General features: G+C 41.1%; 2 protein-coding genes and 1 long non-coding RNA gene across 6 annotated transcripts in view; 1 reads left to right on the top strand and 2 right to left on the bottom strand.

The window, feature by feature from the left end:
- GLRA1 (glycine receptor alpha 1) overlaps positions 1-11,859 on the top strand; it is an 82,371-nt gene extending 70,512 nt beyond the window's left edge. For 2 of the 3 annotated variants that reach the window (XM_029216223.1, XM_029216224.1), the window contains 2 exons: positions 5,070-5,216; positions 11,421-11,859. In XM_029216223.1, coding sequence (XP_029072056.1) covers positions 5,070-5,216; positions 11,421-11,711 — 438 coding nt within the window. In that variant the 3' untranslated portion in view covers positions 11,712-11,859. Of the gene's footprint in view, positions 1-5,069; positions 5,217-11,396 lie in introns of all 3 variants that reach the window. The other variant, XM_029216222.1, reaches the window with a different exon arrangement.
- A 5,554-nt stretch (positions 11,860-17,413) lies between these two features.
- Positions 17,414-22,406, bottom strand: LOC114891829. Its single transcript, XR_003792615.1, has 3 exons — positions 22,264-22,406; positions 18,363-18,551; positions 17,414-18,019 (listed from the first exon to the last, which is right to left on the bottom strand). It is a non-coding gene; the product is annotated as an uncharacterized LOC114891829 (long non-coding RNA).
- A 9,530-nt stretch (positions 22,407-31,936) lies between these two features.
- G3BP1 (G3BP stress granule assembly factor 1) lies at positions 31,937-63,098 on the bottom strand. 2 transcript variants are annotated; one of them, XM_029216221.1, is made up of 13 exons: positions 62,855-62,920; positions 54,276-54,312; positions 47,913-48,025; positions 45,820-45,901; positions 45,175-45,348; positions 42,248-42,338; positions 41,216-41,309; positions 39,822-40,023; positions 38,127-38,228; positions 37,562-37,673; positions 37,215-37,343; positions 36,720-36,829; positions 31,984-33,030 (listed from the first exon to the last, which is right to left on the bottom strand). In XM_029216221.1, exons 3-13 carry the CDS (start codon positions 48,005-48,007, stop codon positions 32,824-32,826), a joined length of 1,398 nt encoding a protein of 465 aa, XP_029072054.1. In that variant the 5' UTR covers positions 48,008-48,025; positions 54,276-54,312; positions 62,855-62,920; the 3' UTR covers positions 31,984-32,823. The 2 variants fall into 2 exon arrangements, with proteins under 2 accessions (XP_029072053.1, XP_029072054.1); XM_029216220.1 differs by lacking the exon at positions 54,276-54,312 and having other exon boundaries at positions 31,937-33,030; positions 62,855-63,098.
- Positions 63,099-72,089: the final 8,991 nt, after the last annotated feature.

The raw sequence follows: 72,089 nt of genomic DNA, 5'->3' as shown, positions 1-72,089 counted from the left end.
CACTAGACTTGATATTGGGCTTCGTTTGCTATTACACTCAACCTGACATTCTTCCCCCTTCGCTTTTTTTAAAGCATAAAATTCAGTGGCATTTAATATATTCACAAAGTTGTACACCCTCAGCGCTGTCTAATTCCAGAACATTTCATCACCCCACAAAGAAACCCCCATATTCATCAACAGTCACTCCTTGTTCTCCGCTCCCACCAGCCCCTGGCAACCACTAATCCACTTTCTACCTCTATGAATTTGCCTATCCTAGTCATTTCAGCTAAGGGGAATCACACAATATGTGTACTTTTATGACTGGCTTCTTTCATTTAGCATAATATTTTCAAGGTTCATTTATGTTGTAGAATGTATCACTACTTCATTTCTTTTTATGGATGAATATTCTATTGTATGGATATTTCACATTTTGTTTATTCATCAGTTGATGGACATTTGGGTTATGCCACTTTTTGCCTATTTTAAATAATGCTGCTATGAACATCTGTGTACAAGTTTTTGTGTGGACATATGTTTTCAACCCTTATAAGTATATACTACCTAAGAGTGGAATTGTTGGGTCATATGTAATTATATGCTAAACTTTTTGAGGAACTGCCAAACTATTTTCCAGAGTGGCTACACCATTTTATAATCCTGCCAAAGTTCCAATTTCTCCATGTTCTCGTTAACGCTTGTTATTCTATCTCTTTGATTATCAATATCTTAATAGAAGTGAAGTGGTATCTCACTGTAGTTTTGATTTGCATTTTCTGAATGACTAATAATGTTGAGCATCTTTTCATGTGTTTATTGACCATTTCTGTATCTTCTTTGGAGAACCTATTCAAATCTCTTGCCCCACTTTTTAATTGGGGTATTTCCCTTTTTATTGTTGTGTTGTAAAAGCTCTTTGTGTATTGTGGATTTAAAACCCTTATAAGATATGTGATTTGCATATATTTTCTCCCATTCTATGGGTTGTCTTTTTACTTAATTGATAGTTCTTTATGCACAAAAGTTTATAATTTTGATGAAGTCTAATTTATACTTTCTGTTGTTGCTTGTGCTTTTGGTATCGTACTTAAGAAACTAATACCTAATCCAAGATCATGAAGATTTACACATACATTTTTTTCTAAGAGTTTTATAGTTTAGCTCTAAATATAGGGTTTCGATCCATTTTTGTTTATTTTTGTATATGGTATATGGAGAGATATCATTCTTTTGCATGTGGATATCCAGTTATCCCAGCACCATTTGTTGAAAAGACTATTCTTTCCCTCCACTGAATTTATATTCTCCTCAAAAATCAATTGGCCATAGATGTATGGATTTATTTCTGGACTCTCAATTCTATTCCATTGGTAAGTATATTTATCTTTATGTCAGTATCACTCTCTTGATTACCATAGCTTTATAGTGAGTTTTGAAGTTGGGGAGTGTGAGTCCTTCAACTTTGTTCTTTTTAAAGATTGTTTTGGCTATTCTGGGTCACCTGCATTTCCATATGAACATGAATATAAATTTTAAGATCAGCTTGTCAATTTCTGCAACAACAGTAAAAAGGAATTTTAGTTAAAAATGCATTGAGTCTATATAGGAATTTGGGGAGTACTGCCATCTTAATAATATTAAGTCTTTCAATCCATGAACACAGGATGTCTTCCCATTTATTCAGGTCATCTTTAATTTCATCCCACTGCTTTCTAGACCCCATGGTTTCTAAAGAGAAATCAGCTGTTAATCTTATTGAGGATACCTTGTACATGATGCATTGCTTCTCTCTTTCTGCTTTCAAGATTCTTTTTCTTTGGCTTCTGACAGTTTGATTATGGTATGTCTAGGTGTGGATCTCTTTGAGTTTATCTTGCTTGGAGTATATTGTGTTTCTTAGATGTGTACATTAGTGTTTTTCATCAAATTTGGGGAAATATTTGCCATTATTTCTTCAAATATTCTGCCTCTCTCTCTCCTCTTCTTCTGAAATACCCATCAAACATACGTTAGTGCACCTGATGGTTCCCCGCATGTCTCTGAGGCTCTGTTAATTTTTCTTCATTCTGTTCCTCAAACAGGATAACCTCAAGTTCATTGATTCTTCTTCCGATTCACTAATTCTTTCTTCTGTCTACTCAGATATGCTATTATCCTCTCTAGTAAAATTTTCAGTTCAGTTATTTTACTTTTTAACTCCAGAATTTCTATTTGGTTCTTTTTTGTAACTTCTATTTCATGCTCTACTTGGTGACACTTTGTTATCACACTTTTTTTTTGGCCAGGCTGCCCAGCTTGTGGGATCTTAGTTCCCTGACCAGGGACTGAACCCGTGGCCCCTGCAGTGGAAACGCAGAGTCTTAACCATTGGACGGCCAGGGAATTCCCTCTCATACTTTAGTTGTGTAGACAAGGTTTCTTTCAGTTGTTTGAACATAGTAAAAATGTAACTGATTTAAAGTCTTTGTCTGTTAAGTCCAACATCTGGGTTTCCTCAGGCACATTTTTTTTTTTTTTTTTTACTTTTGGCTGTGTTGGGTCTTCGTTTCTGTCCAAGGGCTTTATCTAGTTGCGGCAAGAGAGGGCCACTCTTCATCATGGTGCGCGGGCCTCTCGCTATCGCGGCCTCTCTTGTTGCAGAGCACAGGCTCCAGATGTGCAGGCTCAGTAGTGTGGCTCACGGGCCCAGCCGCTCCACGGCATGTGGGATCCTCCCAGACTGGGGCTCGAACCCGTGTCCCCTATATCGGCAGGCAGATTCTCAACCACTGTGCCACCAGGGAAGCCCAGGCACAGCTTCTTTTGACTGCTTTTTTTCCTATGTATGGGCCTGACTTAGTCAATCCAGGCTTCTATAACAAAGTACCATAGACTGGGTGGCTCATAAATGACATAAATTTATTTCTCACAGTTCTGGAGGCTTGAAGTCTGAGATCAGAGTGTCAAACATAGTCTGGTTCTGGTGAGGATCCTCTTCCAGTTGCAAACTGCTGACTTACTGTTGTATCCTCACATGGCAGAAAGAGAGTATGCTAGCTCTCTGGACTCTTTTTATAAAGGCACTAATCCCATGCATGAGGGCTCCATTCTCATGACCTAATTACTTCCCAATGGCTTCATCGCCAAATACCATTGCATTGGGAGTCGGATTTCAACATATGAATTTTGGGAGGACACAAATATTCAGTCCATTGCATTCGCCATATTTTCTTGTTTCTTTGTATGTCTTAGATTTGTTGTTGAAAATTACACATTTTACATTATACAATGTGGCATCTCTGGAAATCAGATTCTCCTCCCTCCTCAGGATTTGTCGTTGTTTGTTTGTTTAGTAACTTTACAGAACTAATTCTGTAATGTCTGTATTCTTTGCTGTGTGGGGCCACTGAAGTCTCTACAGTTAGCTTAGTGGTTAGCTAAGAATTTAAGAGATTTCCTTAAATGCCTGAACCCTATACATCTCCCAGCCTTTGCCCAGGGGCTCTGTGTGTACTTTCAACACTCAGCCAAGCAGTTTACAACTTTGCCTTAGCCTTTACTTCCTGTTTATTTAGAGTTGAGTGCTAAGAGCCTTCTCAGGTCTTCCCTGAGCATACACACAGGCCTAAGAATGTGCATAGATTCCCAGGAATATATCATAGCTTCCTAAAGCCCTCTATGGACAGCTCATTCCCCAGATTTTCCTTTTATACTTTTTGCTCAACCTATTGTTTGCCTCAACTGTTACCAACTGCCTGGGGCTGATGTAATGTTCAACACTTGCCGATGACTGTTTTCAACAAATGCCCTCAAGGAAAAGGCTGTTCACACTGGACCAGCTCCAAGTCAGGTCAAATAAAGACAGCCTTGTGAGTGGGGTCTCTCCGAGAACCACAAAACTGGTCAAATAACAATTCCCTGAGAATGCAGCTTTAAAGAAGCTCCTACTCTGTTCTGCCCCATGCAGCGGCTGTCAGGATACTCGTGTTCACCATGCTTGCAGGCTGTTGGATTTCAAAGCTAGCACAGAGCTGGGGATGAGAGGATGGGAATAGGGCAACTTAAAACACCACGAAGCCCCAAGGGAAATAAAAACATACGTCCGCACAAAAGCTTACACACCAATGTTCATAGCAGCTTTACTCATAATCACCAAAAGGTAGAAACAGCCCAAACTGTCCATCAACTGATAAATGGATCAACAATATGTGTTATATCCATACAATGGAATATTATTTGGCCATAAAAAAAGAATAAAATACTGACACATGCTACCATATGAATGAATCTTGAAAACAGTATGCTAAGTGAAAGAACCCAGTCATAAAAGGCCACAAATTGTATGATTCCATTAATATGAAATGTCCAGGACTGGAGGAAGACAACTGGGGGAATAAGGAAATGACAGCTAAAAGATAGCAGGTTTCTTTCTGAGGTGATGAAGATGTTCTAAAATTGACTGTGATGATGATTGCACATATCTGTGAATGTATAAAACCTTTGAATTGTACACTTTAAATGTGTATGATATGTGAATTATATCTCAATAAAGCTGGGGGTTCTTTAATGCCATGAAGCTTGATGTTCTTACTGAGATCCAGTTGATTTTCTTAAATAAATGCTTACAGGATTGCTGTTAGACTTTGATTAATTAACAGAGTTCTTAAAAAAAGTTGGTTCTGACCGTTTTTGATAGTTGCTTTTATGGGGAGAGAGAGTTTTTGAAGATCTTACTCTGCCATTTGCACTGACATCCTCCACTTACTTTTAACCCTAGGTACAAATTCTCTTCCTATTTAGAGCTTTAGTCTAAATACCACATTCTGTTCCACCGAACAATAATGCTAGACACACTGTCCCCCTCTCTTTAGTGCTCTTCTAGGCACCATGTTCTTTTTTCCCCAATATTCTGTCCAGTCTTCTTGATGCATTTCTCTTCTGTTTCCCTCTGCACCCTCCACCCTAACATCCCAGCTGAGAGAGGACAGCAGTGAGTGAGTGACGAGGGAGGGGGTCCTAATGAGCAGAAAACATTTCTCGGTACTCAAGACTTCACTCTGCTCTCTCCTCACTTCCCTGTGCTCTTCCCCCCACCTCCGCCCCAGGTGTCCTATGTGAAAGCCATTGACATTTGGATGGCCGTGTGCCTGCTCTTCGTGTTCTCAGCCCTGCTCGAGTACGCCGCTGTCAACTTTGTGTCTCGGCAGCACAAAGAGCTGCTCCGATTCAGGAGGAAGCGAAGACATCACAAGGTAGGCCTTTGGCTCGCTGCTGGCGGCAAACGGAAGAGTGCCAGGCAACCCTGTCTTGTGATACTTGTTTCACTGGACCATCCTTCTCAGTGGGTAAAGCCCGCACAAAATAGGGGTCAAAGTTCTGGAAGTCCTAGCTTCCCCTCCCATAAACAATGCCCTGATTGGGTCTATAGGCAGAGAGTAACACTAACCATCAGGTTACACCTGAAGACAGAACTGAGGGAGCAAACACTGACGGTGTCAAGATAGAAACTAGCTATAAACCCAAAGCATGGCAGGCAGAGGGGGTGTCTGTTGGTGTTTTCTACAGGGTGGAAAATATTTCAATTATTTCAATGGGCCTGATTCCAGAAGGGATTTGCACCACAAAAGGTGAGATCTTAGAGTAGAATGTCCAGTTTCCAGACCTTTGTTTCCTACTTCTAAGAAAAGGGCATCCAGCAAGATTCTCCCTCAGAGTGGATCCTCTCACCTTATGAGGAATTGAATAAAGAAATACTTGGCACACCACCTCTGAAAAGTCACCAACCTCTGTTAATTCAGAGGTTGTGTGTGTCCCAACCAACAAGCGCCATTGGAGAGCATACAGCCTGTGGGAGAAAACTGGCTCCACATCCTTCCTGGTCCATAACTACTTCCCCAGTACACCTTTCTCCTGCGGATCAGAGAAGCTGCTTTTCTCTCCAGCCTCATCTTCACATCACTTCCTCCTTTGCTCTCTGAGCACCATCTACACTGGCTTTTTTCATAGTTCCTCAAGCATACGCACAGGACGTTAGGCGTCTGGTTCTCTCCTCCTGGGTTGCTCTTCCGGTGCACTTTGCCTGGTATGAACCCACTCATTTTCCAGTCCTCGGCTGAGGCACCTTTCCTTGATATCCTAAGTCAAGGTTAGGTCCTGTACCGAGGTGCGTATGCCAGCCTGTTAAGTATGGTCATGCAGGTTGTATCCTACAAGGGCCCCCAGCCAAGGAGGTGCTCTTCTCTAAATCCTGCCCTGGCGTGGACTCTATCAGCCAGAGGAAGGGATCTCGATTCATACACCCCAAGAGGCGGATGCCTTTCTTCTAATTTGCACAAAGACACTGTTTATGCCAGCGAAAACCATACTCTAGTTGAACTCGGTTTCTTTCCTTCCGAACATTTATCTTGAGTTATAATTATGCATTCAATCATGTGATTGTTTACTGCGCATCGTCCACTGAATGATAAGCTCCCTCAGGGCAGAGACCCTGTCTCCTCTTGCTCAGTGCTACATCCCTGGTGCGTAACACAAGGCCTGATAGATAGTGAACACGCAATAGGCATTTGTTGAACAAATGGACAAAGGGATAAAAAAAACCTAATGAAAAAAGAGGAGACCTGCCAGTCAGAGAGGTTACTTAGAAGTGTTTCCAGCAATGGATAAGGACAACCAGGGGCTCATACACTCTGGGCTCATACAGGCCACACACCACATACCTGCCACACACCAAGGCCTAGCTGCTTTAGGTTGACCTACAGAAAATAGCTGTCTACCGAGTTACAAGGTGCTGTGACAAAGGACTCTGCCTCTTTGGTATGTGATTTTCAGCTAGCCTCTTTTGGAGCCCAGCTTCTCCATCTGTAAAATGGACTAAGTGGGTATAATGGGGGACTGTGGTGAAGATGAAATCAGATGCCAAAGTAGCTTTAAGTTTTGTTCCTGCCACACAAGTGCCAGGGATTAAAATGATTCCATAGGCACAGATTTCCCTCAGTATGTTTCTTAAACATCAGCAATCTGATTCAATTAACTTCTAGCAGTTAACCGCAGGCGGCAGGCAGACGTTCCGAGACAGAAGATGCCCGTGGGAGTTAGGATATAACCTGCGCTGGAAGAGGAAACCATCTTGGGTGCAGCGAGCCAGACAGGACTTCTTGAAAGACCCTAGTTTTAGTCCTTCCATTACTGTCCACCAGATACCTAGCCTCTGACTCTTAACATAGTCTAAACAAGGAACTGACCAAACACAACTATCTCTGGGATTTACTTTTTGTTTTCCCTTTCTCCCCCATAGGCTAGCGTTTTCTGCATTTCCCTCCGCTAAAAGAAGTTCAAAAATGTGTTGCAGAGACAGTTATTTGGGAAAACTATGTCCAAAATATTTGACTGGCACCAGTCCACCAGACTGTGCCCTGCACAACTCCAGGGGGCAGCGTTTACAGAGACGAAAATGTGAATGAAGCTCCTTGCAGATATGTAATATGCAGGGCCTACAGTACTTCCAAAGGCTGCCTTCACCCTTGCCAAACGCCTACCAGTTTTATACACTAGAGGAAAACAGAAGCTTTGTTTTACCTCTGGCCAGGTAAAGTGTGCATAAGGCCACTATGCAGATTTGATCAGATTCCTCTGCTCGGTTCCTTCCTCATTCTCTCACAGCACGCTGGTGCTGGAAGCGCTCTCAAGAGAGCATCTGGTCCACTCCTCCTGTGAGGTGACAACAAAGAGGAGGGGCAAGTTACCTGGCTCATGGAGCCACTGATGGCAAAGGCAAGGCGGCCTTCCAAGACCCATGGCTATTCTCAAAACACTGACCATATACCACCAGCTGCTTCTTATCTGTTCATCAGTGTTTCCATCCCGAAGCAGATAAAAATAGTCCTGCATTTATTAGACCTTAAATAGAAACTAAGATTCATCCCAAGGCAGAGGTCAAAAACGAGTAGCTAGAAGGTCAAATTTGCCACGCAAATATCTTTCCATTTTTAAGCAGTGTCTTAAAAATCTGGAAGAAAGTGCCTGCATTCAAAAGTCACACTTCTAGTTTCACTCAAAACATTGCAGCCTCTGGTCCCGCTGGATTCACATCCCACGTGGTACAGGCGCACTGCAAATGCCTGTAGGTAGGGAATGCATTCCACAGCCCCAGGCTCACTTCATCACGCACTCCTCCTGCCTGACCCCTGGTGTGCATCTGAATTAGCGTGACCTTCCTTGTGCCCATGGGCTCCCAACTTGGCACAAATGTCAGAAACTACAAGGACACAGAATCGGGCTCACCATAAAGAAGAGGTTCCTTGGAGTAAGGCCCTCTGGATGCGGCCTGTACACTGGCAGTGTACAAGCTGGGACCGCAGAGCCCTAGGGGGGTTTTAAGCCCCAGATGGGAGTGAAGAGGAACTCGCTTATATGCCCGAGTTTCTCGGAGCCTGTGATCTTGGCCAGGCTCCTCATCTCCCTCTATCTTCCCATGTTACCTCATTTGCTGGGCAGAAAGCATCTGGTCCTCGAATTTCCTGGCCAGCCTCATTACTCAGATTATTAGGAAACCTCTGTGAGCCTGACTGGGCAGGCACACTACCAACTTCCCTGGGCTCTAGAGTAACTATCAGATTTCCCCTGCTCCAGCCCCACGCAGCCCCAGGTGCAGTTGGGCATTCATTTCCTGCCATCTGCTGGCTCAAACAGGAATAGCAGGCTTTGGTCCAGTCATTTCTAGGGAATTTCCTTTCTCCTGGATACAATGTGAAATTGATCATCTTCCCACCAGATGAGGCCTCCACACCCCCATCCCATCCCCTCTCATGCTTAATAGATGAAAAAGACAAAGAATAACTTTCCAAAGCTATACAGAGAGTTAACTTGGGCCACCCCCTGCATACCTGGAGCCCAGCGAGAAAACATTTTCAAGCACCCACTCCCACCCACTCCACCACAGCGGGGGTGGGGGGGAGCTATTTATACTGATAAGCAACAGAGTCGGCGCCAGCCCACTTCCAGGCACAGGGTCCAGTGACTTGGCCAGCCTCCCCCAACTCCTCTCCTCGGCTCTGGCACAAACCCTCTAGTTGTCCTCCCTATAGACAAGTATTGGTTGAGCACCGATCTGCCAGGCACTGGAGCCCATCTTCTTTCCCTCACTTGTGCAACACGGGTGTTGGACCAGATTCAGTCATTTGCACAAGATTTCTTGAGCATTCATCATATGTGTCAAATCCTCCTGGTGCTAGCAAACGTATGGATACCAAGGGGGGAAGGTTGGGAGTGGGATGAACTGGGAGATTGGGATTGACATATACACACTACTGTGCATAAAATAGATAGCTAATGAGAACCCACTGTACAGTACAGGGAACTCTACTCTATGCTCTGTGGTGACCTGAATGGGAAGGAAATCCAAAAAAGAGGGGATATATGCATATGTGTAGCTGCTTCACTTTGCTGTACAGCAGACATTAACACAACATTGTAAAGCAACTATGCTCCAATTAAAAAAAAAAATCCTCCTGGCGCTAGGAATACAACCGCATTTAAATTTTAAAAAAAGGTTGGGAGGTGGGGAAGCTGGGATTGGAGAGGATATACAAGTAAACGTTTAGTCAACAAACACTGGCAGAGTTTTGAACTTCTGCCCAGGAAATATATTCATGACAGACTTTGCCTCTGACTTCATGGAGTTTACAGTCTAATGGAAGAGACAGACATTAATCAAGGAAAACAATGTGATAAGGGCTTTAAAATACAAAAAAGGAAAAAGAGGGAGGGGTGTAGAGGGAGTTTATGGAGCACACAGCAGGGACACCTAGCCTATCCTTGGGCTCAGGGAAGGCCTCTGAGTAGGAATTAGTTCAGGGAAAGAGAAGGAGATGGAAGCAGGGGTGGGGCTGGGAGAGCGCTCCAGCAGAGAGACCCACCTTCCCAGAGGCCAGAGTGAAAGAGGAGTGCAGCACTTTCCAAGAGATGGAAATATCACAGAGTGGCTGGAGCACAGAATGCCAGACGGAGATACGCAGACAGGACTGCCCAAGTCATCTAAGGCCTTGTCACCATGTAAAAGTTTTAATTATCCTCAAGTCAGTGGCAGCCTATTAAAAAGTTCTAAGCAAAAGACGACCAATAAGATTTATGTCATAACAACCCAGATGGGTTGGAGGGGGCGGGGGGGGGGGGGGGGGGGGGGGGGGGGGGGAAAAGGGGGGAAGGCCTCACAAAAAAACCCAGAGGGGGTCGAGGGGGGGGGGGGGGGGGGAGATGGGAGGCAGGAGGGAAACTAGGCTAGACGTCATCACAACAAGCCCAGATGGGGACCCAGGATGGAGTGGCAGGCGCAGAGCTGGACAGGCACTGGGGCCCCTGGGCTCCATTTCCTGCTCTCTGCTGGCCCTGCCCCTCACAGGAACAAGCAGAAGACAGGGAGGCTACCCGAAGAGCTCTCGCTCTCTAGGATGGCAGAGCGAGCCCATAAACCCCCCAGAGCCACACACTGAATCAGCAGCCCAGCTGAGACTCTCAGCGTGCCTCAGAGCTCACAAGGAAGGACCACAGAGCCGGACATGATGAGAGCAGACAAGAGTGTCTCCACGATCCAGATGAGGAACAGAAAAAGCGAGGAGGCTCAAGGGAGCAGACATTTGGGTAGTGAGCATGAGGCAGGGAGGGGGGAACATGCAACACAACAGGCAGGGGTGCAGAGCATAGGGTGGGGGAGGGGAGAAATCTGCAAAGGTAAGTTGGAGCCAAATGATGAAGGGCTTGAATGATAACGTGATAAAAATCCAGAGGTATGTCTGAGGTCACACCTGCCAGGGATACAGGAACATGGAGGTAAGAAGCAGCTGTGGTGCCCTGGCTTGTGAGTGGAGGTGAGGCCCACAGCCCTTGCTCCCTCCTGGGCCGTTCACTCCCTCCCCCAACCTACGCACAGAAGACGTTAACTGGGGAATGGAGTGGGTGGGAGAGGGCAAGGAGGCAACAGAGGCAAAGCAGGGGATCTCTCCAAACTGTCCCCTGGATTTCTAACAAAACAGCGTTCAGAGTATCCGCTCATCTATAACCTCTGATGGTCGAAAAACACCTTGAAGTAGTGGAGTGAATCTTATCCCCACTTAAAGGAAAAAATGAAATTTAAAAACTCTTTGAGAGTCATGGAAGGAAGTCTTCCAAGAAGTGACTTGCGTAAGGTCACACAGCCAGCAAATGATGGAGCAGAGACCTGAACACAGGTCTCCAGACTCCACGCTGCACTCCTATCCCCTGGTTTGCATCTGTTTTGGTATGTGAGTGGCACCCCTCTATAAGGCATAACTCCCCAGCCAGCCAAAGAGCCTTCAGGAGCCTGGAATGGAGGCAGGGAGAGCCAGATGCGCATGGCCTGGCCCCCCAGGGGAGTGCCTTGCAGGGAGGGTGCCCAGCCCCTGTCTTATTTTAAGTAGAGCCCCATGTTGAATCTGTTTCAGGAGGATGAGGCCGGAGAGGGCCGCTTCAACTTCTCTGCCTATGGGATGGGCCCGGCCTGCCTTCAGGCCAAGGACGGCATCTCGGTCAAGGGCGCCAACAACAACACCACCACCAACCCACCTCCTGCGCCATCTAAGTCCCCGGAGGAGATGCGAAAACTCTTCATCCAGAGGGCCAAGAAGATTGACAAAATCTCCCGCATAGGCTTCCCCATGGCCTTCCTCATCTTCAACATGTTCTACTGGATCATCTACAAGATCGTCCGCAGGGAGGATGTCCACAACCAGTGACGGGTCTGGGATGGGGGGAGGCTGGGAGAGGGCAGAGTGGGAAGAGCACAGGAATCTGAGGGCCAAAAAGGAGGGGACGGGAGGGAGGGGGCGCACACACAACCGTCTCCTTCTCTGCAATTCCAAATGCGGCGATGCATGACTCTTAGAATGTGGCACTATCTATTTAACCTCGGGTGGCTGGTGGGAGCGGGGAGGGAGGGGCTTTTCTAATACAGGAACTGAGGGGCCAGGGAGGAAGGGGAGGGTTCGGGGTGGGTCGGGGGGAGTGGGAGAAAACAGCTTTCAAAAATTTGAGTCCGTGGGCTGTGCAGTTTTCCTGTTTGGAAGGAGCGTGCAGTCTGCCCCAGAGCAGAAGGGAAGCAATATAATATAGGATATATATTCATGCCTAATATTAATCCAAAACCACAAGAACAAAAGATTTCTTAACCTATCAGCCTAGTAACTGCTTAAATTTTTAAAGTCACAGACGTGATGGACAATTTTTCCCAGAGTGGAAACAGTCACAAATAAGCTTGCTCTGGTGTGTGTCCCACATCACACCCCTCCAAACGCCCAGGCGGACTCATGCCAAAAAGCCATTCTGCCTCTGCTTCAAGAGGGTCGTGCGGCCCAGGCATGGGTAGTGGAAATGGGGAAAAGTGGAGAGAAGAGAAGGGTGTGACTAAAGAGATGGAACATTTCCGAGGCCCGAAGATTGAGAATCCATCCTCACGTCTCCAGGCTGAGGACCTCCCTCTGAGCTGCCCCTCTCTGAGCCCTCACGCTTCTGTGCTTCACCACCCACCCCACTTACCCTCCACCACCACCCAGAAATGGCCGCTGTGGTTTTTCTCATCATATTGCTAATATGCAATCTTTTTTATGGTTAAAAAAAAAAAGGTAATAATCTCAAGAAATAATATGCAGATAGACTGAGTATAAACAGATGCACTTTTTTCAGATGTCTATTTTTGGGGAGAGTCTCTGGAATTGCAAGTGGGTGTATGTTTGGGAAGGTGGGGTCCATAGGATGAAACAGATGCATTATACCGTGGTTCTACAGAGTGAAGTTTTGCGAGGTGAAAGGGTAGCAGTGAGGCTGCTGCCACTTAGATGTGTGTATACGGGTGGAAAGAGAGTAATGTTTATAAAGTCTGTTCATTATATTCTGACATTTCATATACCACAAAGAATGTGGGAAGCTTGGGGGGGAAGACCCCATTATATTTTTATAAGTCTTTTTTTTGTTTTCCTTTTTGGTGCTTTGTTTGGCTTTAACATTTAAGAACGTTAGACAAACATTTCTCTCTCCTTCTAACTCTGAAATGCCAGAACTATCCAGATAGCTAGGGATATCGTGGGATAGTTCTGGGGAAAAAGGAGAGAGCCTGCGAAGTGAACTGCGGGGAGTGGGGGAGCCCGCTCAAGGACACAGATGTTCACAGATGGGAGGTCTTCAAGGTGGGCCGCTCTGTCCAACAGCCTCTGGCCCACCCTCTGTCAACACCACTGCACCTGAAACGACTGCACTATGGCTTGTGGCATCCTCCCTGCTATGGCCCGTAACCAGAATACTGGGGTTACATTTCTTTCTTTGCACTTTAGTGGAACAAAGTGGTAGGTAGCTGGTGAGACACAGCTGACAGTCAGTCGTACTGAGGCTTGGGGTTCGCTTGTGCCTTTAGAGTATCCCCAACTTAGGGCAGGACAGAGATGAGACACTGGGAACCAAACTCCTCCCTAAAGCACCTTCCCCAGGGGAAGTTTCTCCCATTCCCTATGCCCATAACTAATGCCCACAGAAGCCCAAAGAAGCAGGTTAAGACAAGATCCAGAGGTGACTGAGGTAAAGAAAATGCACTATGCAGCCGAAAAAGGATTTGGCTTTGTGGCTTTAATGAAAAAGCTGTTTACATGCAAGTTCCAAGGTTAACCAATCATTGCCTTCCCTTCTCTTGGCCTGTGTAGACCAGAAAACTAAACTGTATTCTAGCCGTGGAGGATGTGGGAGGGAACCCGGAATCCTTTTTTCTAAGAAGCATTGAGGAATGGGAGCCAAGTGAGTAGGAGTCTCTCATGTAAGACCATCCTTTTCCCCACCACTAACATGTGTCTGAAGGAGGAAAAGTTAAATAGAGGGACTTGAACAAATACTGCCAGTTCAAGACTAGAATATCAGCCTTTGCACTGCTATTAGCACCTTTCATGAGCACTATATTCACTTTATTTAAGGGAGAGGGGAAAAAACCCTCAATTCTCAAGTGGTGCATGGGTCTCTGGAAAGGCTAACATCCCCTTTCACTAGCACTTTATTCAATTTAGGGGGCAAATCATTTTTTAATTTAAAAAAATTAAAGAACCCATTCTCTCTACTTTACTCATTATTAGACTAAATTCAGAATGTCTGAAGTCTAGGTGAATCAGGCAACAAATGCGCTAGGCCACTATCAGGAACTAAAGACAGTACCAATTGTTCTAAGACATTTTTCCTCCATGCAAACTGCAAAATCACACCGTACTCCTTGTATGAGGTGTCTGGAATCTCCTCAAGACAGAGAAATCACTGGGCCATTTGCCCAACCTCTGCTGGATCCTTGAACTTCTGCCACAATAGTCAACCTCTGTGCCCAGTGGGTGCCGCCAGGTCTAGCTGATAGTACCCAACAGACAACAGAATCATCTCTCTGAGACACAGAGGGGATCTCCTCTCAGACTATTCCAAACACAGCATCTCTCATAGAAAGTAAATGTGAGCGGACGCATGATAGCAGTGAAAAGAAGAATGTGAATTTTAGTCCTGCCACTAATATGCTGGGTGACCTCGGGTAAACCACTAAGCTCTGGTTTCTCTAAATACATAATGGGGAGAGTGGTACAGGTGATTTCCACCTCCCTCCTGGCACCGACTGCTCTATGTGCTTGAACTGGTCTATAGGAAGTTCACACAACAGAAAGTTTAAGGTCACTTTGATTTCTGAACTCTCCGGGTGGCTATGAATATACATATGCACACGTATATGGACACACACAATTCTTGTTGCCTTTCTTTGCACAATTTGCAGATTTGTTTTTCCTTTCGCTCCACTTTATCAAAGGTGAACAAATGTGGGGAAAGAACACCAATCATTATAATGCCAAAAATGCCATCAGGAATGAGGAATGGAGCATATGCTCAAGGAGAACACGTTATCATTAATGTGTAATGTAGTAAGGATTTAGCAACTAGTTACCTGGATTTCATCATTACAGAAAATCAAACTAGGTAATTTAAGCCCAATATCTTTTCAGTTGGCTTTAACAAAAAGGGCAATACTTCCTTAATTTCCTCTTCAGTTTGTGCACAGAGGACATCATGCCTTGGGACTACAGATGCCAAGGGCTACAGTACAGAGAAAACTAATTTAGGTATAATGAGTGGTTTACTGGTTTTCAAACCCTTATGTATATAGACCAGTATTTATTTCTGCATGAAGGAAAAACTGGATACTGGCATAGACGAATGGGTGATTTCACCCACCTCCCAAACTCCTAGGAGCCAAATTTAGGAGAAAGCGATTAAGCAGATAATAATACCAATAACTTCTTATCTATTAGTTTACAACATGTCTCATTTTTCAAGAGCAGCCAAAATAGATGGCTCAGCTCTGCCATCTTCTAGTCCTTTCAAATATTCCAAGAGTCCATTCTTGACTAACGCTACAGGGAGTGACCAAGGACAGGCATGAATAGAACAAAAAATGTGTGTGTGTATATGTGAGAGAGATACCTTGAACTTAACTCTATTTTTAGTTTGTCTACAAAGACAAAAGGTCACTTGATCCGAATTATTTCTTCTTCTAAGCTGTCAATAAATAAGAAATGTACCCCTCTAAGAAGTTCACCAGTATTTTTCATAGGCTACTTTTTTCATACTGGGGAGAAAATATATACGATGGGAGATGGTTCCTTTCTTTGAAAGTATGTGCTTTTATGAACGTCATTAAAAAGAGATGAGATGGTGTTTTGTGAGGCTCGATATTGATTGCAGAGTAGATTGGTGCCCCAGCTAAGCTGGTACCATCGCTGATAACAGTCTTGTGAAAATTAAATTCCTTAGTTAATTGCAACACACCAAAATTGAAGGGAGTTATCATGTCTGCAGTAAGTGCCTCCTTAGGAGAAGAAGCTGGCAAGCAGCAGGTACAATCTGCATCAGCTTTAGGACTGGGGTGGAGATCTGAGATGTGCAGATATCCCCTAGTGTGGCTGGAAGCCCAGCCCAGGGACGATGAATACCACTCTGGAAGCTATCAGATTTATTCAACGAGCACCTTCTGCACATTCACAAGGCTGCCCTCTACCCTAACTCTGAAGAGGCAGGCAAGATGAGGTTTCCTCTGTGAGCTATGGTTCTCAGGTTGACCGAAAGGTTTGCACTCTGAGGGGCTGGGAAGGTCTGCTGAGAAACAGACCAAACAGGGAACAGACCAAAAATTCTCTAGCAGGGAAAAGCTAAAATATAATTTAGCTGTTTTTTCTTCCACTAAGTCCCTTCTCTCAGAAACCAACTCCTGAAATTTAAATGAAGAACCCTCCTATTTTCCTGCAGCTCTAGGAAGCCAGAAACAGGAGCTTATCCTGACCAAGGAAGGAGTAAAAGACACGCTGTGTTTTGATTGAGCTGGGCTGCTCTTAACTACTTGTAGCACCGTGAGGCAAAGCATATGTTGCAAAGGCTTTGGTCTCAGAGTATCCTGAAATCCCAATGGATAGGAAGAACCTCCGTGGATAGGTTGAAATTCCTGTCGTAATGAGGAACTTTTAAAAAAATCCCTAAACACTGCCCTCCCCACCCCAGCCCAATGGTTAAGAGAATGAAAGCAATGACTTCTTTCTGACTGTCCCAGTTAAAGATCTCAGAATGTCAAGGAGAACAAGGGCAACGTGCCAGCACCTCTCCCAGGCCTGAGTAACCTAGAATCTTGAGGGTCCAGACTAGATGATGACTCTACCAAGTTATTATCCTGTTGTTTCCTTAAGGATTTCTCAGGCTGTAAACGGCAATGGCAGTAGATAAGTTTGCTCATACGTGGGTGCTATTTCATGCTGTTTTGATGGAGCTGTGTGGTTATTTAAAGCAGTAATTAAGGTGCTTTATCATTCTTTGGAACAGCAAAGTGAGTTCCAAGGTAGTAATTATTGCCCAATAATTTTTAGGATCATTAAGGCTTCTTCAGCTAGCGTCCAGACCACTCCTTCTCCCTCTTGGCTCTCCACCCCACCGCTGCCTCCTCTCACTGCCTCCATCAGCATCCCTGTTTCATCAAGCTGTGCATCTTGTTTTGTGAAACCCAGCTCTGCCAGATATGCTGATGTATTTCTGAGGGGGTGGAGAATGGGATGCTGGGATGGGGACTAGAATGGACTAGTAGCTCCTGTCTCATTTGTTTTAAGGCTGTGATTTCTATTCTTCCTCTTGCATTTTGAAATTTCAATGCTCTGGAAAATTTCCACTGGAACACTGGGTTGAAAAGTCAGACTATAGAGAATGGCAAGCCAAAAATATACCCTTCAGAGAGCCCAGTGATGAAAATTATATTCTATGTAAGGCCATTAACCAGCTGTAGACCAACACCAGCTAATTAACCAACTAACTAATAATGGGGATGAAAGACATTCGCTGGCGACATACAGATTCCAAGCAAGATTGGGTCTTCCATTCCCACAACTGCCCTGCTTCCCAATTCCCCGCATTGCCTTGTTTTAGGCCTGCCTTTCTTCAGATTCAACTGTTTTCTTATGCAACTTTAAAACCCAGTGTTCTATTTAAACACACCTGCCTCCTGAAGTAGACAGAGGTCAATGGGAAGTGGGTCCTCGTTCTGGCGCTACCTCAGGCTCATCATGGAAACATGGGTAAGCTACTCCACCTTCCTTGGCCCAATCACCCCCCCCCCCTGTAAAAAGAGGGAGTTGAAGGAGATTTATCACAGCCAAATTCTGGATACTTTGATGGGCTGAAGAAAAGAGCGTACTGTGTGCTGTAAAAGGTTTCACTGTTTCCGCATTTCAGTGTCAGGCTTGGAACCCCATCCCAGGCCTGCCCAGAAGGCAGGTAGGGAGAAATTAATAAAGAAGAGGGTCTTGGTCCTCAAGGAGATTACAATCTTAATTTTCCGGCAGTGAAAGTCTAGTTATTTCACAGTACTGATAAACTAGCTTCTCACCTGAGAATCCCATCCAACATCAGGACAACATTCCACTCTGTATTTTAGCATATATGTCCTGTGAAGACTGTACCCCATTTCCTATGGCAGTTGTTTGAATTCTCTCTGCCAGAGACTCTGGAAGGATCAAAGAGAAACGCATCAGAGCAGAACTTTTGAAATATCCCTGGGGAAATAACTGCAATGACTCCAAGTCCCCTCCCAGCCTGTCCCCCACACACCATTTAACCATAACAAGAAAATTCCAGCAAGACTTAGGAATATTTTCCTCTGTCTCTATTACTCTAGTTGCAGTTACAGGCAGAAGAAAAATGGGACTGCTCCAGACCACTGGGGAGGTTCATCGAAATTCATACCACTAACTAGGTTATACTAAGAAAGAGAAAAAAATATTACAGCAAGTATGGCTGGAGTTGAGCCAGCCCTCTCCAATCGCCCCCCACCCCCAAACAAACCTCACCCTCACAGCGATGTTCCTGAAATTGCTTCCACACGCCTGTAGCTCCAACAAACACTCCTTATAATCAGAAAACACTGCTCCTGTCTTTCCCAACAGGGATGTGTTTATGGTTTATAGCAATAGAATCTCTTCAAAATATTTATAGGGTGACATTATGACAAATGATCTTCACTCTCCCTTCATCTGGCCCTGAAATTAATGAGAATATTGCAGATTGAACTTTTTTCGGGTTCCAAAGTTAAAAATAAATTAATAGATTTTGCATAAGATAATAAAATAGAAACCATAATGTTTCCATTAGGAAACCGTTTCCTACCCCTGCTCCCCGTCACCATATAGCCACTTCCTTCTTTGCCCCTGAAAGATTCAACCCAGGGATATTTAAAAAGACCTTTAGAATGGATAGATGTGTGATAAAACAAATACAGTGAAATGGTAGTTGTATAGTCTGGGTAGTTAATAGAGAGAGTCACTGTAAAATTCTTTCCTATTTTCCCCTCAGTTTTCCTATCTGTAAAACAGAAGTACTGAATTAGTTGAGCCTGACGAGTTTTCCCAGCTGTAAAGTTTTTGTTGTTTTTTTAAAGGCCACTTCTCCAGTTGCCTTGTAGTTGCAGAAAAAACATAAAGACATCCCCAGACTCTAAGGTGATCTCACTCTCCCTTTTCTCCTCTCAGCTTTCCTCTCTAAACCCACTTGTGATTTTCCTGGTGCAGTGGAAAAGCCACGAGCTTCAAGTTAGAAGGCTGAAACGCAAGTAGGCAAGTGATCTTGAGCAAAACCATCACCTCTCCAGCCCTCAGTTTCTTTATATATTTGGGGATAATGTTCACATCACAGACCCACTGTCTTGATAAAATGACATAATGAATGCTAACTCCACCCCCTTGATGTAAACCCGTAGAGCATTTCCATTATCTCAATCTCTCTGAAGCTCCTTATCACTTCTTCCTGTTTGCCAGAAGAGGTCACCAGAAATCTTTCTTTCAGAATTGAGGCTGGGTCCCAAAGGGCTAAATCCACCCGCCCTGCAGAGCAGCTGATTCAGTGGCACTGCATGACTAGCCCCAAGGATTCTCACTGACGAATTACACCACACTTGCCTCAGAGCCTGAACACCCACTGAGAGACCTAAATTCTAGAACCGATTCCACTTACCAAGCACCTGCATCCCTTTTTCCCATGGATACCATGAGTACCAGCTAAATAGAAGCACCATATTAAGCTCTGTGAATAGTGGTCACTCATACGTAGACCATTAAGAGATTATGAACAAACCTTGAATATCGCAATAATATTGTTGAGCACCTACTGCATGTCAGTGTCTTTAAATTATATAACTTATAAATTATATAATTCTCACAATGGCCCTAATCCTATTTCTCCTTTTATAGATCAGGAAACTGCAGCTCAGAAAGCTTACGTTACTAGCCCAAGTCACAGCCTTGCGAAAGATTCACATCATTATAGAGATGATGGGAAGCCAAGTTTTGGAACAGGCATGACGTGTTGACCTCATCTGTTTTTGACTTCAACAAATTACTTCACTCTCTGTGACCTTAGTCACCTGCCTGTAAAAAGCTCTTATCTTCCCAAATTGTTGAGTATAAAATCAAGTAATTGTTGTGGTAGTTTACATTAAAATAATTTAGTTTAGTTTACATTAAAAAGCAGTATATTGAAAAGACATTAGTTTAACTCAAATGTATTTTCTAACTGATAAAGCACATGGTTCTTTTTGCCTAGGTACATTCCAATACACATAAATTTAACCTCCTGTAATCTGTTATGTGCCAAGGCATACTATCTTGTACTAGACTGGAAATCAAACATCTTCTAGATCAAGAACCAACGAAGACAATCCTTGGCCTTCCTCTTCTCAGAACTTGGTAATGAACAATGAATATAAATCAGCCCACCTTAAAAGGTTGAGAGCCTACTAATCCAGTTTTTGGTACATGAAGGATTTGGAATTGATATGGGGCCATTTTCTGGCTAAAGAATTGTGGAAGAGAGCAAAATGAGTAAACAACAGGGCAGAATGGGAATAAATGGCATTTGGAGGACCATGAGAACACCTTGTGTGTAGTCTTGCATGAGAGGTCACTGTGCCCTGGAATGGCTTGGATTTGGCTGGACTCCTGGGTAAGGACTAGAACTTTTCTGAAAGTCTTTCCTAAGTCTAGAATCCCTCTAAAACAGTCACTCAACTAAGAACCTACTACAAACAAGGCACAGGAACCAAAGATAAGCACCATTCCTAACTACAGAACTTATATTTAGTGAAGTGAGATGTGATATGGATATGAATAACTAATTCAAGAGAAGATCTGATAACAGATGAGGCAGAGAAAAGAATTCAGGACAGGTCTCTTGCAGGATGGGACATCTGAGCTCAGACTCTAAACAAACTATTTTCCACAGCAGTTTACTTTTTAGATTTATGTAACTGTCGTCTCACCCACCTTTGAAAGTGTTAAACACAAGGTAACCACTTCCCCCAAGCAGCTGTGGAGGTAAAGACGGAGCAACTGTTTATATGAGGTACCACTGAAACAAGAGTATTACAAGTGGCAGCCTGACCAATGTCCCAATAAAGGAGGGCCTTCTAACAGCTCTTGACTCCTATCCAGGCTCTGGAAATTAAGTGGGAAAATAAAATCATAGGTAAATATGTGGACGTAACCCTCCCCCACACACTCAAAAAATATATATTAATAAGCTACTGCTTGTCTCCAAGTCCTTTTGTTCCTGACTTAACAATCGCCTAGGTAACTTGATGTGTATAATCTAGCCAGACCAGTTCATGGGGGTAGGCTGCTTCTTACTACATTGCCGAAGTCCCTTTTGGCCTCATCCATGACTCTTCAGCTGCATCAAGTTTGGCGTCTGGCCTATCAGAACCATCAGCTACCAGCAGTGACACCAGAAAGGTCTTGGCGACTGCTCTGAGGACCAGGGCCGCTCCTTCTGTGCAGCTCTGGATGCTGGTGAGCAAAGTGGCGCTCTGAATGGACCCTGTTTAGTGACCACAAGTCAGGTTCAGCGGGTCTCCTGGCAACTGTTAAGTACTTGCCTTTGGATGATTTTTCAAAATGTCTCAGCCTAGAGAAAGCAGCTTAACCCTTCAAGGTTTGAGCTGAAAGCTCAAGGAGGAGGTTTCAAAAGAAAGTGTCATAGCCAGGGCTAGAATGTACATATTCTGTGCAGGTTTTCTATCAGCTTTGTGTTTTTAACCTCCCTACACCTGCCTGTCTCCACCTACCTGCTCTTTATTAAATCTACTGTGGCAAGACAGTGTACAATGAAAGCAGGGCATCAGAATAAAGCAGACCTTCTTTTCCTACATCACAGGAGGGGCTAATAGAAGTACCAAAATACTTGGTACTTACTAATAAGTAAGCAGCTTGGTACTTACTAAGAAGTACCAAAATACTTGGTACTTACCAATACTTTGTAATACTAATGTGAAATGCAGGAAATATGTGACAAAGGAGGGTACCATGGACCATGCAGAAAATAAAACATGATATGTTTCACGGCTTAAGAGCCATTTGAGCAGTAGCAAGATTAAAAAACATGTGAGATTTTGACGGATGGTACGAGTATTCCAGCAGAAGGAACATGAGTAAAAAAAATATGGAGGTAAATAACAAGAGGCACAATATAAGGCACAGTGACTATCCATTCGGCTAAAGTCTAATGAACGGTAGGCATGTTTGGAAAGACAGACTTGGAATGCATCAGGACAACCTTAAATGTAGAATAAAGGGTCAGGACTCTATTGAGTATGGCAGTTCTCAAAGACAGACCAATAGGATATTCCCTCATGGTTTGCAAAGCAGTTCATTCAATCCCCTCTCTCCATTAACTGATACTTCCAGCCTAATTCAAATTTACCTGTACTTTGTTGCAGGGAACTTGCCTTTCCCTTCATCTCAGCAGCAGATATAGTTAATACCCACTAGAAATTCACATCTTCTAGGACATCATCAATTCAAGCCAAGTATTATGCATTTAGTTTGTGGTAGGTAGGCACTAGAAAGGGGACAATAAAGGTACAGTAGAGTCATGGTTCTACATTCAGCTCACTATTCTACAGTGATTCTGAAAAAAGTTACTTCTAGAGTTTCTTCTTTTGTCAAATCTCAAACCAAGGCAATTCTTAGTACAATGTAGCTATCTGCAATGAAGAGATTGTGATCCTAGTACTATTACATTTTGTTGATCTGAAATATTAAACAGAGATGACCTAGAAGAAAAGAATAATCTAGCATGTCCTTTTTATTTTCAGCTGTAACTAAAATGATTCTCCCAACCCAAAGAGCATCTATTCAAAGCATGAATCATGACTATAAAGTAAAAAGGGTATGGAGCGTGGAAAAGTCAAATATGAATAGAAAAAACAAAAAAAACAGACAAAACGTAACTGGTTTTTAATAAGTCACTGCTTGTGGAAGTATGTAAAAAGAATAATTTCTTTCAGAATGATTTGCCTTTCTTTAGAAAGAATATTTTTGGGAAAGAGAAGGTTAGTATTACCTATCCTAGTAATCGATGAAAGATTGCCCCACATCTTTTTTAGAAGTGGTGCTTATATATCAAATAATCAATTTGCTAAACTGTTCTTTCCATGTTAGATATATATTTCTACCACATTTAAAGGTGTACCATGCTCAACATGCCATTTAGCCAGGATAGTATGCAAGAGACAAAAAAATTGGACATTCCCACAATGCATTTCAGAGCATTTAAAATTCAGACTATTTCACATTTTAATGGTTCAACCTTCCAATATGTGATCCATTATAATATTTTCAGCATAAACAACAGTGAAAATGAGATGAGTGAATTAAATCCCAAAGGGGTGTGTCTTGCTACTTAGTATACTGGACACAGATTAAATACCTACCCAATGTGATTCTTGCGCATATTAAACAAAAGTACAACTTTCTCAAAAAAAAAAAAAAATTTTTTTAAAGCAAGTTAAATAGCCAAGTTCTACTTTCAAGACAAACATACCAAGGACTTCAGCAGCCTCCAAATAAGTTTGAAAAACAACACAATACACATCTTCCCTGCTGTAATAAGACTTGAGGTGTACAACATGAACTACAAAGTGTCCAAGACAAAACTCTTAATGCTTTTAAGCCTCTCAGCAAGGTTGCCAAAGGGGATCCACATGTCTCATTGTCTGGATCAGTCCAAAAGTGCTGTATCTAGAACCGATGCAAATTACTGCAATGTAAATAACTAGCGTCAGTTTGGGTGAAACGCAGTTGGAAAGGATACTGACTGCTCACTTTCTAAGTGTTCAAAACATACTAAAGTGCTCCCAAATCACACATTATTTGGTCCTCTCCCAGAACAAGCCATTTCCAGAGACCTCATTCTCAAACTTGACTGACCCAGGGAACCCACAGGAGGAGACGAATTACCTTGCAGCCACAGTTGTTGTGAATACCCTGGGCCCTACTTGGAAACTGGCCCATAAAGAATTGGGGACGAACATGACTACTTGATATCCAATTCACAGCTAAACAACACTAATGAAAAAGCAGTGTTAGACTGATCTAAAACTCTCCAAAATGAGTGGTAACATCATCAAATAAAGGCTCAAAGTCAGTCACTGTATTTTATTTACATAATTTATCTTAGATTTAATTTTTTTTTGTTTTTGGACAATTCATCCACTAAAATGGGCCAGTCTCAAGAGTTGCCCCCCAACCTTGCCAAAGCAAATGACTTCTGCAAAACTGGAAGTCATCTCCAAAGGACTTGCCCATGTTTTCCCTATTTCACCCATTTGATATTTGCACAAAAAATATGCCCTTTGTCTTAAAAGTTGCCTGACTTGATGTTTAGGCATAAGAGCAAATCCCATGTTACGATATTTCTGCAAGTGATTTTACATTTCCTTTTTTCCAAAAAGGTAGCTGCCAACTTAAATGTGTGACACAGTGGGGATAAAAGTTGATTATTAACTTTCAACAACTCCAGGGGTCGTTACCTGAAACCTCACACTTTGGTTCATTACACTTTAACTATTCAAAATGTTACCTTAACCCCAAAGAACAGAAAGGCACTGTTTAGTTCTTCAGGTCACAATGCCATCATTGGCTACACAGTCTGTTACAGCTAAGACAAATGTGAATTACAATACTTTGGGGAGATGCAAAAACTATGCTGGGCTGGGCAGTGTTAGTTAAGCTACGAAGTGCTGGATCACCCATGATGGAAGAGGTTCAAGATGATTCATACTTCCCTGTAAGAGACTACAAAAGTCACAAGCCCACAGAGCAGTAACTGACAGTTGGCCAAAGTAGAAGACATTTCTAAGTAACCTGGGGATATCTTAAACAATTAATTGGCCTGGAAAATTGGGTGAGGATTAGTCACAAAGCTCCTCATCCTCTCCTGGAAGAAAATGTGACAGTATGCCTTTTCTATGGAAATTTCTTTGTATATGTGTATACACTTGGTATGGCCTTAATGCTGCAGTTAAGGATTTGTTTGGCTACCACCTGAAGCAGCATGTTAAGCAATTGCTTCCTACTGTACCTTTCTACTTCTCACTGGACTCTTCACCTTGAACAACCAATTAATTCCCCTTTGTCCCTGATTCTTCCCCATTTTTTGCATGAAGTCATAAATGTTATGGCAGTTATTTTTTGGCTTGTAAAAAAATCTATTTCTGCAGTTTGAAGATGGAATGTAAAATTTCTGTGATACATGTATATAAAAATATATTTATTCAACCATCCATATACACATATCCATGCTGATTCCAATGGGAAAAAAATTAGTTTTCTGAAATTTTCCCTGTGGTTAACTCACAGTTGTTACTAGTTAACCGACTTTATATTAGGAGAACTTTTGAAATCTCCCCATTACCCGAGAGGAACCTACATATCATCTGGAAAACATCATTTCACTTAAGACAAGGCTTTATGCTGTTCATTCAAGATATATTTATTGATAGGTGCTATGGGAGATACAAAGATGACTCAGACACAGATCCTGCCCATAAGGAGCTTACAGTCTAGTAGGGAGGATAGAACACATACATGGGATACATGGTCAGAGCTAGGTTTCAGTAAGATGTATCTAATATCATGTAGAAAGTAGGCTGGGAATAAGAAGAGGTCAAGGAAGCTGAGAGGCCACTGAAATTATCTAAGTGAGGACGAAGATGTGAAAGACTGCTGAGGTAGAACTGACAGGACTTAGCTGGACACTGGATTTGACGAGTAAGGAAACAAGAAGCAGATGACTAAGACTGAGTCTAAGGTGACTTAGACTTATGGCATGGGTGATGACAAACTGAGAACAGAGTAGGTTTGGGAATTGAAATTTGGCGCATACAATTCTTGTGCATAAACACAAAGTGCCCAGGATATACTGCGCACAATCAGAAAGAAATAGCTAAGGGCCCAGACCGGGGATGGACGTACTTCAAAATGACCAGTGACTTCCTCCCTCCTCTGCCCACCTCTCAAAATTTCCCAACAATCCCCTCCACTATGAAATGCACAGGGCCTATAATTTACTGAATTAAGTCTGGTCTCTAGGCATGCCTCCCTTGTGAGAAAGAAAACAGAAATACATTAATTTATTAATTGAGTGAATCATCATTTACGGATGCTTTCATGTACCTCCAGGAGGAAGGAGGAATAAAGAGATTAATCCTCAAGTCCTTGTCCTCCAGGAGATTATGGTCTCATAAGGCAGGTCTGTTCTAATTCTAGGTTGAAGGGGTAAGTTATTAGCTAAGAGAAAGGTACAAAGTATTCTAGGAACACATTTTAAAGTGAAGGTTGGGACAGAATTTCAAACAGGAGGGACAATGTGTAAGGAAAGTAGATGAGAATAAATTTGTTCCTCACTTCAAATTCTGCACAAATCAACTCCTAAAAGAGGGCTACCCTCTCGTAAGACATCTTTTCTCTTAGGGGAGAAAAAAAAAAAGCTCAAACTAGGCCTTGAAAAAAATGGCTTTGATGGTAAGAGATTTGGGAGAGATGGGGGTGGTGAGGAGAATGCAGATGCAAGTCTATCTTCAGGGAAGTGAAGGCACTTGAAGCCACGGAATCAGCCATACCTGGCTTGTTAGAGGAACCGTAAGTAGTTCAGCATGGCTGGAGCATCCTTTCACGAAGTACAGGGGAAATCAGTGGAAAGGAAGATTAGGACCCTGATTCAAACACGGTGCTGCCAGGCACTGAACAGGGTACATGCCTAAGACCAAATGGCTGCCCCTTAGGAGCTTACAGTTATAACAATACAAGGTGGAGAAAGCACCACAATGTACAGAATGCAAAATGCTGAAGGATTTAGGAGAAAATTACAGCTGAGTTTCAGCTATTAACACATTAGGATACCCAATAGCTTTCTGACAGCTAGTAGTAAACCCATCCCTGAGGGGAACACAGTTAATGTCCTTACTGACAACAGGCCCTGGTAGAATTGGGCATTAAAACAGTTCTAAGAAAACAGAAAACTTGGGTATGAAAATGGAGCTAATGAAGCAACGGAGTAAGCATATAAAATGTGGCTCCTTCCCTTTTCTCCCCACATCCTACCCTTTAACAGCTCTGGTTTACAGAGCGAACATAGGGCAGGACTGGCAATTCCCCAATGTGCTTTAAGCTGACTTGAAACTCTGTACTAGTAATCTGGGCCATCTATCTTTTGAAAACTTATGGGGTTATACAAATCACCTTAGTCCTTTCCAGCACTAATATTCTAAGAATTACAGGAGTCTCCTGTTTCTTGTGGTAAGCATCAGTATGGGAAGAAAAACTTTATGGAACTATTCTGATGTTTCTCACTTAAAATTACGATTTTTTTCTTTTATATAAACCGTAAATGATTCCTATCCCATCAGCTAAGTTCCATGCCCACCCCACTCTTCTTCAAAACCAACATCTACCTATACAAATTTATTTTTAACATCATGTGTTCTGCATAATCTAAAGTGTACACTGAATCTTTAAAGAAACGAAGTCCCTTCTTCTTTCCTACTTCCTTATGTCTTCATTTAAAAGGCCCAAATCAGGGTACATACGCTCCTCATAAAAACATTTAAGAATTTAAACCAAACCCAAAGTCAAACAGGTGACAACAAAGCTTAGGGAGATTATCAGTAACCAAAGTGGTTAATATAGCAGTAGTTAAAACTGTTTATATACATATTAAATGATACAACCATCCCTCTAACTACAACCAGTAATACAGGCAAACTTCCCATAAATGGGTTTCCGAAAAATAAATACCTGCTAAAGTAATTCAACAGTGAATTTCTGGTAAGCATCGCTTACTTTTTTAAAAAACAAAAACACATTGGATACGAGTCCCTTAGGAATCTGTGACACTGGACATATTTCAAAGTAATAAACACATATGGATTTCTGTAACTATTCAGGTCACATGGTTTATGGAAGTAAGAGGAGAAATGATTTCCAATACTATTTTATTTTCCTCTCACTGGGAACTAAAAAAAGCTACCAGGTTCAAGTGGAAACTGGAAGAGAGGTCGACTTCAAAAGTCATGCAATCAAAGACAGAGGCTTCCCTGGTGGCGCAGTGGTTAAGAATCTGCCTGCCAATGCAGGGGACAGGGGTTCAAGCCCTGGTCCAGGAAGATCCCACATGTCGCGGAGCAACTAAGCCCATGAGCCACAACTACTGAGCCTGCGCTCTACAGCCCGCGAGCCACAACTGCTGAATCCCGTGCGCCGGAACTACTGAAGCCCGCGTGCATAGAGCCCGTGCTCCGCAACAAGAGAAGCCACCGCAATGAGAAGTCCGCGCGCCGCAACTAGAGAAAGCCCGCCCGCAGCAAGAAAGACCCAACGCAGCCAAAAATAAATTTAAAAAAAAAGGAAAACAGCTTTGATTCTAAGCCAATACATAAGCATAATCATAAGCAAAACTGGTTAAGGGCTGTAGGCCACCTTTAATCAACTTCTCACTCAACTCACTCAGGCCATTATGAAAGACTGCTTCATGAAAGCATGAGCAAAGCCGTCTAATTTCAGCATCATCCTGAGTTAGATACATACCTACTAAAAAGAATGAAAATAAAAGTTTTATCTCACACGTGCCACCATTTCTTCTTTAATTCAGTCTAGCAAGAGTTCACAAGCCTATCTATGGTCCCCAGAACCTCGATATTAAAGTAAACACAAATTCTAAAAGGTATTACTACCTTAAAACCATAAATCCTTGTTTAATTATCTAGTACAATATGGCCATTACTTGATGAGCAACTTTAACCTACAACCCCATCCCACATAAGACATTGCTAAGTTGCTAACACACTCTTTAAGGTTTCTAAAACATTTGCGAAAGTACCTCTAACTGTCCACTGCCCATCTGTGGTATATCAGGCAGTTAGCTAGAACCCCAATTTCAAATAAATGCTGAACTTGCTTCTTTTACAAGGTTCAAAATTGCTAAACTGAAAGTTCAACAATTATCTAATTTGTATGCAGTTCCTGCAGAGATTCTTTCAAGTAGCACAAAAATAAAACTTTAATATAAAAGATATTTTTAGATCAGTAGATTTGACAAATGCAATCGTTTACTTAAAATAAGCCACAACATGAACAATGGTCTACAAATTTAAACCTCATAGAAAGAAATTTTCATATGGATTCGAACAAATTGTTTTCTATAAAGTGCCACGTTTTCCACTAAATCATTCAACTCTACAAAGGTTTTCAAATATAAAAGGGATGAAGAAAAGCATCAGAGGATGGCAGTTATAAGCAAAACACAACTGTTATAAACTCATCTGTATGATGCTGATAAAAATATTACTTCCATATCTAGATTAAATTGTATCAAATGTATTATCAAACCAGATGAGAAAATAATCTTGTAACTCAACATTACTGTTACCATACAGTCTGAAAAGCCCTACAAAATCAATGTTTATGCATCTACTTTACCCTAAAGGAAATGGAGAACAGTAATGCTAACCTTGATCCGAATGTTTGCAGACTCAAGTCTCTATACTGTAGTTATTTCATGCCCTATGCCCCTAATGTCATTCAAATATAAATAGGTAGGCATTATGGTTCTAGAGAAAAAGCAAGAGTTTTGGAAGCCAATCTGCTCCTAAGCTACATGGATGACTTTGAGGCCTCTGATGTCATTTCTTCATCTATTACTTTGGGAGAAATCGCACCTAACCCACAGGGTTATAGTTGTGAAAATTTAGTTGTCTAACCTAAAACTAAAGTGCAATTCAACTAACACTGTGGTAGTAACCTACTCATCCAAAGCCAAATAATTATTTTTGCATTATCCATTTCACTGCCCCACAGCAACAGCTCAAAAAGTTGAGAACACAGGAGACACAAGTAAAGCCCAACCTCAGCATAAAAGCAAACAAAATTATTTTTGTACAACCAAGATCTATTTATTTTCAACAGATCTTAAAAGAGACCCACTGAACCAAACTAGTCTTACCTAGCTAAAATATTCATGGGTGAAGGGTTTTAAACTCAGAAAAGAACTGCATGTTGGGCCATTCCTACAGATGAAAAATTATGTTGAATGTGATGAGTTGATGCTGTCTACAGAAAATCTTGCCCTAATCTATTTTATTTTCACTTTCTAACTGTGAAATATGTGAATATATGTGTATCTTAGGGTGACATGTTTATTCCATCAGCAATAATGTAATCGATGATAGCTGGATACTTAATAGTGTTAACCATGACGCTAAACCCTATTTATAAAGTCCAATGCTAATCAAAACACCATAATATCCCAATTATGATAACTTGAAATTATTGAAGCAACCTTTTCTTTTCTGAAATTATGCAGCAATCCCCTGCAACAAATTACAAGCAGCATCTAGTACATTGCTACTACCTCTCCAAATTAAAAAACACACACACAATTGGTACAGATAAAGGAAAGCTGAGATTATTACTTACAGTAGTTGTTACTATAATTCCTGAGAGAGATTTACTTGCTAATTTGTTTATTTTTCTGAGGCTCTATTTCAGAGGAAGGACAACTTTCACTGCAGTTGCCCTAGTCCACCATTCCACCCACCATGAATTATAGGAGTAGGGACTACCTGTGTTCTCAGTGGGGTTGCTTCATTTTCAAAGGGCACTTGGCACCACTGGCCCCCAGCCAGCAAACCCTAGATGCAGGGTATGCATCTCCCTCTACCCCCAACCCACCAAAAATCCCACACATTTCTGCATGTCCTCTAGGATATAGTAACAGCCCCAAGTTGAGAAACACTGCACCTAGTTAGTGCCCTTAAAGCTCTGTTCTAAGGAGGAAGAACTTTTTGAAATGTACGGTTTAGTATTCACTTATGAAAAATGGTTTCTAGGTTATCTATAATTTATCACCAAACACTTACTGCAACTTAATTTTTTTCTCAAAAATAACTCAGGCTAAATTTTCTTCTTTCTACCACAAGCTTAATATAAGCTACGAAAGTACAAGCTGAATTTCTTCCAATTATCACTGGCCTGGGCCAAATGAAGTGGTTACCAATTAGTTATTTAAACTGACCCAAAACACAGCCATGTGACTCAGTTATAAAAGTTTCTTTATGTGAAAGAAATGTTGCCAATTTTCAAATATTTGAGGTACTGAGGGTCAACTGATAACATCAAACTTCATTTTAGATTAAGGCTACACCCTTCAGCAAACCTAGAGTTTCCCAGTAACAGCAAAACAAACATTCCTATTCCTACTAATATTCTATCCTCAAACAATAGTCCTAAAGATGAATACTGTTAAGAAAACAAATAAGTTAAACTTGACAAGCTCATTGCCCTTCGATTAATGACAAGTTATCATGCAAAGGCTTGCTTCACAAATGTGTAAACAAAACCTTCACCCATCTCCCTAAGAGCACTCAACAGTAATATACTATGCAAAACGAGTATTAGTCTATATTGCCAGATTAAATTTTCTTCCAGAAACATTTTAATAAAAATTGGCCATTTCTGGGCTTCCCTGGTGGCACAGTGGTTGAGAGTCCGCCTGCCGATGCAGGGGACGCGGGTTCATGCCCCGGTCCGGGAAGATCCCACATGCCACGGAGCGGCTGGGCCTGTGAGCCATGGCTGCTGAGCCTGCGCGTCCGGAGCCTGTGCTCCGCAACGGGAGAGGCCACAACAGTGAGAGGCCCACGTACCACAAAGAAAAAATAATTGGCCATTTCCAAGAAACACCCACTGCATGCCCACCAATAAAAGGGAAGCATAACAAAATAGAAAATTTACCATATGGCTATGATTTAAGAAAAAAAACTAGTGCACACTCAAGCACACCAGCAAAGTCCAATATTAAAGTCACATTCTTTCTTACGGGCCACGATTAGGATTCTGAAGAGACACTGAAATAAAACTTAATATAAATGCTGAACTACTCAGCTCAAAGGACCTCTACAGAAGCATCTGACCTCAAAAGCATTCCAGTTTGAGACTCAATTTCAGAATAAGGCATAACAAATGAACACAAGACATACAGGGTGAAAGAGGGATTCTGTAATTCCCAACATACTCTGAACCTAATAGAACAAATCTAAGTTTATTTTTTTTTATTATTATTTTTCTTTTAAACAATTGCCAAGACTGGAATCAAAGATAAATAGAAGGCACAACAGTTTTGCTCTGGTTTTGTGTTACTCAGATTTTTGAAATTTTTTTGGGTCTTTTTGGTTTTTTTTTTAACAAATACAAATTAAACATGAAAAAACTCTACTTCAAAAAAAAAATCTAACAGTTCAAGAAAAGCTTATCAGTTGCATTCTAGACATTTAAAACCTATCTCACAGTTTAAATTTCAATGGTAAAAACAGGTTTTGGAACTGTTCTGCAATCACGTATCCAAAGAAAAACTCTACTAACACCTTTTATTCAGTTTTTAACCATACCAGAGAGAATCTAAATTGTCAATTTTTCCAACGGCAATTTTTCCACACCAGAAGGTAGTTATGACTCTCAAAGAAGAGACAATTCGGGTTCTTCCTGCCTTCAAAATGTTTATCAAATCCTGTAATTCTCACAGGCTTTTGAAACATGTAGAAAATAAGTAAGAAATATTCCAATGAATGAAACATACCAAATGTCAGTAATAAGCAAGACACATTCCTTTGGGGAAACTGTTAAAAAAAAATCCAGTCTATATGCAAATAAAGCAAGGAAACGCAGTCTTTTTTTTTTCTTCTTTAAAAATCCACTTTTCCTAAAATATCATTCCACAAAACTGGAAGTGAAGGACTAAAAGGTGGAGGGGTGGGGGTGAGAGGGGAAGGAGCACACACCAGTAACACAAAAAGTAGAATTGTACAAACTTAAGCAGTTTATCATAGACTAGGATCAGATTCCAAGATACCAAAAGGTTGGCTGAAGAAATCACCATTCTGTGGGAGCTAGGGTTTGTACTGCTGCCTGAAGATCGGTGAAGAGCAATTCACTGCCTTGGAGCAATGCCCCTTCCCACTCCAAATCCTGGTTTCTGCACCATGCCTCCACGGGGTGGGCCTCTCATCCCACCACCCAGCCCACCTCGAGGGCCTCCAGGTCCCCGAAGGCGGTTATCTCGGCGGTCTCCTTCCCGGGCGGCTCGAGTCTTCTTTTCTTCCACATTCAGACGGACCTCACCTCTGAACATGATGGGCTGTAAGAACCAAGGTGAACAGACTTACACAGAGTGCTTATGGGCTACTGACTACCAAAGACAAAACAAAGCTATAACACCAAGACAAAACATGGAACCAGCAGCTTACAAATCACCTACGTTCTCACAGTGCAGTTTTTTGTCTCAAACTCAGAACACATAATTTTCCCACTAACAGATACATGGAAAAGCAGTTAGGTATGCAAGCTAGCTCAAAAGTCAAAAAGTCAATTTAAAGAGTGCAGCAGAGTAACTCTCTTTGTACTTATTAAAGCACATCTTATATTCCCACAGAATTATATAAATAGAATATAAATAAAACTTGCCACCTTCTCCATGGATTGGGAGGCTTAGAATAAAATCCCATCATCACCTAATGTGGAAAGACTTTGCTGCACATGTTTATGCAAAGTACATATACGTCTCAAAAACATCATGAATTTCACCTAAATATAATCTTAAAATGCTATTTGCCTGAACAGAATTTGGGAAAATACTGAAGATAATAAAGATACCAGATCTTAGTGCAGGAAAAAAAAGATACTTCCCACTATGTCTTGGGCTTTCTTTTTTGCCAAGAGAAGTACAGCAAACAAAGGGTTACTCAAGATTCCAATGAACTCAATTTACGCTCCTTGCTGGTACTCAGTGGTTTTCTACTGTAATATTTTTTAAAATAAATATCTAACAGTACTTACTATGCAGAGAAGTATTCTATATACTTCACTTTTATTATCTCATTTAATCTTCACAACAACCCTTTCAAGGTTGTTAGCACACCTATTTTATAGAGACCAGCAAACTATGCGCCAGGGAGGTTAAGGAACAAGACTGCACGGGTCACAAGGCTAGTGAGAGACAGAAGAGCAATGTAAACCAAGGCATTCTGACAGGAAAGCATGAGCTCTGAACCAACACAGCATGGTCAGACACCACGGTCATATTCTACGAGCTATTTCTGTACTCATAAAAAATTACTGAAGGGGGTTTCCCTGGTAGCGCAGTGGTTAAGACTCTGCGCTCCCAATGCAGGGGGCCCGGGTTCGATCCCTGGTCAGGGAACTAGATCCCACATGCATGCCGCAACCAAGAGTTTGCATGCTACAGCTAAGGAGTCAGACAGCCACAACTAAGGAGCCCGCCTGCTGCAACTAAGGAGCCAGCAAGCCACAACTAAGGAGGCCGCCTGCCGCAACTAAGACCCGATGCAACCAAATAAATAAATATTAAAAAATTAAGAACAAACCAAAACAAAAAAAAGAAGTCTAAAAAAAATTCTGAAGGGAGTACGGTAGACTTCTACCAATACAGTGAGGTGAGGGAAAGGCAAGCTACATCTGAAGTCACCAGAGTTCACAGGAATGATCTGAAAGTGCATGTAAGGAAACCTGCATGGGGGTGGGGCGGGGGAGCCTCTTTTGAGCTCTGACTCTAAAGTGAATTTTAAATTCTGATTAAATATATACTTATATTTGTACATTTATAAGTATTTTAACACAGATTTACAAATATTTATATATATATATATTTTTTTATATACACAGCATATAAATCACACAATGTGAAGTGCTGTTCCCGGTAATGTTCTAGATACAATGGGAAAAATAAAATCATTTAAAGTCTGAAAGATAAGGAGAGGTTAGGACTGCGGATATTTTAAAAGGTAGTTATGGAAGATACCTCTATGGAGGTATCACAAGGATAGAAGCAATCTGAATGAAAAAAGGTAGCAGACATACAGCCCACTTTCTGAGGAAATTTACCTCAACAATTTCTATGCATAATGATGTCATGCCTTACCCACAGGGGTTAAATGAAACACCAAAGCCCTCCTCTTGGATAATTAACTGGAAGCAAGCTATCGGGCCTGGCCTTGTTTGGCCCCACAGGAGTATCATACCATCTAAGAAAATACAAAGTCAAGGCTGCACCAAAAAGTGTGGCCCCTGGGTCTACTGTATGCTCAATGGTGGATTTACCAACAAAGCCTACTGGACATCTCTGTGTTCAGTATTCTGTGTCCTGGGTGACATAAGCCATATTCTCTCCACACTTCTCAGGGTTTTGCAGGAGATGCTTCACAAAAGTAGTGGTCCAACGGTTTGACAGACAATGCACATTTCAGATTAAGGCTAACTTAATGTTATTACCACAACATTAAACTTTGTAATATACCCATTAACATTCTGGAGAACATCAGAGGTTCTGGAGAACCTCTGGGAAATAATGATCTACAACATTTCTAACTAACATGGTAAATAAAATGTGTAAGTTTTAAATGGCAGAGAATGAAAGCAGATTAGTGGTTGCCAGGGGCTGGGGAGAGAGGATATGGGGAAAAACTGCTCAATGAGTAAGGGACTTACTTTTGATGAAAATGTTTTGCAGCTAGATAGGTGATGGTTGCACAACAATGTGTATTAAATGCCAATGAGTTGCACACTGTATTTTTTTTTTTTTTTTTTTTTTTTTGCTGTAGCAGGCCTCTCACTGTTGTGGCCTCTCCCGCTGCAGAGCACAGGCTCCAGACGCGCAGGCTCAGCAGCCGTGGCTCACAGGCCCAGCCGCTCTGCGGCACGTGGGATCCTCCCGGACCGGGGCACGAACCCATGTCCCCTGCATCGGCAGGCGGACTCTCAACCACTGCACCACCAGGGAAGCCCTGTATTATTTTTTAATGCAATTTTTTGTTTTGTTTTGTTAATCTGTCTTTGGCCACGCTGGATCTTCATGGCTGTGTGCAGGCTTTTGCTAGTTGCACAGAGCAGGGGCTACTCTTCGTTGTAGTGTGCGGGCTTCTCATTCCAGTGGGTTCTCTTGCTGTGGAGCACAGGCTCTAGGCACATGGGCTTCAGTAGTTGCAGCACGCGGGCTCAGTAGTTGTGGCACATGGGCCCTAGAGCAAACGGGCTTCAGTAGTTGTGGCGCATGGGCTCAGTTGCTGCAGCGCGCAGGCTCTAGGGTGCACAGGCCTCAGTAGTTGTGGTGCACAGGCTCAGTGGCTGTGGCTCACGGGCCCTAGAGCGCAGACTCAGTAGTTGTAGCACACGGGCTTAGTTACTCCGCGGCGTGTGGGATCTTCCCAGACCGGGGCGCAAACCCGTGTCCCCTGCATCGGCAGGCAGACTCTCAACCACTGTGCCACCAGGGAAGCCCAGGAAAGGTCTCTTTAAGAACACAGAAATAAGATTCTGACTCTACAAATCCCTCTATTATTAGAGAAAGTACTGTTAATAAAAGTGCCTTAAGGTAGGGTGACTCCAAACCCAGACAACTTATAGAACAAAAGAAGTTCCTCATAGTTATATATGAAACAGTTATATATGAAGACTACAAATATACCTGCTAAACAAACTGATTCTAAGATATCTTAGCTAAAAGTAACATAATATTTAATTCATCACTTACACCAGAAGCCACTACCAAAGAAAGGAACTGCATAAATCTCAGCGCATTGGTTACCATAGTTATTTCATTCTCCATCATGCACATATTCAAAAAGTACATTATTCAGATGGCAGTTTTGTTTTTCTAACTCCCAGGCAGTTCTTTTAATAATGGTTAAACATGATGGAAAATATTACCCAGACATGTTGGAATAAACTGCGCTTTACATATAAGACATAGTTTTAAGGATGAATACATTAAAAGACCAAAGATACAGAAAATCAAGATGAAAAACTGCTTACCCTGTTGCTAAGCACCTTCTGAACAGGCTCAGAATCATCAAACACAACGAACCCAAAATTGGGTAATTTCCCACCGCTGTTAATACGCAGCTCTACCACATTCCCATAATCTGCAAGTGGAACACAGATTCTCAAATAACTTAGAACATTTCCTTTAAGTATTACACGCGCACTGCCCAATGAAAGCCACTAGTAACACATGGTTACAAAGCATGTGAATTGTGGCTACTCCAAAATAAGATGTGCCCTACGTGCAACATACACACCAGATTTCAAAGACTTAGGATAGGCTGATGGAAAGTATCTCATGTTTGTACATATTAAGATGATGTCTTAGATACACTGGGTTAAATAAAATATTAAAATTAAATTATCCAGTTTCTTTTTGCCTTTTAAAATGTTACTACAAAACTTAAAATTATAAATGTGGGTCATCTGTTTCTATTGGATAGCACTGTATTAAATGAATCTAGTATTTAAAACTCAATAACCTACTTTGAAAAAAATCTTTAAGCTCTGATTTGTCCACCTCATGAGGCAGGTTGCCAATAAAGAGTTGGTGACTGTCAGGGTGTCTCACGATTCTTCGGGGTTCAACGTCACCTTGCTCACCAGCCTCACGGACTGAAGAGGAAACGAAAGCAGGAAAGAATGAGAAAGAGGACACCTTTACATGACTGTTCCATTCAACAGTTCTCTCTACCCCTAAATACAGGCAATTCCATTAACTCCACAACATATTTTTTAAAATCTAAGTACACACAAACATCAACTACCCTCCCAAAACAAGCTCTCACCCTCAACAGGCTCAGACTAAAGAAGCCACCCTTCTGAGCTCTCACCTGGTCTAGGTCCCCTCTGGGGAGGAACATTTATTCGCTGTTCTCGCACCCTTTGATCCCTCTGAGGCCTCTGCGGTGGAATCTGAGATTCAGGCTTAGACTCCGGACGAGGCTAAAAAATGTGTAACGTTAACTTTTGTGTAAGAACAAAGCAAGCTTACCTTTTATTCTTGTGAAGTATCCTAGCTAACAATAAGGTTTAAACTAGAAAATGACAATTCCCTCATTCTCTCACAAAAAAAAAAAAAAAAAACCACATTAAAAATCACCTTGTAACACAGATGTAGAGAACAAACGTATGGACACCAAGGGGAAAAAGCGGCAGGGGCGGGGGCTGGTGGTGTGATGAATTGGGTGATTGGGATTGACATGTATACATTGATGTGTATAAAACTGATGACTAATAAGAACCTGCTGTATAAAAAAATAAAATTAAATTAAAAAATTTTTTTAAAAATCACCTTGTACCCTTCTCCTCTGCCTTATTCATTAAACCTCTGTGAAATCACATTACACAAAAATACAAGTAAATTTGCCTAATATGCAAGCTTAATTAGAAACTCACCTGTGAAGCTGGTACTTTAACAACATGAGGTGGTATCCCAGTAACTGGAACAGCTCCACTGGGTGGAAGGTTCTTACTGGTCACAGATGCCCAAGAAAAGGTCTAAGGGAACACACCAACATCAGTTGATTACACTACTTATCACAACAATATAAAAGGTATTAGCTTTTGGGCTTCCCTGGTGGTGCAGTGGTTAAGAATCCACCTACCAATGCAGGGGACGTGGGTTCGATCCCTGGTCCAGGAAGATCCCACATGCCTCGGAGCAACTAAGCCCATGTGCCACAACTACTGAGCCTGCACTCTAGAGCCTGCGAGCCACACCTACTGAAGACTGGGCATGCAGAGCCCGTGCTTCGCAATAAGAGAAGCCACCGCAATGAGAAGCCCACGCACCACAACCGAGAGTAGCTCCCGCTTGCCGCAACTAGAGAAAGACGACACACAACGAAGACTCAACACAGCAAAAAATAAATAAATAAATTTTATTTTAAAAAAAGGTATTAGCTTTTGAATTCTTGTATTATTACACACGCATCTCATTTTCAGAGGCAAGATGGAATTTATAAGTAACTTGAGATTCCTTTTCCCCTCTACTTAAAATTTAGTACTAAAATTCCTTAGGACTAATCAAGTATCAGCAAAGTATGAGAGACTACTTCCACATAATTTCAAGTTTCTGAATCAAAGAAAATTCTCCTTCCAAAACCAGCTCTTCCTCCTATGATTCTCTCAATCTATAACCCAACTACACCAACTTTAGAATCTTCTTGAGTTATATCAATCAATACCAAAATCACCAAATCCTATTATTTACATCTTAAATCTCTTCTCCATCTCCACTACCATGACCCTAATCCAAGATGTCATTACCTCTCTCCAGAACTACTATAATTAAGCCACCTAAGTTGTCATCCATGCTCAATCCAGCCAACCTACTTTTCCACCTGCAAGCTAAAGTGATTTCACCATTTCTCTTTCCTACTCACCCAGAAGCTTCCAGAGACCAAGAGCTCTATCTACTTTACTGACAATTCCCATACCTAGAACAATGCCTAACGCAAAGACACTTGAAATAACTGTTAGAGAAACGGCATCACAAGAACCCTGGCCCCATAAATACAGCACTAAAACATATTCCTTCAAGGAGCATCAACTGTAAAGGTTCTGTTAGTTCAGTTATCATCTTGATGTGACTCAGGGACAGTAACTGAAAATCTTCAAACTTTTCAAATCAGGTATTCTGATTAGAAAAGTAGTTATACTTGAGCAATTTGTTTCTACTTGTACTGTAAAGTTGTCCTCAATTAGATTTCATAGAAAAGGGCAGGAAAAGTCTGTTGTGCCATGTTATTTTTCAAAGATAGACTATCACTTGTTTAACAAGCACACAATAATCTGCAATTTGAAAGATGTAATATTAAAAAGAAGGTTTGTTGATGCAGTGATAAAATAGCACCTGAAATTTCTGGCCTAAAAAGTATTCAAGTTTCCTTAGAGGAGGGAAAAAACTACTTTTGATTTTAGAAAGCAATATGCATCTCACTTCTTATCTGAGGTATGGCTCAATATGGAAGAAATTTCCCTAAACAACCAATATGAAAATGTACCTACAAAAGGCAACCAAGCAACAATAAAGAAGAAGAGAGATTTTTAAAAATAGAAGTGGAATAAAAATGAAGACACATTGCATACTCTCAAGTCCTCCTGCACTGTCTGGGCTATGTCTGCAGGCGCTGGAGAAGAACTCTTCTGAGCATCCTCAGGAGCAGTTTCTTCCAATACTGGCTCAGACTTTTCCTCTTGGACTTCAGACACAGGTTCTTGCTCTGGCTCTGGTTCAGGATCAGGCTCTGGTTCAGCAACAGGTTCTTCTAAATGTTCTTCTAAGTCATTGCTTTCATGGTAAAATTTGAGAAATATCATTCTGCTTCCGTTGATTTAGCAAGAAATTCCTAGAGACCTGAACCTAAAAAACATAGCTCTCTCCTCCCCAAAAAGATCTAAGAATTATGTATTTGCGTATTAAAACAAGACAACTTTTTAGAAAAGCCCTCAGTGAGCAAATCTTAACTGCAGTCAGATTTGCTAAATTCTGATTAAGCAAATGCATCAAACAGATCAAAATGAACCAGAGCAGTGTTTCTCAGAATCCCAAAATTATTACAATTTACCTATCACATATCACAAAACTCTAATAGGCTATGGGGAGGTGGAAAGGTACAGTGTCAGTTTTTTCAAGATAAAAATTTCTAGAGATTCTGCTGCACAATCGTGCATATACTTAACACTACTATAAAGTACACTTAAAAATGGTTAAGAAGGTAAATTTTATGTTATGTGGTTTTTAGTATCAAAATTTTTTCTCACAAAAACACACAAGGAATTTTGGAGGGAAAAAAAAACCATCAGTTGTGATTCAGAATAGTTCTTAAACTTCCACATAAGTCACTTTAACAAACTGCAGATGCTTCCCCCCACCGGAAATTCTAATTTGGTAAGTTTGTGGTCGGACAACAAATCTTCATTTTCAACCAGCAACCCAGGTGAGTAAAGTCAGTCCCATCACCACACCTTGAGACACATTTGAAAGTATCCTTTAAGCACTGAATATTAACATTAAGGGTATCACAGGGCAACAAGTAAATATTAATTTATATTGCTATCCAACATATTTCTGTTCCAGTTGCAGATTAAAAAAAACCTAAGACACAGTCACACATTTGCCTGAGCTAATAAATGAAGTTCTTTATTGTTACTTAACTCATGTCTGAATTTTTGTCAATTTATGTCTAAGTCCTTGTACACCTTGCATCTCAAAAAAAGCACTTAAAGCTATGCCTTGATGTATTAAATACTTGATAACCGAAAAGCAACTGATGGATACTATTTAAGTAGTCCTCAGACTACAATCTATAGTAAACAAGTTATATATTTATGTTACATACCAAAAGCAAAACCTTTCTTCTGGGAAATTATCACTATTTTCTGAGATAATTCTGAGCATTATGGCTGCCCTCCAACAAACAGAAAGACTAACAACTCAAATTCTCATGCAGCTCTGGACAGATGAACAAAGTTTTCCTTACCTGACGGTTTGATCATAGAAAGTTCCAGAATCATCAGGTACCACCTCAGGTGTCTGCTGTCTTTCTTCAGGTTCCTCTACTTCTTCTTCAGATTCTAAATGAGAAAAGAAATTTAACATATTTGTGCTCACTTAACTCACAAATATATTCACTTGCACAATGTTCATCATGATAAAAAAGGCAATGAAATAAGAACAGTACAGATACATAAAAAGATAAAGAAAATTGGGTAAAATCATGACGTAGGCTTTAAGGACAGAATTAAGGCCATCGTAATGTTTGGGTTACAAGCATGGAGTCTGAGGTCATATTGCCAGTAATCCAACGAAGGTTCTGCCACCTAACTAGCTATATGACATCAGGCAAATGACCTCCGTGCATTTCAGTGCCCTAATTTATTAAAAGGAAACAATAGTTCCTAAAATACTTATCTGTAAGGCTGTTGTATTATACAATAAATACAAAGCACTTAGAATTCTGAGTCATACAGAAAACACTAAAATACTAATTACTCTTAGCATTTAGAGACAATTCTCCATGGGTAGCTGTGTTTCTGCATATCTTACAACTGAGGCAATGGCTAATCTTTGTTCCAGACTACCTTTTAAGAATATTTATACAGCAACACTCTCGGAAAACAGCGTCTCTCTCCAGAGCAACGGGCAGGCATGTTTGCTGCCCCATTATAAGGTTTTGGTTGCTGAAACTTAGGTTCCACTCTAGTAATGCACCCCACAGCACTGCAGGTATCATCTAAACTTCTGCAGTGTCCCACGGAAACTATGGCTAAGATGCTACTATTGTTGCTATAATAACCTGTCTACTTCTGATTTAGGAGTTTGATGTCTTCTACCAATATCAGTGAAGTAGACTAACCTATCAGCCTCAAGTAGGTTAAAATCTCCAACCCTTCTTATGCCTTGACAAAAGTTACTAATGAAAGATACAGAAAATTATGAAAACATTCAAGAAACCTACACTCTCTTCAGGTCAATCTGATGCCATCCAAAAAAATTTAGACAAGTAACTTACCTTCCTGAGGCTCAGTGACAAAGCCACCAAAGACCTCATCTTGGTATCTGAAGATATCATTATGAACATAGAACTTATTTGCAACAGAGCCCTGCAATGCCAACAGAAAGTTTTCATTTATTCAGGAAACTTTTAAAATTCCACATCACCCTACACCATCGTTCTCAACTAAAGGCAATACTGCCCACCCCAGGAGACATTTGGCAACTTTGGGAGACATTTCAGGTTTCCCGTGAGGAGGAGAGCTGACAACTACTGAGGAGATGGCAGGGACGCTGCCAGACACCCTACGCCGCACAGGACATCCCCACAGCAAGCAGTCACCCAGCCCCAAATGCCAATAAGGTCAAGGCTGAAAGGATCCCTGCTTTACATTACATACTGTGTGCTTAAAATACCACCAGGTGAATATCCAAAACTGACAAACTCTAAGTATTTAAGATGCCAAAGCCCAGACTTCAAATCATTTCTTGAACAATAAATACATATTACCAATTGCAACAGATATTTTAAAATTCGCTAAATCTCTATCCAAGAATATTGACACAAGCACTCAAACGTGTAGCTAAAAAGGTTTGCCTACACTAGGTATAGGACACAACTACACTGAAATCCAACTATGTCATTTACTAGTCATTCAATTTCTAAGGCTGTTTCTTCATCTGCAAAATGAAGGATACCAACTTATACTTTAGAGCTTTGAATATTAAATGAGACAGTTTATGTAACAATCCATTATACTATGGTAATGTTAAGATCTTCCTCTTTAAAGGCAAAAAAGAACTAAATTTAGAATAATTAATAATCATCCCATGATTCCTTGAATATTTAGAAGTCCATCAACAATTTTAACACTATAGATAATCTAAGCCTTCCTCTAAAAATCATGACTAAAACGACTTCATGTAATTTTTCAAATAGACAACTGAGTTATTTTATATTCAAACAGTAAAATGACAGGGATTTTAGATTCACTACCCTTCAACAGAAAAGTATCTGACAAGTAATGCTAGAGAAAACTTTTAGTCAGCAGGTCCTCTTGGAGCCCCTTCCACACGCTCACACAGATAGGATTCCTTACTCTGTTCATTCTGGACCAGTCGAGAAGGCAGTACAAATGCAATTAATCAACATAAGCCTGTAGTCTTTTCATGAAAAGCATGATAACTAAAAAAAAAAAAACAGGGCTCCTTGAAGTAACAGCTGACTCCAGAACTGGGGTCGTGTCTGGAGCAGGGAGAGTGCAAGGTGAACCTGAAACATCTGTGCCACGAACTGCCCGCCCGCTGCAAAAAAAACCCCAAAACAAACAAACAAAAAAACAGAAACCCGCTTGAAGGGGTTCACACTTAGCAGGTCCTAGGACACTTCGGAAATTAATAAAAAATTAACTAAATCCATTAAATAAAGACCCCATGACAGACAGAAGTAAAGGCAAAGTTCTTTACAGTAGAATGCCAACTAATAAATAAAGAATTAGATGATCACCATTTGTAGCCATCAGAGTAGCAACTGATTCTGGCAAGAATCAATGAATGCTAGAACTAGCGTCTGAAAGTTTGATGAAGAACAAAGTATACGCACAGTCTCAAAGAAGCACCCACAATTTACTTACTAATGAGAAAAGTAAAAGCACTAACTTTACAGTGGCAAAACCTGGTGACCATCACCTTAACTAAGTAATTCTAATAAGGGGCCTAAATGACATCAAGTGCTACCTAATGTGAGGCACTGAAAGACATGTATAACCTAAAACTAATTATAAGGAAATATCAGACAATTCAAACTGATGCATTCCACACGTAATTTGATTGTCCTCTTTAAAAATGTCAACGTCTTGAAAAACAAAAGATTAATGAATTATAGCTGATTAAAGGAGTCTAAAGAGACATGACAGCTGTATGCAATGTGTAATCCTGAACTGAATCTTGGACAAGGAAAAAAAAATTACTATTCTTTGTATTACTGGGACAATAACCAAAATTTAAATATGGACTATAGATGGATAATTGTATTACAAATACTCTAATTTGATAACTGTACTATGGTTATGGAAGAGAAGTCCTTATTCTTAATAAGTGCTCACGGGCTTCCCTGGTGGCGCAGTGGTTGAGAGTCCGCCTGCTGATGCAGGGGACATGGGCTCGTGCCCCGGTCCGGGAAGATCCCACATGCCGCGGAGCGGCTAGGCCTGTGAGCCATGGCCGCTGAGCCTGAGCGTCCGGAGCCTGTGCCCCGCAACAGGAGAGGCCACAAGAGTGAGAGGCCCGCGTACCACAAAAAAAAAAAAAAAAAAAAAAAAAAAAAAAGAGGTGCTCACTTAAGTACTGGAGGATGACTGGGCATAATACCTCCAATTTACTTTTTTTTTTTTTTAATTTTATTTATTTATCTAATCTTGGCTGCGCTGGGTCTTCGTTGCTGCACACAGGCTTTCTCTAGTTGCAGTGAGTGGGGACTACTCTTTGTGGTGGTGTGCGGGCTTTTCACTGAGGTGGCTTCTCTTGTTGCGGAGCACGGGCTCTAGGCGTGCGGACTTCAGTAGCTGTGGCACATGTGCTCAGTACTTGTGGCTCGCGGGCTCTAGAGTGCAGGCTCAGTAGTTGTGGCGCACGGGCTTAGTTGCTCCGCGGCATGTGGGATCTTCCTGACCAGGGATCGAACCCATGTCCCGTGCATTGGCAGGTGGATTCTTAACTGCTGTGCCACCAGAGAAGTCCTCCAATTTACTTTTAAAATAGTTTAGAATTAAAAATGATAGGTAAATAGAAAAAGAATTATAAATGTGTGGACAAATGTGGCTCTAGGTAAGATATATGAAAGAGTACTTCTGCACTATTATTTCAACTTTTCTGTATATTTAAAACTTCAAAATGAACAGTTTTTAAAAAAACATGTACAACCTTTCATTGTTATTTTTTTCATACCTCAGGAGCAAGGACAAAGGTCTGCATGAACCTCCTCAAAGCCTGGTTGTTATTAGAGAGCAAGCCCATCACCTGGACCACCACACCATCATTCAGGGTGGCATGAGCATCGACATGACGGATCTTAGTGTGGCAATTGGTGAAATTTTGTGACATCACTTTCCTATGGATTTCCTAAGGAATCGAAGAAAGAGAATGCAGAATCTCCAAGAACAAAAAACTTTCTAACACAACAAAGATAGAGCATTTACCTGTGCACATTTAAATTACAAACTACACAGACCCCACTGTAATTTGTCTTAATATAGTATATTCCCAATGACACCTTAACCTTAATTATTAAAATTATTGTCCTTAATTAACATAACTAAAATGTTTACAATGGATGACCCCCATGCTAAAACCTATCATCTTCCAACATAAAAGAACTTCAGAATATATCATACAAAATGAACAAAAGTGACACTATAAGCTTTTCAATGATTATCATATAAACCAAGTAGTTACTGAATACCTAAATTTCTAAACAGAAGTTGAGAAATTTCATCTTTAAATATCAACAAACGTATCAAGCATGTATCCGCCTCAATTCTATGGGTTATTTTCTAGCTGCTCAACAGCCTACACGAAGCTTGTTTTGCTTACTTTCTGTCCATAGACTGCATCTGCTGGCTTTCCATTCGAATCCAATCCCCCATGGACATAAGAAGAGTTCTTTCCATAAAATCTGTAAAGCAGAAAGATACTTGTCATCTTCAAGTATCCTAAGACCAGGTATTTACTGTTCATGTTTCAACCCATCTGTCTGACTAGTACATTCTTGGAGGCAGGAATGTATTTTCTTTTTCATCTTTGTATGCAATCATAATATATGCATCACCTACATGTCACAACATTTGCTGAATGGGAATGAATATGGTCAAGGAATTTTTATGAGTCACAAGTTTCAGGTCTCAGGAAAGGATGATCATGTTGGGAAGGATCTTGTAGTTCACGTCAGGAAGGCACCTTAAAATAAAAGTTCCTGTTTTCACTCAAGGAGACCACAGGTAGTCCTGATATACAAGAGGACATCTATACTCTCTACCGACTTAGAGAGTCCTTTTATATCTGAGAATGCACGTGATGAGTTCCCATTAAAAACCCAGTAACTCAGGCAGATAGGTTTTAGGAGTAGTTTTAACAATTTTTGCTGATGCATTAAGAGCTTCAGACTTAAATCTTCATAGCTTTAATTCACCTATATCCTCAAAATTGTCTTGTTTTCATTACAACAATACTGAATTAGGGAAGCGCCAACAACACCCCACCCCAACACACACACAGACACAGAGAAAATACCCTAACTTGGGGATAATCACTTTTAGGATTTCCTGACACTTGTACTCCAAATTAACAATTTTTCACAAATAAGCCCATACATGTCATTCTACATACTGATTGTTTTTTCCTCCAAAAAAGGGACAGATCTGGGGCCTTAAGGATCTCAAAAGTACCTTTCAACTTTCAAAGTTATTAAAAGGCTGCACATCAGCCAGAATCAGTTCACTGCTGGCTAATCCACTTTTCATTGTATCTAAAATGTACCTCAGAGATGAAATGTGAAAAACAGATGTGTTAGAACCAGTAAATAACAATATTGACAAGAAATGTATTTGGTTAGTTTGTTTCAACTCCTGCTCCACTTTAAATTCCAAATGTATGTAACTTCTAAAGGCACAGAATACAATTGACAAAAAGAACAACAAAAGAGGGGGAAAGAAAGGTTTAGGGCTTGTTCTATCACTTAATAGGTGTGTGACTACCAACAAATTTTTAACCCCTTAGTGTCTTTATCTGTAAAATGAAGTTAACTATCCTACAATGCCTTATTAAGAGGTTTTTATAAAGATCAAGAAGAAAAAGGTAAAAGTGTTTTGGAAATTATAAAGCCTTAAAAAAAAAAAAAACACAAGTGATTCTTTCCATTTTCAGAACAAGGACTCAAAATGAATTTTAAAAACATTCTCTTTCACCTAATAATCATGTGGTATCCAATATGCAAACTGGCAAGATATAGAAGAAAAAATCGTTCTGGTCCAACAAATACACATTTTAGAATTTCTAAAAAATATTCTAATAAGTCTACATAAACAAACTTAAGAGCTTTGTATAATGCAGCACTATTTGTAAGAGGAAATAATGGAAGCAACTTACATATTCATCATTAGGGGATTAAAACATACATTACACCTCTGGAAAATAAAACCTCATGGGTAACAAAATTACTGTGATACATGTACTACCCTTGTAAGATGATCACAGATTATCAAGTAAAAAAGCTAAAACACAGTTTGATAAAAAAATTTGCACCTACATAGAAAAACCGTTAGCATATCAACACAAAAGTATGTCATTACAGGAACACTCTTGCATCTTCTTCAATACATTCTTACTAAATAATTCATGATTCACCAAAAACAGCAAAACGGCAAACAAAATCAAGAGCACAATTATTATACGTTTACATTATCAAGCATTACTTTTCTGATAATGTATAGGTAACTTAGACTAATTTTTAAATAATATTTGTATATTCTACTATTACATAATTTGAACTACCATCACTTTTTGGTACTTACAAAGCACTTTTATGCAGTAACCCTAGAAGGTGCATGATGAATAAGAGAATCTTAAGGATTAGTACCCACACACTAAAACGCAGCATTAGATGATGCTCAGGAAAAGAAAGGTCTCACCTGTGTAGCATGTCTGGAGCCTGGTTCAACAGTGTGTAATACTGTCTCACAAATTCCCGCCCGACCAGCAGGGGACTAGGCTTCTCCATAACCATTGCTTTGGTCAATTCAACCTGGAAAAAAAAAGTCAAATATGTTCAACCTGAAAGATCAAGTACAAGGGGAGAAAGGGTCAGGGGAGAAGACTGAATCATTTAGCTGAGACGGACTCATTGACCAACAAGATCACTTCAGCAATTCTTGGGGCTTCCCTGGTGGCGCAGTGGTTGAGAGTCCACCTGTCGATGCAGAGGACGCGGGTTTGTGCCCTGGTCTGGAAAGATCCCACATGCCGCGGAGCGGCTGGGCCCGTGAGCCATGGCCACTGAGCCCGGGCGTCCAGAGCCTGTGCTCCGCGATGGGAGAGGCCACAACAGTGAGAGGCCCGCGTACTGCCAAAAAAAAAAAAAGCAATTCTTGGTTTTTAAAAGGAATAAACACTATAAGAAACAAAACCCACACAGACCAGTGAGGTTTTATATATTCAAATTTACTGTAATCAGATGAATGCTATGGGGGAAAAAAATCACTACGAAGAATTAATTCATCATTATTCCCAATATTCAATTTCCTTAATATAAGAACTTCAAAGGTACATATTGCCAACATGCATCCTATCATAACTTTCCCAAGCCAATAAAATCAATTAAGCATGGTCCACTTGTAATATTACAACATATTACTATGGCAATGTTAGGTTCAAGGGTGATAAATATATATTTGACAATATAGACACATACTATCACATTTTTAGTCAAACTAAATCAGAGAAATTTTTACTCTCTTTAAAAATGAAAAGAAATTCTAAAATGAAAAAAAATAGGCAAAAAGTAACAAATAATGTTTTTACTCAACAAAATAATCCCTACCACCTCAAAATTATGACTTAAAGTATGTTGGAGTGTTAAGGCACCTGGCACACAGTAAGTTCTCAATTACTGTCAGTTATTATTTTTTTAAAAACCCTTTCAAAAAAATATTTGGCATGAGATAATCCAAGTTTTCATTTGAGGAGATAAAATCATCCCGAACTTTATAAACATAAAGGCAAACAGAGGTATGTATAATTAACTACAGTATAAAGGAAAAATGAGAGAAATTGTATTTCAGTTTTCCTAAAGAATGGGCAAAATGGATCGAGTTTGGTTGGTCAATTCCTGTACAAGCAATCTGTAGAGATGATTATCCTCATCTAGTGCATGACTGCATTATTCTTGAATACCTAGACCATTTATTTATTACTTGTTTCACCAGGATCTAAGAAACTAGACTAATAACATCAACCTAACTGCATCCTTTGATACTGTCAAGTAGTCTCATTATAATATAAATTTCTAAATAATATTTTATCAAATATTGCTTCCCACATCCAATCTTTCCATGAAAAATGATGAAAATCCTCCAGGTTATATATCAAAGGTAAGAAAAATAAAAACTTAAGACCACATCTGGAACTTCTCCTTTCCCTTTGAGATTATCTAGATAATTCAAATTAAAAAAAAAACAACTTAGTTTGATTACCATTATCATCAGTGTTTTACTTCAGGTCATTGCCATAAAGCCAAGAAAGTTAACATATTTATACAGTAAATTGATCTTTACCTCATTTGTGAATTTTTTCTTTAACTGTTATACTTCTGAAGCTTGTCAGAGAAATCCGTATTATTAACCGAGTTTCTTTATTAGTTTAACAGTTTAATATAACTGAATATTTTGCAAACTAGGTTCTCAATTAGCATTTTAAAATGTTCCAAACAGATGGTACTTTATTCCAGGATTACCTCAAATAGCCTTGCACACTCCCAAGGCTTATATTCACACTATGGTTCCATTAAGGTGGAAACTCCAGCTCAAGTCTCTCCTTTAAGCTCTTCTATAATAAATATCAACCAATCAGCTCGAGGGAAATGGTAGCAGTATTTAAAAATAATCTTTCTGTCAATTATATCTCAATAATTGAGAAAAAAGAAAAAAATAATATTCCATGTGTGTAAATACACATAGCATTTTAGTGAAAAGAAACCATATTGCTTCAATATTTAAAAAAAAAAAAGGACTGATTCTTAAAATAGCCAAAAGCCTCAAGAATTCTACATAAGTCATGGTCAGATAAAAATAACATTCTGAAAGAAGGCTACAAGCTTCTTTGAAGTCATAAAGTTTCTTACGAGTAGAGACAATTTCTTATGCAACTTTCTAGCCCTAAAACTTAAGAGTGTCTGACACACTCAGGAATAAAAAGCTTTCTTTCATTCATCATTCTCAACACAAGTGGAGATTAGAATTTTATACAAGCAAAACAGACTTCTGATCATCCATTTGTCAGACTGAACTATCAGGTTGTCCAGAATTCAGATTATGACCGTAAATACATTTTTTTCCCCAATGATTAAGAAAAGGCCAAAGAGAAAACTAAGCTACCATGCTTAAAAAACAGAAGCTGCCTGACAGGGAACAGACTGGGAAGGACTGGAAGGGAACTGGCTGGGGTGAGAGGACTGTATGCATTTGGGTGATGGCTATCTGTATACAACTAAAAAACTTTTCAAACTGAACCCTTAAATTCTATAATTTTGTGGTTTGTAAATTATGCCTCAAAATATCTAAATAAAAATGCTTCCACATTAAAAAAAAAATCCTGAAGACAACATAAAATGTCTTAGAATAATTAAGAGTACTGAACCACCCAATAGCACCAGTGACTACAAAATGTTTACGGAAGTTCTTCAGTAATCTAAGACCATACACTGAAAGTTTTCGGAATAACCTTGTCTATTTGATCATCATTCCCAGTAAAAAAGAAAATGCAGAAAATTTTGGCAATTTGAGCCCAAAAGATTTAGTCTATACAAATAGACTCAATCAATTCTCATTAGAAAAATTTTATTTGGTAAATCACCACCCTGAAATCTCCACCTTTATTTCTGGTCCAAACATAAAACAGAAGCTATGAGAAATATGTAAACTAACATCATACCCTCCTGAGAATAAAGTCTTTAATCTCACCCTCGTTCATGAGAACTCTCAATTCTGTCAAACTAAAATAATGAAAGTAAACAAAATCAAATGGCATCATCTCAGAAAAGCTGATGTTTTACGTTACTGATCCACTATGACAATTAGAAACTACGCATACCAATGAAAATACATGCTAAAAATACATGAGATCCTCCCTCATTTATTAAATACTCCTGAAACACTGTGTCCTTTTAGAAGAGGTTTTACAAATTTATAATACTATGGATTCTGGCTGTTCCTTATATAACATCATATGCCAACGGATACATTATTGGTTGGACTATGAAGCATGTACCAAAATCAGAAATAAGAGACAAACTAGATAGTCTTATTATTTTAATTATCAACAGCAATTCCCCCTTCCCCATGCTGATGTGAAGACTGGAAGACTTCCTAAAAGATACATGCCACTCTCCCAAGACAAAGTAAGTTCATTAAACGTTCCAAGTAATTCCAATTTGGAGATCACTCCCTTGCAACACTGCTGTCAGATCTACAGGATAAACCTTTTGGGGTATATATTACAAATCACTCAAAAGTAATATTCCTAAAAAATGATATAAAATTAAATCATTGTGGTCTAGAAAGATCAGTGATGAAAGAAACAGGACCTAGGAAGAATACAGGGGGAAGGAGGAAATCACTCACTTCCACTAAAGTTTACTTTCCATTAATTTTATATCCAAGTTTGTAATATTCTGAATGTCATAATATGCCAAAATTGTACTCCACAAAGGGGACAAGAAAAATACGTTTTAAAAATTATACTTCCCCTTAAAAATTTTTTCAAGAAATACTGAAAAAGTCCTAGTTTAGGGAAAGGGGAAGAACAGAACGGTTCTTGACCTCAAGAAGTAAAGAAAAACTTGGCCACTTAGAAATACTTAAGGAAGCAAAGATAGTAAACACTACCTTCACTTTACCAGTTCTAACTGAACTGGTAAATCTAAGACCAGCAATATGTAACAAATGAACTCTGAAACTGAGTGCTCTATTTTAAAACAGTGAATGAGTATTTGAGATGCAACAAAAGGAAACCTTCAAATTTTCTCTGACCAATTCTCACTGGGCAAAATTCTACCACTACTTGTGCTCCTGAGCTACTAACGATCTCTCTGGTGCCCTCAGTTCTTTAATCTTTAAAATTAAAATTATAACTGCAAGAATTAAGTGTCTGGTAGTAAGCAATGAATGTTAGCTGTTACTATTACTTTTACTATTATAACCATTAACTATAGTGAAAGAAAACATTTCTACATCCCACCATCTTCTGTCACCCAGAAGACTATTTAACTATTTTGCTAGCAAAGTAAAAAGAGGATTATCTCCTGAGAGAATAACAATTTTTCTAGGGCTTCCCTGGTGGCACAGTGGTTGGGAGTCCGCCTGCCGATGCAGGGGGCGCGGGTTCATGCCCCGGTCCGGGAGGATCCCGCGTGCCGCGGGGCCTCCGCGGCTGGGCCCATGGGCCATGGCCGCTGGGCCTGCGCGTCCGGAGCCTGTGCAGCGGAAGAGGCCACGATAGTGAAAGGTCTGCGTACCGCAGAGAAAAAAAAAAAAAAGAATTTTTCTAGAGTACCTTGGACTACGGAAGCCCAAGCACTTAATGTAAAACTACTTTTTAGTGAACTTCTAGGTTGACTTGATGACTGCAGTGGTCTACTCATGAATGCCACAGAGTCACCTGTGTGCCCACAGAATGTAACTGGCCCAATTAAACTGTAAAACCAAATGACGTGCACATCTTAATATCTTAACTTTTAAAACATGCATCACGAAGCTACAATAATTTTAGGTACGTTTATGCTATGTCAGATATAAAAATTTCTGCTCTCTTTAAAAAAAGATAAATAAAGCACTAAGTTTTACTTTTCTGTTAAACACTGCCAAAAATTTATTTTATTCTTAGGCTAGGAAAATGAGTTTGCTGAAGTATTTCTAAAACAATTTTTATCCATCAGAGTCATAAAGAATATTTCCCCTGAGGAAAAACTACAAGAAAATACGAGTCAAAATGTTTATCTCACATTAGCAGCCTAAAAACTGAGAATACTAACCACTCCTTTTTTTTTGGGGGGGGGAGGGTGTTTATGTTATGAAATAAACCATACAAAAAGTACTATATAAAAAACACAAGGTGTAAATACATACAACGTAAGGTTTAAAAAGTATTCACCATTTCATTACCTGTGTTACAGAAAATTATATTTTGTTCCATATAATATATATAAAACATTTTAATGGAATACTATGTACATGTTAAAAAGAATAAAATTCACAGACCTCTGAATTGCTGGAATGTCCTGGGATGAACATGAATTACTTTCAGAATAAAAGAAAAAGAAAAACGCAACAAAGGGTACCAACATCCAATAATTTATGACCTGTTATCTTACATATTCTAGCTCTTAAAACAAAATGATCTTTAAAAATCCCTGTAAGGGACTTCCCTGGTTGCGCAGTGGTTAAGAATCCGCCTGCCAATGCAGGGGACACAGGTTCGAGCCCTGGTCTGGGAAGATCCCACATACCGCAGAGCAACTAAGCCCGTGGGTCACAACTACTGAGCCTGCACTCTAGGGCCCGCGAGCCACAGCTACTGATGCCCACGCACCTAGAGCCCTGTGCTCTGCAATGAGAAGCCAAAGCAATGAGACTCCCACGCACCACAAGGAAGAGTAGCCCCCGCTCACCGCCAACTAGAGAAAGCCCACGTGCAGCAATGAAGGCCCAAAGCAGCCAAAACTAAATAAATAAAATAAATTTAAAAGAAAAAAAAAATCCCTTTAAGTTCACAATTCCATAAACTAACTCCACACTGTGTGATTTTAGTTAGTCCAAGTGGGATACTTTACCAGATCTGAGGACCACAGAACATCTCTCTGTATTTACTAGCAGCAAGTATAGATGGTCCAATTTAAACTTTTTCATGATGCAGGAAGTTTCTATCTGGTTACTTTCTCCCAACTTTCAGGGTTAAGGTCTTAGAGTGGAGCAACCTCCTAAAAAGCTCTTGGCTTCATCTCTAAATCTGTCTTATGATATCTATGTACTTTGCTTTTTTAAAGGATTATATCAGAATATTTTCTGATAAGTTTTCCAGTTTTAGGAAAGATTCGCTTCTGGCTTCTAATAGTACAATTTTTCCAATAGCATCACTTCGTGTTGGCCTTAGGGTCCATCAAAGCAAACAATAAAAGCATGACTAAGGTAGTCTACAAAACAGGAAAAAAAAAGTTTGAGGCAACAGAGTTGATATTAGTTACCTACAAGGAGTGAAGAATGTAATTTTTATACTTTTCTTACCTTATTTGTAAAGCATGCAACATCAATGAGTGCTATTCTAAAAAAAACACACACGGAAATGTCAATACCTCATGTACTAACATAATCACTGATTTGTTTTTACTAGTTGACCCTGATCTGTGAAATATTCAATACTTCCCTAACTTTCAAAATACTCACCTAGCCCAATTTAACTAGACTGCATGGCAACTTTAAAGAAATTCCACATCAATTTTGCTGAAATTCAGAGAAATGTTAAAGGTGCTTCTTTTAACTGAGTCTAATAGAGCTGTGAGAATTTATGTTCCAAGAACAGGAAAGCATTAAGACCAACTATAATCCACCTGAATTTTTAAATAGTTGAGATTACTCTTTCTAATAATAGCAAAATAGCAAAATGTCTTAATAACTCAGGATCTGTTAAGTGCCCACTGTAAATTAAGAAAAAGCACAGCATCATACTCTAAGAGATTAATATGCAGAATGGATACAGAACTCCCACACAGATCATTCAAACAAAGAATACCTGAGAGAAAAACAAGCAAAGAAATGGAACAGGCAACTCTCAGGAAAGTAAACGGGCAACAACAAAAGATAAAAGTAAGTAACTAGTAAAATGCATATTAAAACTTATCACTTCTCACAGGAGATCCTCCAAAGTATTAAAATATCACTCAATATCAAACACTGGAAAGGAAGTCATGAAAAAAGAACCTGCAAAACTGCTGAGTGTCAACTGGTACAACCACAGTGGAGAACAACTCTGTAGTTGTCTAACAAAATTAAAACCAATCTGATGAATCCAGCAATTCTCTTGTAGATTGATATATAAACAAGAGAAACTCACCCATTTACACAAGATATAAACAGAGAAAGTAAATGCCACCCTATTTCTGAAACATAAGACAGGTAACAATTCACATATCCATCAAAGGGGTAATGGATTAAGTTGCAGTTTATTCACATCATGGAGCGGGCTGTATGTAAGATTATCATATGGGCACTTAAAAAAAAGATTAAAAAGTGATACAATTAATAATTACGCCAGCTTAACTGGAGTGAACTAGGAGTGTTCCTGGGAAACCGAGATATAAAGTCACCCTATTTATAGCAGTCATAAAGTCAGCATGAACTAGATCTCAGAAACAAAATAAGTTGGGCTTGCCTGGTGGCACAGTGGTTAAGAATCCTCCTGCCAATGCAGAGGACACGGGTTCAAGCCTGGTCCGGGAAGATCCCACATGCCACAGAGCAACTAAGCCCGTGCGCCACAGCTACTGAAGCCTGCACGCCTAGAGACCGTGCTCCACAACAAGGGAAGCCACCGCAATGAGAAGCCCGCGCACCTCAACAAAGAGTAGCCCCTCTCTCTGCAACTAGAGAAAGCCTGCACACAGCAATGAAGACCCTGCGCAGTCAAAAATAAATAAATTTTTTAAAGATAAATAAATCAGCTTGGATTTAAAGAAAACAAAAAGTCACTTGCCAAATAAGTACTGTATGATAGCCTTGAAATGTTTGTTTTTAGTATACACAAAACAATAGCAGTATTGTTCATAGATACATTGGTAAATTTATTTTTAAAACAGCCTGGATGTAAAAACAGACAAATAGATCCATGAAACAGAATAAAGAAATATATTCACACATAAATGGACAATTGATTTCCGAAAGTGCAGACAATTCAGTAGAAAAAGGATACTTTTTTCAACAAATGGTGCTGGAACAACTGCACATCCATATATAGAAATAAAGAGAACCTCAATTCAAGACTCACAGAATATTAAAATTTACTTAATAGTTTTAGGTTTTACCTAAAACTATAAAACTTCTACAGAACATCTGAATGACAGTGAATCATTTTTGGACACAGCACTAAAAACGTGATCTATAAGAGCACAGATTGATAATGTGAACTCCATCAAAATTAAAACCTTCCAGGGACTTCCCTAGCGGTCCAGTGGTTAAGACTCCGCACTTCTACTGCAGGGGATGCAGGTTTGATCCCTGGTCAGGGAAGTAGGATCTCGTATGCCGCACGGCATAGCCAAAATAAACGAATAAATAAAAACTTTCACTTTGCAAAGACACTATCAAGAGGATGAAAAGGCAAAGCAGCTTGAGGTAACTATTTGCAAAGCAACTTGTATACAGAATATATTAAAGAAGTCTCAAAATTGAAAAACAAAAAATATGAGCGAAAAATCTGAAGAGACAATTCATCAAAGAAATTATTCGAATGTCAAATAAGCACATGAAAAATGGTGAACATCAACACCATTAGTAATTATAGAAATGCAAATTAAAACCACAGTAAAGTACCACTACACACCTGTCAGAATGACAACTTAAAAGGCTGATAATAAAGCGTTGGCCAGGATATCGAGGAAATGGAACCCTCAAACATTGCTGGCAGGAATGTAAAATGGTACAACCACGTTGTACAAGTTAGGCGGTTTCTTAAGAAGTTTTATTTGTAATAGCTAAAGGCTGGAAACAAACCAATGTCCATCAACAGGTGAATGGATAAACAAATTGTGGTATATTTACAGGACAGAACAAACAGTATTACTCAGCAATTTTTTTTAAAAAAGCACATATTGTATGATTCCATTTACATAAAAATTCTAGGAAGTATAAACTGATCTTCAGTGGCAGAAAGCAGATAAGGGATCCCTGGGGGCAGAAGAGGAGGGAGAGTGGATAGGAAAGAGGGAATGCAAAGGAGCATGAGAAAACTTTTGGGGATGATAGCTATTTTCACTATCTTGATTGCGGTGGTTTCATAGGTATAAACAATGCCAAAAGCTATCAGATTCTACACTTGAAATATGTGCAATTTATTGTATGTCAATTATACCTCAATAAAGCTGTTTTTTAACCCACCAATATAATAGCTTGGAAAGACAAAAGGTCATCTCAGGGGAAGAGAGCAGAACGGGAACGTGTACAGGAAAAAAAGGAAATTTAAAAGAGTGACTCAAAATGTTAACTGTCAATTCTGAGTACAATGACATTTAAGGGATCTTTTTACTCTTTTGTAATAACCTATCTAAAACACTACGGAAAAATAAACAGCGAGGGTTTCTGTGTACTAACATGAATATGTTGCAAATTTTGTTGCAAAGTTATGCTATGTATTCAAACATTTGAAATTTGGCTTAGTTATGAGAAATAAAAATGCTTTCCCAGACCAGAGAAAAAACTACAGAAACCAAGCCGCTTTTGCTCAGAGCAAGAGCAGCATTAACTATCACTACATCTACTACAGTTCAATCTACTTTCCAAACTCTTGACATTTACCACCTGTCACCCTCCTTCAAAATTCTTCCTGACAACTTCTTGGAGACACAGGACAGGCAAAATACAACATGAGCCTGAAGTACCTGATAAAGAAAGAAAATGCTTAAAAAAAAAAAAAAACACGGGAACATCAAAAGAACACAAGAGTCAAAACTGGAACAATTCAAAAAATGAAGTAATAAGAAAAAAACCAAAAATAAGTTAGGAGAACACTGGATTACAACCCCAAAGAATATCCATGAGCCCATACTGATATAACTAAAAATTTAAAAATTAATGGGTAAATACTGTTAAAAAATGGGAAAATGAAGAATTAAAAAAATGGGGAGAAGAGACAAATCTTTCTTACCTAAGAATTTCAAATGACGGAGAAGAAACAAGGGAAATAAAGAATCACCATGAGAACAGCACCATTAAGAGCTGCAGGCAAGATCCACTAATGAATGCTAACATTAAGCGGGGAAAATTTAGAGAAACAGAATATCTGCCTAAGTTCAAAGTGTTTCCCCCCAAATGTTTAGTAACTACAGCGGTAGCTTTAATATATGTCCACATATTCAAAGATTTTCCTCCCTTAGTGACTAGCTTCTCATAAAAAGAATATGGAAAGGAAAAAAATACTAACCTGGTACACACCACTTTAATCAAGTGATCAAGGTTAATTTAAATTCAACTAGGGATGGTATTATGTGCCCCGTGATGCGGTAAGAAGGCTCAGTCACCTCTGTGGTATTCTTCCCAAAATCCATAACCTCAGTCTACTCAACACCAAGTATAACCAAACTGAGATCAAGTGTCAAGGTCATTAAAGACAAAGAAAATACAAGAAACTGTCACAGGTCAGAGAAGAGAAACCAAGCAGACAGGAGGACTAACTGCAATGTGGTATCCTGGATTGGATCCTAGAACAGAAAAAAAGGACATTAGTGGAAAAACTAAGGAAATCCATATAAGGTCAAGCCTTTGTTAATAATACTTTATCAATGTCAATTTATTTTTGAAAAATGTACCATGATTAGGTGAGACGTTAACATTAGTGAAGTTAGGTAAAGGGTATACAAAACATGTCTGTATTGCAACTTGTCTGTAAATACAAAATTACCTCAAAAAACATGTTTCCTCAAGAGAAAAAAATTCAAGAACTGACAAAATTAATTCACTAACTTTTCTTGGTTTTGAACATCCCTTCCCCAATCCAGCATTAAAAGCTAGTCAGCTAGGTTTATAATTAAGCAACAATCTGTCCTTTCTCACCAAGATGAAAAAATACTGTTAACTATATACTAATGCTTCATATATGAAATTCCTTGAAAACATGAATTTCCTATGCTTTAGATCTCATAAAGCATAGGTGGATGTATGCCAGGAATCCCTAGGAGTAAGCTCAAGATAGCCCATAAACATGGGATATACTTGAGGCGCAGTTGTTAAAACAAACAAACAAAAAACCCTGGAAAGGCAGGTAGGTGCCAGTGATGCCTTCTAAAACCTTCAAAGATTTTTTGAATAAGGAAATTCTAAAACCTTCAAAGTTTCTGAACAAGGAAATATATCTAGCACATATCCTTACCAGTTACACCACTTGCTTTACAAAATAGTTTAGACAACTATTTAGGTTACAGAGCTCCAGGTCTTATATGCAAAAACATGAGAAAACCTAAGATGTGTGAATGCACTTTAAAAATACATAAACAGCTATACAAATAAGCAATGACGCTGCCACAAAGCCACTTAACAGCCACCAAGGATGACATTCCTACTAAGCTGAAGTGTGTCCCATCTAGGAAGCCAGCTTTTTATCCTCTGAACCATATCTTACCATCTCTAATATTTACTTTTTATTAAATACCTGAAATACAGCACCCAGGCTAAACAGCCAAGCAATATGACATAACAGATTGGCCAGAATGCAGAAGTGGAAATCTTATCACTTAAAATCTAAAGATCTGATTTTATTTACAAAGGCCACAGCCTACAAGAGAACTTTTAATAACTTTCTGCTTTGTTAAGCCCCCTCTTCCCACTCTTCATGTGCAGATTTTTCCTAACTCTTCACCCTCTTCACCTTATCATCAGGCTTGCAATTAAGCTTTCCCAACCAAAGCCAGAGAGGGTGACCAAGAATACTATAAATAAACAAACAAACAGAAAGCTGACTTTTGAGATTTAAAAACAAACTTAGTTCTTCACCACAGCGTGATCACCAACTACAAGTGTGATTACAGTTGCTGAATCTTAAGTTTAACTCCATGGCTGGAAGGATAGTACTGTACTAAAGGTCCCACTAGGTGTTAAAAACTGATGGGGGGGGGGCCTTTTTTTCTTAGCTACCTACTTTAACAATTATCTCCCTCTTTAGAGTCAGTAAATTTTGTCCAAGGAAGTCTTAAAGTGCAATTAAATGAATATACAATGCATATTTGAATTTTGAAGTATTTTAAGAAACAAATCTAACTGCAAAATGTTGAAAGACCAAGTGGGTAATGTTAGTAAACTAGCAAAAAGAAAAACTGGTTTAGGTCACACATTCAGGCTTTATACCGAATTTCATTTTTTAACACTGCCCCATCCGTCCTAAGAACCATATACAATTCACAAACCTATAAAAATTTAAAACAAACTTCTGCCCTTTACTTTCCAGGCAAAGTACTGAAACAAGTTTAAAAAAAAATGTAAATTACCAAAAACTGCTGTGAAGTAGGTCACCAAGAAACATTACCAAATCTCCTGATGTTCCCTTAGCAGACTGTCAGCTGAGAACAGCAAACTAAAGTGAGTTAAATAAAAGAACAAAGAACTACCTACTTTTCTACCAGTTAGAAGAGATACAAAAGCTTAGATTCAAAGGATTTTAACAGCAAAAGTAACCTCTAGCTTGGATTGAAGACAGGCAGACAAGTCTTGTATTATCAATTTGCTTCAATTCATTTCTTCTTGATCAATGAATACACAAGCAATCAACTGGGCTACCAATCTGTGAAATACCAGGTTTCATATTCCTACCCAACCGATAACCATTTGCCTGAAGCCAAGAACAGTATTTTTTAAAATATCTGAAGGGGAAACTAACAAAAATTTCCCTCAAATAATACACAAAGAACTTTCATTCTGATATATTTTACCTCAAGGAATAATTAGTGGACTCATTAACAGTTTAAATGTAGATCATTAGTGTTTTAACATTTGATAACTTAAAATGTTAATTCAATAGCTAACTGGTGTATATAAATGCAGGTAACTGGAACTGCTACAAGGCAAGTTCCAAAGAAAACAATGTTATACTCTAAAGCTATATGTCATTCATGGCAACACCAACAAAGGTGTTGGAACCTGTCCATAAGCTATTTTGATCCTGTATCTACTGCTACCTTCTGTTAAGAAATATGGAAATTACTGGGTAAATGGAAACAAAAATGTTTGTTTCCTCACAGCTTTTTAATTTACTTACAAAGATGTAAATTATGTGTTCCCTCTAGCAGCAAAAACAATTCTTATACAAAGACCAATTCTAAAAAAAGTGTCTGCACAAACAAAATAGATAAACTTCTTTAAAAAAAAAAAAAGAGAGAAAGGAAAATGGTCGACAGCCATTCCAATCAAAATTAATTCGGAAGAGCTAGCTCCAAAACTTTTAATGTAGCTTTAGCTCAAGTAGAGACATTTGTGATGCAAAGTAATGATGCGGACCTGCAACACAGGAACATTTATTATTTCATTAAGTCAAGGAATAAACTGGTTTTTAAAAAATCTCAGATATAACTCTACTAGAAAAATTTACACTCAAGTCTTTGAAGGTGTCTTCTACGTTTGCATATAACAAGAGCATACACACAATGCTAAATAAATGTATGTAGACAAGTTTTCATCCACAGAACTTCCCAACTGCCATAAGGGTAAGATTTCCAACACCTCTCAATCACCCCTAATTCACCTAGCTGAGGCTCCACAGAGGTCAAATTCGTACTGTAACTGGGCACCAAGCTTTCCACTCCAATTTCAAATTTTCACTTATACGTCATGGCCAGATTTGAAACTCATCGCTCTGCAACCTCATTTTCTTCAACTACATAAATCGAGGAAGTTCAACTGTCTTCTCGAGGGTCTTTCTCAAAAGCCTGCTCCAATTAAAAAAGGAAGAAGATTCAAGATCTAATATCAGAGCCTAACTTCCTGCTAGCGGGAACCTCCCATCATCAGGCTCTAAGTTTCAAATCTGACGAGGAACACTGTCCAGGATCATTGGGGCTTATTCATTTTACTCTACGCTTTTCCCAGAAGCTTTTAGGGCAGCACATCCATCAGCTACCTGTAGGAATATCTGTAGAAAAGAAGCCCAAAAAACCCTTTCTTTTCCTTTGAAATAATCCCACGTCCAACCCTCGTCTCCCTGGAAGCCCTCAACTGGCCCAAGTACAAATGCCGCTGCAGTCGGCCTTCCGAGGCTGATGCTGACCCCAAGGGAATAGCGTTCTGGGGGCAAAGATGCCCTAGAGCCGCACAGGGCGCTGGGACAAAGAATAAAACAGGTCCGGGGACTGGGAGTCAGACCGCCTAGGTTCAAACAAATACCTGCCCCTTACGGTCTGTGTGCTTTTGACCGTGTCACTCCACCTCTGGGCCTTCGAGTCCGCTGTAAAAAGAGGGAAAGCACCGTACATACCTCAACGGGGCATTTCGGGAGTAAAGAAGACACACACAAGTTACTCCGCACAGTGCCTGGCACACAGCTAGGGCTTGGAAAAATGTTAGCTATTATCATCACTCAATATCCACGAACTCGCTGCTCCCCGCGTTACTCCTAGTAAAACCTAGAAGCAGCACTTCTGCTTCCCGAGCCGAGAAATTCTCATCGCACCTTCGTGTCCCCCACCCAAAGAAAAACCTCCTCTGGTCTGGGCTAAGCTGGAGACCCCCGCCAGAGAAAGAAGGACTCGGCTGGCGCGCGGAGGGGGGCGGGGGGGCAGGCGGGAAAAGCTACCGAGCCGGCCGCGCGGGGCCCCAGGCCCCCGAGATCACCCTTGGACCCGGGCGGCGGCCGCAGCTCGCTCTCGCCCGCCGTGGCCCTTGGGCGCGGCACGCGCAGGCGGCGGACGCGGCCACGGCCACGCGCGCCGGGCCGGTGGGGGCGGGGGGCGAAGAGCCTCCGCGCGCCCGTACGTCCGCCGCGCGCCTGCGGCCGTTGCGGAGGGGGGGGGAGGCGCGCCTCGCGCGGTCGCCGTTAGGACGTCTCCTTCTCACCACAGCCCCAGCTCGTCCTCGTCCCGGGGCCGCCCAGCCCCGCCCACACCTCGGCGTACCTGCACGGCTGAGCGGGAGAGGAACAAGCTCTGCTCCACAGCACCGCAAAAAGCAAAAAACCCCTCACGCAACTGCGTCCGCACACACGCGTGTTCCGTCGCCGGGCTATATAAGGGCGATTCAGCCTAACTTGTTGCGGCCAGGTCGGGCAGTCTGGTAGCCAATCCCGACTGCGCACCCTGGGCTCTTCGAGCAGCAATTGGGTACTGACTCAGGATGAAGGCGTGGCTCTTGATTGGCTTTGACTCATGCCTATGAGACTGTGAGGAGCTCGTTTCCCTAGTAACGGATTGGCACTAAGAGAGACCAATAACTGAAAGGTACGGTGGGAAGGAGGGTGGGAAGTTCTTTGACCGATATCCACGGTAGCCAATAAATGTTTGAGGGTGCTCCCATTCGTTACAACGTCTTCCCCAGGGCGGAGATCCGCTTTCCATGCAGGAGCGGTTGCTCCACAAGGTGGGGCCCGTGTACTTTGGGGAAGTAAACCCCAAGCAACTAGGAGGTGGGCGCCAGGGTGGCCAAGGAAGCCCACCAATCACAGCGCGGGAAAGAGCTGATTGACGCAGAGGTTGGGCCGCACCGAGGAGACCTAGCCCCGGGTGCGCCGTGCTCTCTGGGGCGGTTCTGAGGCTGTCTGGGCTCAGGCTTCTGTCCTTTTTTCTTTCTTCCCTTCTTGGGTGCGATCCCTGAGGACCCCTCTCCCGCCTTTTCCTCACAGTTTGGTATCACTGGAGCCAGGTGGTACAGTTTCCCGTTGTTTGGTTGTTTTGTTTTGTTTTTCTTTCTTATACCAACTTTTTTATTTCCATGAGGCCGCCTAAGGGCACTTGCTGGCTCCCACCATTAGTCAGCACTCTTGTGGAACAACTGTTCAACGAAAGCCAGAGGAGAAAGTAACTCCCGTTGTTTACCTAAGATCCTGTAAAAAGGTCGCAGGTGAAAACCGTTGAATTTGAGGACACCCATTTCTACCCTGCTGTTCTCGGCAAGTGCTGCGGCAGGCTGGCTGGTGGGTGTTCACCGAGAAACGGGAGTTTGTAAATTCTCCGATGGGCTTGGGCCTTCTTGCAGCATCCTGGGCGTCACCACCATTGTCATTCAGATTTCCAGTTGCTGTGGCTGTGAGGGCTTATTTCTTCAGGTCGTTGCAGTCTTTAAAAGGTTGATTCTCAGAGTGTTATATAATGGCTTCCTTGGTGGCTCAGTGGTTAAGAATCTGCCTGTTAATGCAAGGGATACGGGTTCGAGCCTTGGTCCGGGAAGATCCCACATGCCGCGAAGCAACTAAACCCGTGCGCCACAACTACTGAGCCTGCGCTCTAGAACCTGCACGCCACAACTACTGAGCCCACGTGCCTAAAGCTCGCGCACCGCAACAAAGACCCAACGCAGCCAAAAATAAGTTTATATTAAAAAAAAAAAAAGAACTATATGAAACACCCTGAAGCTTTCCCAAAATACTTTAGGGGATAAGTGGCACTCCAGCCTGGTCCTATCCAGGACTCTTACTGTTTTGTTGGGCCCTCTGTTGATCACATGAGCATTTTTTATGGAAATGCAGAGACCGCCTCTGTAGGTTCTCCTTCCAGGCATGTGACCCTGCGGAAGGGGCTCTCGTTGTTTTGCAAATTTGGAAATGAAGCACCTGAGGCCTCTCTGTTGGGGCCGATGGGGCGCAGGCAGCAGCCTGGTGGGGTCGGAGGTGCGGCTCCAGGAGCAAAGTAGGAGCGTCCCTCTGGCCCCCCAAGCCCCTCTCCCGCACTGGCCTTGCTCAATAAGCATTTATTGAGCTCCAGGGGCTGGGGTCAGAGATGACCGAGATGCTGTTCCTGCCGCTGTCACCCATTCAACAAACAGTGCCTCTGCGCCGTGCCGGGAGCTTCCAAAACTGGGGAACGGGCGTTTGGGGCTATGGGGGCACTGGAGGGAACTCGGCTCAGAGGAGAGAAGCTGCTAGAGGTTTTCTGGAGTAAGGAACCTCCAGGATTACGTTAGTCTTGCTAAGGAATTTGGACTTTATTCTGAGGGCGTTGGAGAGCCCCTGAAAGGTTTCTTAAAGGGTGAACTAAGAAATTTGCATTTTACAACAAGACTTTACAAATTGAAACGCAAAGGAGAGCGGATTGGCCACACTTCAAATTCAGATTGGTAATTTAACCCAGGTGGCCTGTGACGGGGGTCAAATCTATTCTTAATCACATTTGGAGGGAATTTTAAGTGATAACATCTCTTTTTGTAGGGCTGTTTGGCAGTCTGTTAAAATTGTGTATATCTCCCTTCTTGCTTGATAGCCATGTGTTTTCTTTTTACCAAGAGACATGTACTACGTGTTCATTACAGCACTGTCAGCTTTGTTATGATATTTAAAAACTGAAAACGTAATTGCTCATCAATTTGCAAACTGATTAACCGGTAATATGCCCATAGTATACAATACTATGCAGCAGTTTAAAAGAGAATGAGGTCGAACTACACTGATATGAGCCTGTCTCCAGTTGTTAATTGGATTGTTAACTGACAAAAATCAAGTTCAACAAAACACACAGTGAATTCCCATTTATGTTAAAAACGAAAAACCAAAACGCCTGATTTCTGTATGTTAAAATAGGTATGTAAGTGCACCGGGGAAGAATTCTAAATTTAAAACAAGCCATTCCCCTTAGGGATTCCCCTAGGGTGGGAGCAACAAGGATAATATATTATTGGAAAGTTTTACAATGTGACTGTGTTCATGTACTGTGTTGTCTCTGTGTTGCTATAGTTATCCAGGCACAATCCTGTATGGTTTTGCTGTCTAATAGTGGGTAGGAAGAAAGGAAGAGGAAATGGATTACCAGAGTGAGAATGTGGACAAGACCCTTCAGGTGGCTGTGACTGTCTTCCACAGGAGAGAACAAGCTGGCATCTTCCTGTGGTCATTTACCTCAGGATCCAGATGCTGGATACTTAGTAAATGTTCAGTGAGTAATTTACCACCATGGAAGTGTCTGGAGCGCTTGTTCTCAAGATGGAGGAGATTTTGCCCCCAGGAGACATATGATCTTTTCACAACTAGGTAGAGGGGCTACTGGCATCTAATGGATGGAGGCCTAGGCCTGGGAAGCCCAGGAGAGCCCCCATGATGAAGGGGGCCAAATTAATAGTGCCAGCGGTGAGAACCCTGATGTAGTCATCTAAGGGAGAGTACCCAGCCTCCTACTAGTCTTTCTACTGGCAAACAAATTCTGCAAACCCCTCCAGAACACAACTTCAACCTTTTGTTTCTGCCAATTCTCCCAAAGGTCTGAGAATGGAGGTGGAAATGAAACGGAGTGAGACTCTGTGGGGCCCTTCCTGGTACAAATCCTTTCCATGTCTCGTTTCTTACTTGCTGGAAAAAGACTTCGGCCTCCTTGACCTTCCTTGAGTTCCAAAGGGGAGGTTCAAACAGTTGCTAGTCAGGGAAGGGAGGGAATGCAGAGATAAAGGAGAAGTCAAGAAACAATAGTGCAGCCTTGGGGCAGGGTCTTAGTTCTTCCTGAAAGAAGATACATAACAATATCTTTGAGTTCTTCTGCAGGAACTAAGGCCCCTCTGCCGAGGTGGAAGATGATAACTTCAGGCTGAGCACAAGATTCCTGGAACTGGGACTTCCCTGGTGGTCCAGTGGTAAAGACTCCACCTTTCAGTGCAGGGGACACCGTTGGATCCCGTTGGATCCCTGGTCGGGGAACTGAGATCCCACATGCTGCAGGGCAACTAAGCCCGAGAGCCACAACTATTGAGCTTGTATGCCTCAGTGAGAGAGCCCGCATGATGCAAACTACAGAGCCCATGTGCCCTGGAGCCCGCGCACCACAACTAGAGAGAGAAGAAACCCGCATGCCACAACTAGAGAAACCTGCACGCCACAGCGAAGAGCCCAGGCACCTTAACGATGCATGCCTCAACTAAGTAAGAACAAACTCTCCCGTTACCTCACCACCAAGCCAATCAGAAAAAAGTCACACACTCTACAGCCCTCAACCCAAATTTTGCCTGTAAAAATTTGTCCCTGAAAGCCGTCAGGAGTTCGGTGGTTTTTGAGCCTGAGTCACCCATTTGCCTTGCATGGCCCTGCAATAAACCTTTCTCTGCTCCAAACTCCGACATTTCAGTTTGTTTAGCCTTACTGTGCATCTGGCACACGGACTTGTGTTTAGTAACAGAAGAAAGCATGGGCAAGACCCCAGGAAATACACTTTTGTGGAGAGAATGGATGGGTGGTGTTTTGGGTCAGGAATGCTCCTAAGAATATCACCTGAATCAGTATTTCCCAAACAAAGCTAATCACTCAGGAAGGGTGATTAAAAATATGTGCCTGGGCTTCCCTGGTGGCGCAGTGGTTGAGAGTCTGCCTGCCGATGCAGGGGACATGGGTTCGTGCCCGGTCCGGGAAGATCCCACATGCCGCGGAGCGGCTGGGCCCGTGAGCCATGGCCGCTGAGCCTGCGCGTCCGGAGCCTGTGCTCCACAACGGGAGAGGCCACAATAGTGAGAGGCCCGCGTACTGCAAAAAAAAAAAAATATATATATATATATATATGTGCCTGTATGTACCTTTAACTGTTAAACTTCTACCTATGAACAAAGACCCAGTGTAATATTATTCACTGAAGCACTGCTTGCAGTAGAGACAGGAAACAACCCAAATGTCGAGCTATATGGGACTGGGTAGATACAATACAGTGCACTCTTGAAACCGTGCAACTCAGACTGGGACTTGAACCCATGGTCTTTTAACTGAGACCACACACCTGTTCTCAGGACTTAATGAAACTCAGGTTCTCCATGTCTCGTCACAGAAAGAATTCAGTGAGAGACAAAGTGATAGGTAAGAAGTGGATTTATTTAGAGAGAAACACACTCCACAGAGTGTGGGCCATCTCAGAAGGTGAGAAAGGCACCAGGATATGGGGTTGTCAGTTTTTATAGGGGTGGGTAATTTCATAGGCTAATGAGTGGGAGGAGTATTCCAGCTATTCTGAGGAAGGGGTGGGGATTTCCAGAAGTTGGGCCACCACCCACTTCTCGACCTTTAGGGTCAGCCTTGGGACTGTCATGGCGCCTGTGGGTGTGTCATTTAGCTTGCTGATGTATTACAATGAGCGTATGCTGAGGCTCAAGGTCTAGTGGAAAGTCGGCTCATCTGCCATCTTGGACCTATTTGGTTCTAATCAGTTTATGTCATGTCCTTGGGCTACGTCATTCTTCTAAAAGTTGTGCCCTGCCCCCTTCCCTCCTGTTTCACTCTTACAGTGGACTGTCATGCAAACATAGAGAAAATGAGGCAGATCTATGTGTATGGCTATAAAGATCTCCAAGAGATATCAATAAATGAAGATAGGAAAAAAAGAAAACAGGGTAGGGGGCCATTATTAATGGGGCAATTATTTCTATTGATACTCTGTATTGCTACGGTTATCCATGCACAATCCTGTATGGTTTTGCTGTACATGCACAGGTAATACCTGGAAGGAGTCATAAGAAACTGTCAATGATTGCTAACAGGGAGATGAATTGGACCTGATTTGGAAGAAGGCTTAGTTTTCATTCATTGAAAGTACGCTTTGGTACTTTATAATTTTTTTAAACATGTGCGTGTATTTTTCAAAAATTCAATGTTAAGTGTAGATTTTAATAGTGATATGAGGAATTACACATATGAAAACTTTGATCTTTAAAACAAACAGATGGAATACTACATTACCCCTTTAGGTATATGAGGGCTTTTGGAAATGAAGCATTAATGTTTTAATCTGCCTCCCTCCCAGACTGCTAACCTCTTTTCCTTTTTCTCCTTACCTTACAAAAATCATACAAAGATCCAAAGAGACCCTTTACTGGCTTAGAAATGCATGCCTAATTGGATCCCTCTCTCCTTTGGCATTGACTGTCTGCAAACACATCACCTCCTCAAACTCTGACCAGTGCCTCAGCCAGGCACCCTACTAATGTTCTCTACAAAGATCATTTAATGTAATAGTCACAACAACCCTATTTCCTATTTCTCAGAAACAAGCTCAGAGGGAGTAAGCAACTTGCCCAAGGTCACACAGCGAGAGCTAGAAAGTAGGACTCTCTGACTTCAAGTCCATGTCCTTTTACCCACTTGTCAGTACTGCCCAGGGCAGGATAATACAGCCCCAAGTAGGGAAAAGGGACAGGACCTCCTCAGAAACCCCTGAGAGGCTGGGATTTTCTTTCATTCTCTCAGGCACAGCACCACGTATTGCTGCATAGACAGCTTTCCAGGTGGTTTGAGAATTTAATCCATGGCAAATCCTGGTAATCTGCAGCCAAAGCTCTTTGCAAAAAGAGCACACTCCAGTACGATCTATAGACCTAGGTGTCCTCACTTCCTGTGGCTTAGAAGAGGGACAAAAACTTGAAGTCTAAATAACGTAGCATGTATCAAGCACGTACTATATGATAGGCATGGTGCTCTAGGCACCATGTTTGAGTCCCTCCTCACAAAAACTCTTCATAAACATCATAAAATATTAACTCTATTTTACAGCAGTAGAAACTATGGCTCAGAAAGGTTAAATGACTGGCCCAAGGTCACATAGCTTGGAAGTGGCAGAGCTGGTATTCAAATTCAGGATAATAGCACTCTAAATCCAAAGCCCAATAAGGAAAAAGGGAACAATAATAAAATACATACAATAGCTCATTTAATCCTCAAACTGCTCACTTTAACACAGGGGGAAACCAAGGCAAAAAGAAGTTGAATAACTGTTCACTCGTCAAATTGAGAAAATGATAATTTGCTAAAATCAAATGTTGACAAGAGTGTGGAAAAGTAGTTATTCTCATATACTACTAGTAGAAAATATAAATTAGCATAACCATTCCAAGCGCTATTTGAATGTATCCATTAAAATTAAAATCCGTACACTCTATGACCCAGAGATTACACTTTTTTATATCCGTTCTGAAGAAACTCTCCCACATGTATACAGTGAGCAAAGATGTTCATTATAGCGTTGTTTGTAATATTGAAAAATAATCGAAACATCTCTCAACAAGGGAATATTTAAATTTACAATAATAAATCCGTACTAGAGAATTTTATGCAGTAATTTTAAAGATTGACCTGGTTTATAATATGTGTATATATGTGTGTTTATATACATAGATATTGATATTTTAAGTATATATTGCAATATTATATAGCATAAATCTCCAGAGCATATTCATTAAAAAGAGCATCTTACGAATTATGTACAGTATGTCATATATGCTTAAAAAATCCCAACTATTATTTGCATGTGTTTGTCAGTGTTGGTAAATGCATAGGTAAATATCTGGAAAGATGTAGAGCAATCTGATAATAGTTACTACCTCTGTGGAAGACAGTGACCTAAGAGCTTGAAGGAGACTTTTACTTTATCTGTATTATTTTTAATTTTTTTTACATTAACAAACTTCTCATATATTGTGTAATTTAAAAAATAACTTGTCATAACCCTAAGAATAGCTTCTGAGTGCTTTTGTTTACCAGGCAGTGAACTATTTTGTGAGCATTGTCTTATTTTTCACAACTGCACTATGAAGATAGGTGTAATTATTATCTTTATCTTACAGGGAAATAAACTGAGGTTTGAAGAGGTTAATTGTCCAAAACAGCCAGGAATTGAACACAGGTTTGTCTGGATTATCTCACTGAACACAGCTTTAAATCCTGGAAGCCTAGAGTAGTTTGGCAGAAAATAAAGGAACAAAAGGACGGTGTGACAAATGTCCTCTGACCTTTGGCTGTAGTGCTGGGAGTCCACTAAGGCATGCTGGGGACTGTGGTGACCCAAAGAGTTCGTGCCTTGTCTAAACAGTCCTAGCAGTCATTAGTGTTGTTTTCTGACAATGCTGTTTCTCCTCCTTCCACATGCCTGGCAAGATTATACTTTACTGTAGCCTTTAAAGACAGGCATGAATGGGAATTCCCTGGCGGTCCAGTGGTTAGTGTAAAGCCAACTGGCCCGAGGCAGGGGGACCCAATAAGATTCACAGGTTGCATCAGACAGAAATTCTCCGGACCACCCAGTTCCAGAAACTGCCCTGGAGGCATTCCGGACCACCCAGTTCCAGGAACTGCCCTGGAGACATTCCGGACCACCCAGTTCCAGGAACTGACCTGGGGACTTTGAACCCAGCCCAGCCTTCCCGCCTTTCGAGGGGCGGGACTAACGGTCCCCCAGGATACCCGAAAAGACCACCAAATAAGGAATACCCTGCGTCCTCCCAGATTCACCACACCCCTTTCCCTTCTTCCCCTATAAAATCTTGCCCAACCCTCGCCCGGGTGCGACTTCTCTGGTCCCTTTCTCTCGGACCAGTGAACCTCGTCCGGGAGCGCTCCCTAATAAAGCTCACTTGAAGCTTTCCTCTGTTTCGCGGTGCCGTTTGTTAAGATCCGACCTTACATTTGGTGCCGAAACCCGGGAGGGGTACCAAGCCCCGCGGGTTACCTCGCGGGCCGCTCCTCCCCTCCCCCAGGAGACAACCAGGGAACCTCTACTCATCCACCCGATCCGGCAGAAAACGGGGTAAGTCCCCTTCGTTCCCTCCGACCCCCAGAGTCCCTGCCCACCAGACTCCCTGTCCTTACTCGCGGCCGCGTCAGGGACTCCTCCGTCCTCTCTCCGGGCCTCGGGCAACTGTGGAGACATCCCAATTGCCTGACCGCTCTCCGACCCGCCGGGCCTCGGGTGATTGTGGAGACGTCCCAATCGCCTGACCGCCCTCCGACCTGCCGTGAATTGGAGACTGAGACCAGGGACGCCTCTCTCCCTCTCCATTCACTCAGGGACAGACTGGGGGTCATGGGAACCTCACAATCGAAACCAGATTCTAAGACGCCCCTGGGGTGTCTCCTAGCCAATTTTACAGCCCTCGGTTTCTCCCAAGATCTCCGTCGCCGACGGCTTATTTTATTTTCCACTGTGGCCTGGCCACAATATCCTCTAGACAATCAGTTCTGAAGGGACTTGCGATTTTTACATCCTCCGTGATCTAGATAATTACTGCCGCAGGACGGGCAAATGGTCTGAGGTCCCCTATGTCCAGGTTTTTTGGTATTTGCGCTCCCGCCCCTCCCTTTGCATCAATTGTTCTACCTCTCAAATCCTCCTTGCCAAACCAACATCTCCTCCATCCAAAACCTCAATCGCCTTGGATTCCTCCCCACTAACCGACCCTCCCAAATCTCTC

Source organism: Monodon monoceros, unplaced genomic scaffold, assembly GCF_005190385.1.
Source record: "Monodon monoceros isolate NGI ecotype Baffin Bay Population unplaced genomic scaffold, NGI_Narwhal_1 Super_Scaffold_12, whole genome shotgun sequence".
Lineage (NCBI taxonomy): Eukaryota > Metazoa > Chordata > Mammalia > Artiodactyla > Monodontidae > Monodon > Monodon monoceros.
Note: the sequence above shows the minus strand (reverse complement) of the source record. Positions and strands in the feature narration are given on the sequence as shown.

What these genes read in the sequence shown, in the direction of transcription:
- G3BP1 (XM_029216220.1), bottom strand. Translation starts at nt 48,007, where the DNA reads ATGGTTATGGAGAAGCCTAGTCCCCTGCTGGTCGGGCGGGAATTTGTG. An exon ending in GCTCCAGACATGCTACACAG is followed by an intron (nt 45,902 to 47,912) that starts GTGAGACCTTTC and finishes TCTGCTTTACAG; the next exon opens with ATTTTATGGAAAGAACTCTT. An exon ending in CCTTTGTCCTTGCTCCTGAG is followed by an intron (nt 42,339 to 45,174) that starts GTATGAAAAAAA and finishes TTGGCATTGCAG; the next exon opens with GGCTCTGTTGCAAATAAGTT.